Source organism: Ailuropoda melanoleuca, chromosome 14 (assembly GCF_002007445.2).
Source record: "Ailuropoda melanoleuca isolate Jingjing chromosome 14, ASM200744v2, whole genome shotgun sequence".
Lineage (NCBI taxonomy): Eukaryota > Metazoa > Chordata > Mammalia > Carnivora > Ursidae > Ailuropoda > Ailuropoda melanoleuca.
Genome location: NC_048231.1, coordinates 91,230,427 through 91,302,515, shown reverse-complemented (window position 1 = coordinate 91,302,515; position 72,089 = coordinate 91,230,427). Strand labels below are relative to the sequence as shown.

The window sequence follows — 72,089 nt, the reverse complement described above, 5'->3', positions numbered from 1 at the left end:
CCCCCTGCTTGTGTTCCCTCTCTCGCTGGCTGTCTTTGTCAAATAAATAAATAAATAAATCTTAAAAAAAAAAAAAGAAATGCAACTGATTTCTGAGCATTGATTTTGTATCCCACCACATTCNTTTCCATCTTTTTATGTCTTCCTCAATATCTTTCAAAAGTGATCTATAGTTTCTAGGATATAGGTCCTTTACGTCTCTGGTTAAGTTAATTCCAAGGTAACGCATGGTTTTTGGTGTTATTGTAAATGGGATGGATTCCCTAATTTCTCTTTCTTCAGTCTCGTTATTCGTGTATAGAAATGCAACTGATTTCTGGGCATTGATTTTGTATCCTGCCACCTTACTGAATTGTTCTATAACTTCTAATAGTTTGGGAGTGGATTCCTTTGGGTTTTCCATATAGAGTATCATGTCATCTGTGAAGAGAGACATTTTGACTTCTTCTTTGCTGATTTGGACCTTTTATCCCTTTTTCTTGCGTGATTGCTGTTGCAAGGACTTCTAGTACTATGTTGAATAATAGTGGCGAGAGTGGGCATCCTTGTCGTGTTCCTGATCTTAAGGGAAAGGCTTCCAGCTTTTCCCCATTGAGAATGATATTTGCTGTAGGCTTTTCATAGATGGTTTTTATGAGATTGAAGAATGCACCCTCTATCCCTATACTCTGAAGGGTTTTAATCAGGAAAGGATGTTGTATTTTGTCAAATGCTTTTTCTGCATCAATTGAGAGGATCATATGGTTCTTGAGTCTTTTCTTGTTGATATGATGTATCACATTGATTGATTTGCGAGTGTTGAACCATGCTTGCATCCCAGGTATGAATCCCACTTGGTCATGATGGATAATCCTTTTAATGTACTGTTGGATTCTATTAGCAAGGATCTTGTTGAGGATTTTGGCATCCATATTCATTAGAGAAATCGGTCTGTAATTCTCCTTTTTGAGGGGGTCTTTGCCTGGTTTGGGGATCAAGGTAATATTGGCCTCATAGAATGAGTTTGGTAGCTTTCCTTCTGTTTCTATTTTTTGAAATAGTTTTAGGAGAAAAGGTATTATTTCTTCTTTGAATGTTTGGTAGAATTCTCCAGGAAAACAGTCTGGGCCTGGAGTTTTATTATTTGGAAGGTTGTTTATCACTGACTCAATTTCTTCATAGTTAATTGGCCTATTTAAGAAATCTATTTCTTCCTGTTTCAGTCTTGGTAGTTTATAGGTTTCCAGGAAGGCCTCCATCTCTTCCAGATTGTTTAGTTTTTTGGCATATAGCTGTTGATAAAAGTTTCTAATAATCCTTCCAATTTCATTGGTGTTGGTTGTGACCTCTCCTTTTTCATTCATAATTTTAATAATTTGGGTCCTTTCTCTTTGTTTTTGGACAAGTTTTGCCAGTGGTCTATCAATTTTATGGATTCTCTCAAAGAACCAGCTTCTAGTCCTGTTGATCTGCTCTACTGTGGTTCTGGTTTCTAATTCATTGATTTCTGCTCTAATCTTGGTCAACTCCTTCCTTGTCAGTGGGTTAGGCCTGTCCCTCTGTTGCTGTTCCAGTTTCTTGAGGTGAGAATATAGAAACTGCATTTTAGATTTTTCTATTCTTTTGAGTGAGGCTTGGATGGCTATGTATTTCCCCCTTAGGACTGCCTTTGCAGTATCCCATAGGTTTTGGACCGTTGTGTATTCATTCTCGTTGGTCTCCATAAATTGTTTAAATTGATTTTTGATTTCCTGATTTATCGAGTCATTCCTGAGCAGGATGGTTGTTAGTCTCCAAGTGTTTGAGTTTCTTCCAAATTTCTCCTTGTGGTTGAGTTCCAATTTCAGAGCGTTGTGGTCTGAGAATATGCAGGGGATAATTTCAATCTTTTGGTATTGGCTGAGACCTGTTTTGTGTCCCAGAGCATGATCTATTCTTGAGAATGTTCCATGGGCATTAGAATAGAATGCGTATTCTTTGGTTCTGGGGTGTGGTGTTCTATATATATCTATGAGATCCAACTCGTTGAGTATGGCATTCAAAGCTCTTGTTTCTTTGCTGATTTCTTGCTTCTTCTGATATCTGTCTATTGGTGATAGTGGAGTGTTGAGGTACCTTACTATTAGTGTATTTTTATCTATATGTCTTTTTATTGTGGTTAAGAGTTGGCTNTGGTTAAGAGTTGGCTTGTGTATCTTGCTGCTCCCCTGTTGGGGGCATATATATTTATAATTGTCATATCCACTTGTTGGATACATCCTTTAAGAATAATATAGTTCCCTTCTGTGTCTCTAACTATAGTCTTTACTTTAAAATCCAATCTGTCTTATATGAGAATTGCTACCCCAGCTTTCTTTTGAGGGCCATTGGCATGAAAGACGGTATTCCATCCCTTTACGTTCAGTCTGAATGTATCTTTAGGCTCAAAATGAGTCTCTTGTAGACAGCAAATGGATGGGTCATGTCTTTTTATCCAATCTGCAACCCTGTGGCGTTTTATGGGAGAGTTTAAGCCATTTAGATTGATAGAGATTATTGACAGATATGATTTTAATGATGCCATTTCTCTTTAAAGTCTTTGTATCGGTTGTGACTTGCTGCTCTGTATCACTCTTGGGGCCTTTTTACCTTTATAGAGCCCCCCTTAATATCTCCTGTAGGGCTGGTTTCGTGGTTACGAAATTGGTTAATGATTGGCGATTTTGGAACGTCTTTATTTCTCCATCAATTCTGAATGACAGCNATTCTGAATGACAGCCTTGCTGGATAAAGGATCCTTGGCTGCATGTTTTTCTCTGAAAGACCTTTAAAAATGCCCTCCCAACCCTTTCTCTCATTCCAAGTCTCTGTAGACAGGTCTGACGTAATCCTGATACCTTTGCCTTGGTACGTGAGAAATTTCTTTGCCCTGGCCGCTTTCAATACTGTATCCTTGGATCTAATATTTGCGAATTGCGCTATGACGTGACGTGGCGTAGGTTTGTCGTGGTTGAGCTTGGAAGTGGTCCTCTCTGCCTCTTGGACATGAATGCTGNAGAGCCCCCCTTAATATCTCCTGTAGGGCTGGTTTCGTGGTTACGAAATTGGTTAATGATTGGCGATTTTGGAACGTCTTTATTTCTCCATCAATTCTGAATGACAGCCTTGCTGGATAAAGGATCCTTGGCTGCATGTTTTTCTCTGAAAGACCTTTAAAAATGCCCTCCCAACCCTTTCTCTCATTCCAAGTCTGTGTAGGCAGGTCTGACGTAATTCTGATACCTTTGCCTTGGTACGTGAGAAATTTCTTTGCCCTGGCCGCTTTCAATACTGTATCCTTGGATCTAATATTTGCGAATTGCGCTATGACGTGACGTGGCGTAGGTTTGTCGTGGTTGAGCTTGGAAGTGGTCCTCTCTGCCTCTTGGACATGAATGCTGGTTTCCTTTGCTAGATTAGGGAAGTTTTCAGCTACAATTTGTTCAAATATCTTTTCTAGACCTCTGTTTTTCTCCACCCCTCTGGGATGCCGATGATTCTGACATTGGAACGTTCCATTGAGTCAGTAATCTCCTGTAACCTACATTCCTGAGCATGGATTTTCTTGAGTCCAGATTCTATTTTAGCTTTATCTTCTACTAACCCATCCTCCAATTTGCTGATACATTCTTCTGCCTCATTCACCCTGGCTGTCAGAGCCTCTAGTTTTGACTGCATTTGGCCCATAGAATTTTTATTTTCTGCCAGATTCGCTCTCATTTCCACCCTTAGAGATTCTATATTCTCATTAACATTTTCGTTAATACTTTTTTCAAGTCTACACATCATCTTGACCATTGCTACTCTGAATTCCATTTCTGATAATTTGGTTATATCCATATCCATTATTTCTGTGGCAGAGGCCACAGACTCATTGTCTTTTCTTTGCTGGGGGGGGATTTCTTCTTCTTGTCTTTCTGAAGAAGAGAGGTTGCAGGGTTGTCCAGAGCCCAAATTATTGACTGGGACCCAGGCAGTGTACACTTGTTTTATAGGGATCTTAGGGATGTGGGCCTCTTGATTTTTCAGCCTGCCTTCTGGGGGTGGGTCATGACCCTTCTATACTCAGGCAACCGTCTTTGGGTAGAGTCTCCGTGTCCCTTGGGAGGGGGGATGGGGATGGGCACACTGTAAGCCGGTATTTCCAGGCTTTTGTTCTCTGGCGGCTTTCCCTGGCGGTTTGCTGTGCCTCTTCTGAGAGTCAGAGCAGCAGTGGCCGAATCTCAGCCTCTGTCACAGAACAGAGGGATCGCGGACCATTCTCCACTGATGTTCTGGCCACTTTAACTCTGTTTCTGTTGGTGCTGCCCAACCCTGCAGAGTCCCGGCCTGTGCGCCCCACACCCAGCATCCCAGCCCTCACTTCCAGGGCTGGCGCGTCTCTGTCCTTTGTGTTTTTAACACCACCAGCCACCAGCCGCAGCCGCCCCACATGCTCCCGGAGCTCCCGTTCTCAGTCTGGTTCCAGTGAGCACACTGGAGTTCCATTTCAGTCTGGTGGTGCGCGCTCCCTGCTCACGGTCCCAGTCTGCTCTCTCGCGGGTGCCGTCCGCGAGTCCGCCCGCTCCCCCGTGCAGGTGGCTACTGCTTCCTGGCACCCGAATGCAGCGGCTCCCTCCCCCTTCCGTTTACCTTCGATATCTGTGCTCAGTTTCACGGCTCCCCGCTTCGTACCTCAATACTCAGGGCTGGAGATGTTCATTTGTAAAGATCCAGATGTATCTCCCTGCGTCTCAGGCTGATTCCATGGATGTTCAGGCTGGTCTGGTACCTATCCAACTCGACTCAGGGGGCCAGCTGAAAAAAGATCTTTGATTTCTTTCATCAGAGTTATGTCATTTTCCTCATATATATCTTATACATATTTTGTTAAATTCATACTTAAGCATTTCTCTTTTTTTGGTGCTTATATAAATAATATTGTGTTTTTATTTTCAAATCCCAAGAGTTCTTTGCTGATATATAGGAAAGCAGTTGACTTTGGTATCATAAGATTGTATCCTGCAATCTTACTATAATCACTAATTAGTTGCAGAACTTTTTTTTTTTTTTATCAATTCTTCAAAATTTTTACATGGACAACCATGTCACCTGCAAACAAAGACAGTTGTATTTCTTCCTTCCCAGTCATTATACATTTTATTTCCTTATCTTATTGCACTAGCTAGCATTTTTAGTCTGGTAGTGAGTAGGAGGATGAGAGGAAGCATCCTGGCCTTGTTGCCTGTCTCAGGAAGAAAGCATCTTGTTTCTCACAATTAAGTATAATGTTAGTTGTCTATTTTTATATAAATTTTATTTTTTAAGCAGTTTTAGGTTCACATAGAAAAACTGAGTAGAAAGTATGGAGAGTTCCTATATAACTGGTGCTCTCACATATGCACATCCTCCCCCACTATCAACATCCCCCACAGGAATGGTACATTTGTTACAATCAATGAACTTACATTGATGTATCAGTAATCACCCAAAGTCTATAGTTTACATCATGGTTCATTCTTGATGCTTTACCTTCTATGACTTTGCACGAATATATAATGGCATGTATCCATCGTTATGGTATCATACAGAGTATTTTCACTGCCCTTAAGATTCTCAGTGTTCTACTTATTCTTCAGTCCTCCTCATCCCAACCCCTGGCAACCACTGATCTTTTTACTATCTTCATAATTTTGCTTTTTCCAGAATGTCATGTAGTTGGAATCATACAATATGTAGCCTTTCAAATTGACTTCTTTCACCCATTAATATGTATTTTAGGTTCCTTCCTATCTTTTCATGGATTGATAGCTCATGTCCTTTTAGTACCGAATAATATTCCATTGTTTGGATGTAGCACACTTTATCCATTCACCTACTAAACAACATCTTAGTTGCTTCCAAATTTTGGCAATTATAAATAAAGCTGCTATAAATATCTGTGTGCAGGATTTGGGGTGGACACAAGTCTTCAACTCCTTTGAGGAAGTATCAATGAGTATGATTGCTGGATCATATGATAAGAGTACGTTTACTTTTATAAGAAACGGCCAAACTGTCTTCCACAGAAGCTGGACCGTTTTGCATTCCCACTAGCAATGAATGAGAACTCCCGTTGGTCCACATCTTCACTAGCATTTGGTATTTGCAGTGTTTTTAATTTTTACTTCTGGATTTTGTCCATTCTAATAGATGAGTGTCTCATTATTCTTTTAATATGCATTTCCCTAATGACATATGATGTGAAGCATCTTTGCATATGCTTAATTGCCATTTGTGTATCTTTCTTCTTGAGGTGTCTGTTCAGTTCTTTTGGTCATTTTTTAATTGGGTTGTTCATTTTCCTGTTGTTCATATTTAAGAGGTCTTTGTATATCTTGGATGGCAGTCCTTTATCAAATATGTCTTCTTTAAACATTTATTTCCCAGTCTGACTTGCCTACTCATTCTGTTAAGCTATTGGTTTTTGTAGAAGTTCCTTATCAAGTTGAGAACTTTCCCTCTAGTCATAGTTTGCTAAATGTTTTTATGCTGAATAAATGTTGGATTTTATCAAATGTTCTTTCTGTATCTATTGATATGGTCATATGATTTTTCTTCTTTAGTCTGCTGATATGACAGATTACATTAATTGGTTTTCAGATGTTGAATCAGCCAAATGATCTAGAACTTCAAAAATAAATATATTTTGTGCTTTTGTAGATTAAAGAGCAAATTTAATCAGTAAGATGGGAAGATTAAATTTTTTAAAAAAGCATTCCTTAGATACATGAAGTACATTGTGGATATTGCTAATTAGATTGTATATGGTCAGAGAATAAATCCAAGGTTAAAAGAATTTTAAGATGAAACACCATAAATACATAAATTTCAATATTGCTGATTTTAACTTGATTTGACACTCCCATTTTGCCAATTACTTTTACTTGAAAGTTAAATTATAAGTAATTTAATTAACAGAAAATTGCCTGCCCTAAAAAAAAATTGCTTTTACTGAAACATTTTGTTTTATGTTTAAAGTGTTTTCTTTTTGTATTTTTTACATGTAGAAATATACTCTGTATTTTCAACATGCCAATACATACTTTTTCCAACTTACTCTACATAACAAATTAATGTAAATTAGATAATAAATTTAATATAAATTATCTCTTTCCTCAAAACAAAATATTCTGTTTGTTATTAGGAATCGGGCCCAGGAAAAAATTTTTTTAAAAGATTTTATTTATTTATTTGAGAGAGAGAGAGCACAAGCAGGGGGAGTGGCAGAGGGAGAGGGAGAAGCACACTCCCTGCTAAGCAGGGAGCCCAACTATGACTACGTGGGGCTCGACCCCAGGATCGTGGGGTCATGACCTGAGCCAAAGGCAGACACTTAACTGACTGAGCCACCCAGGTGCCCCAACCCCAGGAAAATTTTTATTGGAATTATAATAATCTGTTTCAAAGTGTCTATAAAACTTCTAAGATGTTTATGTGCATACATACTACTCCTTAAAATGCTTCTTTATGTGAGTATGATATCTAATAACTACAATATGTACATAGAGAAGAATGGATAAACACTGAGTTTTAAAATGTAGTCAAAAGTACAGTACATTTAATGAGAGTTATGAAAGTTGCGTATTTAGATAGACAAGAACAAGATAAATATTTTTCAATTGATTCAAACGAATTCTTTGTATTTCATGTTTCTCTATGCCCCCCCAATTTGTAGTTGTATTTATTCAGAAATATTTTCTTAAATTCCTACAAAATACAATGCCCTTGTCACATAATTCACTTCGAAGCAGACTGCCTTCTCAGATAGCCCTTGGGTGTGACTCCTAGAGCCACAATTACAAAAGTGCCTCAATTTTGGGAGCACTTGGTTGACTCAGTCGGATAAACCTCTAACTCTTGATTTCAGCTCAGGTCATGATCCCATGGGCCGTGGGATCGAGCCCCGAGTTGGGCTTTGTGCTCAGTGGGAAGTCTGCTTGGGATTCTCTCCCTCTGCCCCTCCTCCCACTCATGTACTATCTCTCTCTCTAAAATAAACAAATCTTTAAAACAAAACGGGGGCGCCTCAATTTTGAAGTTCTTTTGTTCATATAATTTCATACCTACTCTGTACTTCTTCCTTTTTCTGTTATCGTCAAATACCATTTCACCTTCAAACACTAATTTAAGAAACAGCACTCGAGCATAAACTTCTTCCTATCCATCCAGTCCGTGGACCCTCTACCTTTAGACAAATTAAGCATATGTCCTTTAGACAACTCCTCCATACGGTTCACAGCCTAGTCATCCGAGATTTAATGCCCCTAATCTAAGAAACTCTTGACAATAGCCTTCCGTACCCTTCTGCCTTCTTTTGTATTCATGGCACGACTATAACCAAGGATGAGAACAACTACCCATTTTTAATTCGAATGGAACTAGGAAGTTGTTGATAAAGTATTCTTACACGTCAGCAGACTTTGTTAGCTCTCCATCTCTGGGCTTTTTCAATTCTGTGCTTCTCTGTAGGGACCAGGCAGTTTGCCTGGTCTTCAGTAACCTTTGTGTCTCTTCTTCACTTCCATCATGATGTCATTTCCATTTTTAAAAAATTAATTCACTGTATGTCACTTTTTTTTTTTCAAACTAGAAATTCAGTTTTGAGCTGTATGTTTTGAGCAGTGACCACCATGTTACTTAATCCAATTCCTGTTCCTCAATCCATGTCTCATATGATCTCTTCGGAGCTCTGAACACTTGTACAGCTCCCTTATTCCAGATACACTCTTCTCTCTTAGCAACAATGGCATCACATTCTTCTGCTTTCCTCTCTACCTCCCAGGCTATTTCTCATTTTTGGCTGGCTCAGACTTGATCTGGTCTTTGATGTTGGAGGTCACCAAGAATTAGTTCAAGACTCTTTTCTCCCCACTCATTTTCATTTAGAAATTTTTCAAGAAGAAAGTATTTTTCAAGAAGAATTTTTCAAGAAGAAAGTATAGTAGTGTTATGAACACAGGACACTCTTACCCAGAATGACCAATTGTTATCATTTTGCCATATTTCCTTTATCTATCTATCAATCTACACACACACATTTTTTCTGGAATAGTCATTATAACATTTACTCCTAAATATTTCAGCATGCACATACATCTCTTAATGATAAACACTTTCTTACATAACTGTTACCACACCTAGAATATTTTCTTATAATAATGTTACCACACCTAATATAATTGATGTTAGTTCAGTGATATCATGTAATCATGAGGCCATATTTAACATGCCTTAATTGCTCTCAAAATGTCTTTTTTAGTTAGTTTATTTTATTTCTTTAGAGATCCGATTAAGATCTACACAATGCATTTAGTTATTATGCTTCTAAATCTAGGACAGAGCATTTATAGCACATTTATTTTACTTAGTCTTTTGTGCCATTGAAACATGGTATATTCGTGCATTATCCTTAATCCTCCTGATCTAATAGAATTTTACCTAGATACCTTAGCTGGAAAATTCTACTTGGCCCTAACTTAATGCCAGTCACTGAGAAATGACCACTCTTACTTTTCTTAGGGAAATGACAGGAATCTTTTTTTCTTGCTCATGTCAAACAGATACCCTATTTTGAAAATGTACGCATCAGAGTGCTTGGAAATTTGCTCTGGGTCTTGTTCTCAATGTCTCAGTCACTTGCTGTCACAGTTGTTCCTTCCCACAGACCTTCTGAAATCCTTTGCCAGCATAATAGCCTCCAAACAATGCTTCTGGTGTCTCCCTCCTGTGCAGGAGCAGTAAAGAGAAGTCCTCCATTCCTTCTGATCCCCTCTCTTATTGTAACAACACTGACGTCTTAAAAGAGTCTAGGCCAGTTGTTTTATAGGATAGTTGACATTCTATTCTCAATTTAAAATTAAAAAATAATGTCACAGGATATATCGTCAGGTAATTTATGCATGAGATTTTTGATGCTTATGTTTAGAAACACTTATGCTCTAGTATTGTAAACCAAATGTCGGTCCATCTTTTTTTCAAAGGGCTCCATGGTAAATATTTCAGACTTTGAAGACCCTGTGGTCTCTGTCACAAATACTCCTCTTTGTTGTAATATGTTATAATGTGCAAATAGTCATAGACAATATGTAAACAAATGGGCATAGCTATGTTCCAATAAATCTTTATTTACAAAAACAGGTAGTAAGCTGAATTTGGTCCAGGGGTCATAGTTCACCAACCTCTTTTCTTGACTAAGATCAGGATGTGTCATTTGATTAACAGTTTATCAGAGTTATCTCAGTGTGGTATGAATATTTCTTCTCCTAAACAGAAGGACACTCATTAATAAATAGAGTGCTATAATTACTGATTTTAAGTGTAAAATGAGAAATTTAATATGTACTTTAATATAGTTAAATAATGAATTCTCTATTCTTTCCCACTGGTTTCCTACTTTATATTATGCTATTTTATACCTTATTTACCTTTTTTAAATTACAGTGCCTAATTCTGTAATCCCTTATGTTCTTTCATAATAAATTAAATTATAGCATAAGGCATAAATTGGATTATGCTTGTTTATCTTCGGAAAAGTATAAAGTATGACACATTTTATTTTATTTTAATATTATAAAACAAAAACATTAATTTAGTTTATGTTGCTTTTCCTTCCAAGAAAATGAAAATAAAAAGTGTATCAATTATTTACAGAAGAGGATTTATTTAGCGTGCCTAAGGGTACTATAATAAGGATATTTAATTTATATTTTAACAGTTTTGAAGAATGATCTAAAGATCTGCGAAGACCCATGTTTGAACTCTACAAGCATAAATATTTTTAAAGCCATTTGTGCAGTACTATGCAGCACATACTTTATTTAGGTCCAGAAAGAGATCCTGAGAACGTACTGAGTTTATATGGGAGGTGGAGGGAACCACCTGCAGGGATGTGAGCTAATAACTGGCCTCACCAAGCTGGCCACCACTGTGATTTTAACCCCACTGGGATGCTAGGAGAGTGAACAATTATTGGTTGGGGGTTGCTCTGAAGCACCGTAATTCCCCGGCACTCTGGCTTGCTGTATGTATAACAGGACGGGCTCCAACAGCAGGATAAAGCCCACGGGCAAAGATGCAGTGCTGGCAGCAAGGAGTCAGGCCAGGGCTAGCTGACGCAAGCGTATGAGGGGGCTTAGTTGGACATTGACAACATCTACTGTAGTATGTCTAACTGATGCCCTGTACCAGCTCCAACGCTTAGGAAATTTTCAGCGTTATATTTCCTACTCTTTTGCTTTTTTGGGCAGAGTAGAGAGCAAGTTTGTTTAACAGAATATTTTTATTTCTCCCCCCTCTGCCTCTTCCTCCTCCTCCTCCCCTGCCCCCTCCTCCTCTTCCCCCTCTTCTTCTTTTTAGTTCATGTAAATTTAATTATTTAAAAAGTTGATCACAAAGCAGCAAAGAGACACATTTTCCATTGGACGTGATGTTGCTTCACCACTTAGAGCTCACCTCCAAAGCGTCATTATATCTTTCCTTAGTTGGGGAAGTACTTTTTTTGCTGGGAAAGACGGCCCAAGTTAACTATGAGGCTATGCGTTTATGGTAGTAAAATGCTGAGGAGTCCTTCAGAGCCGTCCTGCAGAGAACACTTGTAGGGATCCGAGCGCTGGCAGAGTCTCCAGGCTGGGTCTGAACCCGAATCTACACGCCCTGCTCCCTGGAGCTCATCAGTGTTTGTTGTTGTTAGTGATTTGGAAGAGCAGAGTTTGTTTTGGATGCTGTTGGTGTCTGAGTCCAGTTTATTTTTCACCATATTTAACCTGTGAGTACACAGGAGGAAAATACAGTAAAGGCTAACTTGATTTGAACCATTAACCTAGATGGATAGTGGAAAAGAGAATTCCTTCTTTGTTTTAGAAAACAACTTAATAGGGACACCTGGGTGGCTCAGTGGGTTAAGCGTCTGACTCTTGATTGTGGCTCAGGTCATGATCTCAGGGTCGTGAGACTGAGCCCCACCTCGGGTTCCATGTTCAGTGGGGAGTCTGCTTGGGATTCTCTCTTTCTCTCCCTCTGCCCCTCCCACTTGTGCATTCTCTCTCTCTCTCTCTCTAAAATAATACATCTTTTTTTAAAAAAAGAAAACAACTTAATAGCCCTGTTTGACTACTGAAGGTAGGTCCCCATGATATTTAACTTAGATAAGAGAGGTTTAGATAAAGAATAAGTTTTCCTCTGAAATAAGGCAAAAGAAGATTTGGAGTTGTGTTGTGTTCATGCCTCTAGAGGATGAGAGAAGAGAAGAGAGGGACAGAAGAGAAAAGAGAGAAGGGTCCCAGGGGATGGGGGGTCACTGGTAACTTAACAGCAGCCTGGTCTCGTGAAGTACATATCCACTCAGGAGTTCCTTATGGTGGAGACTAACCAAAATATCACTACTAGTGACATTTTACATTCAATTTAAAATTTAAATTTAAATATTTATGTTCTCTCTGATCACTTGATTAAGGTGGTATCTGCCAGGTTTCTTCACATGTTTTTCTTTGTCATTAATAAATACCTGAGGAAAATACTTCAAGACTATGGAAATATTCTGTTTTTCATCATACTTTTGTCCACTCATTTCAGCACCCTTTGATGTTGTCTGCAAGAATTATTATTGCGATGTTTGCGTACTGATGACAATCTATTTTCTTCATTTTGTTCTAATGTAAGTAAGGTCTTTTCTTTCCCCCCTTTAATTTCCGTTCAGTTATCCATTTATATCAGAAGAGGTTCATGCAGATCTATTTTATTCTATAGGCTAAATTTTAATACTATCGTTATTTATTTTGTTGTTCAAATTCCCTCAGCTTTGGCCACTGGGAGGCCTTTCAAGTGAGTTACTGGGTTCCTGTGCCCTTTCTACAGAATCCCTGCTTCCTTTTATTGGAGAATGATATTTAGATATCAAGATCTGGGTACTAGGTGTATCCAGTGCTACTGGGTATCATTTTCCTAGACCTTCTCAGCAGACAGAGCTAGGAATACACACGTATCCTGCAGTTTTCCCCACTGTCTGCTTGGTTTTTTAACCTGTTGTCTGAAGAGCAACTGGCCCGAGAGGAAAACCTCCAAGGGTCTGAGGCACTTCTTTCTGCCTCCCTTTTCCCTGGAAGCTTAACTCCTTTGATAGGGACGTAAGTCATGACAATCCTGAACTCCAGCTTTTGTGTGTTAGCTCAGTGTGATTGCTCAAAACTCTGATGACTTCTTAGCTGCTCTCACCTGTTCCAAGAGTCATCAATGCTCCTCAGAAGTGGAATCCGAATTTTACTCTCCCATCGGTGAGATTCCTGATGCCTCAGCAACTCAGCAATGCCTCCAGAGATGTTTTGTTGTATTTTACCCATGGTTTTCAATTGTTTTTGATAGGTGCACAGGAGTATAAGTCTGGTATAAACTACCACATAGTAGCTTAAAGTGGTGGTGTTTTTTCTTTAAGTTTTTAAAAATAGAGGTAAACAGTCATACAAAAAAGTGCACACAGTTTAAGTATGTAGTTCAAGGAATTACTATAAATGGAACACAGCTTCTATCCATCCTCCATATCAAGAAATAAATCTTGTGACATTTTAACATCTTGTTATTGGATACTTTTAAATGAAATACTTAAGAAACTTACACCAATTGTGTAGGAAAAACAAAAATAAAAGATTAAAAAACAAGTCATAGGGGTGCCTGGGTGGCTCAGTCGTTAAGCGTTTGCCTTCAGCTCAGGTCATGATCCCGGGGTCCTGGGATCGAGCCACGTAAGACTCCCTGCTTCTTCCTCTCCCTCTGCAGCTCCCCCTGCTTATTGTTCTCTCTCCCTCTCTCTCAAATAAATAAATAAAATCTTTATAAATAAATAAATAACAAGTCATAGCCCTTTGTGGGGGGAGGTCAACTGAGGCTGAGATGTCAAAACGCTCTTGCTTACGGTGATTATCCTGTGCTCTACTAGAGACATCAGAGAAATGTAGGCAACATGACATACGGTGAACATGTTTTAGTATGAATTAAACTGGACCCTTTGTTAAGTGGGTGTCCACCTCCATGCCACCAATGAATTTCATAAAGTTTCTCTAAACATCATGGTCATTGCAAGGACTCTCATCAATGATAACCTTTTTATTAACTGAGAGGCAGAAAAATACTCAGAATAGTTCGGTTTGCTTTCTTCGTGGGAGAAATCAACACTGAGAAATATGAAAATTTGCAGATGTTAGACTGAAACTTATTTAACATCCACAAAAGTTTGCAAAAACAAAACAAAACAAAACTTACCTATAATGGAGCCAGAAGATGCCATTTTTCTCAGTGAGAAATGTGGAAAGCAGATTGTACTTCATTTAAAGCTTTGTCCTGGGGCAGCCTGGGTGGCTCAGGTGGTTAAATGTCGCCTTTGGCTCAGGTCATGATCCCAGGGTCCTGGGATCGAGCCCCCATCCCCCATGCTTGCTCTCTCTCTCTTAAATAAATAAAGTCTTTAAATAAATAAATAATTAAATAAAGCTTTGCCCTGTACGTGTGCATAGAATGAACGGATGTGTTGACGTTGATGCTGACAAATGCCAGAGGAGAAAATGTGTTTCAGATGGAAGGACAATGAAAGCTTCGAGGGTCTGATAATCTAAAAATCCAAGAAACACAATCGAGTTTGCTCCCCAAACTGATCAATGAAAATGAATGAGCGAATGAAGAATAACCAAAGAATAAAATAATACATTGGCTGCTCAAACAAACCAGTGATACTAACAAAGGCAGAGTCCAGGGCAGCCAGAAACCTCCAGATGCTGACTGGGAGGGCTTTGATTAAAACTAGATGTTAGAATGTGTTAAAAGATAAACCGGGGCACGCTAACATTTTTAAGCGTTTACTTGAGCCAAATGCCATTGCAATCGGCACAGTGCCAAACCGGAAGTGGCCAGAGTGCTCCTCCCGCAGGGGCGTGGCCTCTCCCCCCCCCCACGTCCCTGCCCAAGGAAGGCAACTCTAGGTGGAGTCCTTACATTTAGACAATGGAGGAGTTTGACTCAGCCCTGACTTAAACATCGGACCTCCCAATGCAAACTTCCTGTTATCACTGACTTGTCTTTCGCTGGCAGCTGCTGGCATTTCCATGAAAATATACCGATCTGGCTATTTTTTAAGGTCATCCCAGAAAATAAAGGCGTCTGTTGTCAGGCCTGACTGGGTAACTGGTACCGAGCTCGCCCCAGGTCATGTTTAACTGTTAAACGGGACAGCACCATCTGGGGCAGCCGTTCCCAGCACGGAACGAGAAAGGCAGAGCCAGACCCGATCGGCGGTCACGCGTCCCGCGGGGAGCCCACGGCAGCGGCCGCAGGGTCTCGGTGAACTGACAGCTGAGGTTCTGGCGCGGCGGGGGGTCACCGGGCAGGCTCTCAGGGACGAGGCTGCCGCGCAGAGAGCTCTGGAAGCCAGCGCGTGGTCCGGCCGGCTCTGCCTGCTGCGTGTGAGCGGGGAGGACGCCCCGAGGCTTGGCGGCAGGCAGCTGCCCTGGGACTAAGGGACGGGAGCTCCAGGCGGAGGGAAGGGCCTTGCTGAAGCCCGCGGGCATGAGAAGGGCCAGAAGAAGTTAAACACGGAACTACATTTGCCTTGATAAAGAGTAAAAACCAAGCCTGACAAGATCAAACAAACCAACTCCAATAACTTCAGCGCCTGTCCAGACAAAACTCTTTCAATGAGGATGACCTCATCCATGCTCCTTATCCCTCCGGGGCCTGGAGGAATTCAAATTCATGCACGAGGACTGCAGTTTGAATGAAACATTGGAATCCGGCCGAGTTTACCCTCTCAGTGAGAGCACAGAATCTTCCCCAGGGGCGGAAGGAGGCCTCAGGTAACACTGGGAGCGAAGCATGGGACGGGGGTGGCTTGCGCGGGACCCCTGACTCCTGCGGGCTGTGGGTGCTCGAGGGAGAGGCGTCCTTCGTGGGACAGAGACGCCAAGGGCTGGGGTGGGTGTGGCGATGGCACGTTGCAGAGGATGTTAAGGCGTGGGTCGGGGTACAAATTGGAAAGTGTAAGGGGAAAGATTCTCCCGAAGTCCCATTGCCTTTTTCCGAATGCACGTGGGAAGGATATATTAAGAGAATGGCCATGGGGTCCTTATCCTTTCCATGGAGATCTTGTCTGCCCCCGCTCTGTGCCTGGTTTTTCCAGGCCGTGCTCATTGACAGCTTTTAGAACCGCCTGGAGAGTAAGCAAGCGATCACTACTCTGATTAGGAAAATCACTGAAGGCAGTTTTGTTTGGTACCAAATCCCCCCCAGCAGTCCTGTCTGTAAGGCCCGCGAACACACTGGAGGTGAGGCATAGAGAGGATTAGGGAAGGCCTGTCTGTGACGGCGTCTTCCGTAGCAGATACGGAGCCAGTGGTCCAGTGGTCCGGGAGGTGGGAAAGCGCTGCATCTCTGACAAACCTCACCAAGACCTTTTCAATTCAAGACTGGAGTCTGTCCAGGCCCAGCGTGCCTTCTGTTGGATGGCACCCAGGATGCATGGACTGTTTTCCCACAGGGATGTTGGCATTTATGGGCATTTACCTAAGTAAGTGAGGTCCTATGGGAAAGGATAGACGTGAAGAGCTGGTTAGCACATTACACCGGCGATACCATCGTAACTCCCTCCTCGGGATACACAGGACAGGGTAAGCGGTAGTCAGCCACGTGACAGATGGCGGCTGACGGATAAATCCAGCTGAAATGAAAAGCACATTGAAATTCCTGGGAATTGCACGGGTTAGAGCAGCCAGGGCCATTACCAACGGGCAGGGAAGGGCACACAGACTGTGTGACTGACCCAGAACCACATATCTGTCCTGGTGGCTTTATAAATGAGAAGCCTGATACTTAGTTAACCTAGAGAGACAATTAAAGGCTGAGGAGGGACAGTAAGTCAAGTTTTCTGTCAGCTTAATGTTGTCAACCACATCAAAGTGAATTTTTAATATATGAAATATTTCAGTTGTATAGACGACTTAACAAATATCCATTCACCCATCATGGAGATAAACAAACTTAATATTTTCTTCATATTTGCTTCAGACTACTTAAAGAAATGTAACTGTCCATATCTTGAACTGCCCATTTGAATTCTTTCCCATCTCACTACTCACCCTCCTGCTCAAGAAGGAAATTATTAATCGTGAAATTGGTGCACATCCCGCTTGCCCACATTTTTCCTTTTTTTATTACATTATGTATGAACTCTCACTTTCAGTTCTAGTCACCTACTGATTTATTGATCTACGCCTGTGCCAGTCCCCCCGTGTCTGAATTCCTCCAGTTTTGCACAAAGTTTTGTAGGGCAAGTTCTTCCTTGTACTTCAAACTGATTTCGATTATTCTTGGCTCTTTATTCCTATAAGAAATTTGAAATCAGGCTGTGACGTTTTGAAAAGTACACAAAAAACACCTGTCGAGAAGTTGATCAAAATGGCTTTGAACTTAAAGACTAACAGAGCATTCTATTTTAAGACGTGACGTCTTCTCTCAGATGTACACACACAGCTAAGTGTGATTTAATGGCAGTTAGTGTAGGAAACTCATGTCAGCGTTCACAAAGAAGTTTGGCATAAAATGTGATTTTATTATACAGCTTCCTTCTGGTTTTATTAAAATAATTAGAATACACATGTAAAGTGGATTGAGGATCACCTTCTTTTCTCGTTCTGTGATAAAGTAGCCTGTATAAGGTCAGAATTCTCTGTTCCTTGAAGGTGTGTAAAACCCATCCATAAAAACCACCAGGGCCTGATGTATCTCGATTCATAGCAGAGTTATTAAATCAATTCCTGAACGTTTTCACTTTCTTCTATTATTCTATTTCTTCTTGAGAAAATTATGGTAATATATCTTTCAAAATTGCTAGCATAGGTTTTTTTCTTTGAATTTTATTATGATTTTTTAAAAATCTCTGTAGAATCTGTATTTGAGGCCCTGTTTCTTGCCCAGTGTTAACTTGTTCTTCTATGTTTTTATTGATCATTTTGCTAGAGGTTTGTTTTACTTATTTATGTCTGGAGGATACTTGACAAGAGAATTTCATTTTTTAAAATAAATATTAAACGTGTCAGCTACATAGAAGTTGAATACTTTTGGAGGTCAAAATTGTCATATAAATATTTCCTCTATCTATGTCTGCTATTAGAGTTTTGACCTTTCGATAGAGACAGATTACACACATTTCAGGTGTCTCCAATTTAGATTCATTCTTTATGCTTTGAAAATAGAAGGACGTTTTCCTAACAAGCTCCTCTAACTGTATTTAGTTGAAATCAAAGAGTGGATTACCGTCCGTTCTTTCAACTGGTCAAAATGGCTCAGGGAAAAGAGACTAAAGGGACAGCTGTCCCACAGAAGACTGACCAGCTGTCAGGAACCCACAGCGAAGCCAAAAGAGAGATAGAGACACCTATCTTGGGGAAGTACTGAGGCGAGAACTCGGAGAAATATATCAATTCTAAGCTACAAGTAAGAAGCCTACTAAGTTTTTGAGAGAGAGATACTAACAGAGGAAGAGCCAACTTGGATTGTAGACAAAAGGTGACTACCTGGCAATTAAATTAGCCTTGGATCCTCCAGCATCTATACACAGGAAGTGGGCTGAGAAAACCACTCATTGGCAGGGAGGGCAGATTCTGCAATTCGCAGTTCGGCTGTGGCAAGGCAGGGAATGGAAAAATAAATGCCTCCAAAGGGAGCCTCACACTCTTGAGAACACTGGGTTAGGGAGTCAGAGTGATGAATCAAATGGGGGCCTAATCAAAGGATATTCCCTGCCCTCGTGGTAGACGGTGCTCCTGACATGTTCACAGTGAAATTTTAGAATTGCTATTACCAATAACAGCTCAGTGTCTCCTTGTCCTGTTTCTGAAAGGGATTATTCCAGTGGTAATCCTGTCCATTCCATCATCGCGTATTGGGTTTGTTTAGGACACGTGACTAGTCTTTTGAGTTTATCGGTCTTCGAATTAAGACATGCCGCGTCTAGCTCTTGGTCACAGACTATGGCTTATCGCTCCTTCAAGGAGAAATTACCACACTTTACCCACCAATCCTGAACTTTGATCTTGATCCTGCAATGAAACTGGGTTTTGTTGTGGTGGTTGTTGTGTGAGTTAACTTCCTGGAGATTGGGTGAGCATATCTTGTTCAAAGAAATGGGATAGAGTCCATTTTGGTGATAAGAAGGTTAGATGTGGTAGTAATTAGTGCTATTGACCAAATATTTCCATGTCCTTGCTTTCCAGATACATGAGTTGTATTTAGCTGCCCTTTTTGAGATGAGGCACAGCCACATAACTTGTTGTGGTCCACAAATATGATCGGAAGTGATGTCCAGCTCCTCCGGTGAGCTGTAAGAACCCACGCATGATTTCTCTCTTTTCTGCTACCACAGTGACCAGTGATATTAGAGACAGCGGTTGTCCTGTCAGCCTAGGGCCTAGAATAAGACACTGGAGACCAGGCACCCTGATAATCTGCAATGGACACGTGGCATGAACAAGAAACAAAGCTTTGTTGTTACAAGCCACTAAGGTTTTGAGGTTGTTTGCTACCTATCCCGATGAATATAATGTAGAATTTGGCAAGATATAAAGCTCTGAGAATTGAAGATATAAAACTCCAAGAATCAGCACTTTCTGAGAAAAAAGTTCAGGAAAGGACACATTGAAATTCTTAATAACCATGTTAAAATGTTACATGTTCTTTAAAGGACATCCAAAATTTGAGTTTATTGAAATTAAGTTACTTGCTTATTGACATACGTATGGAGACACTGCAAAGCTTCCTGCCATGGAAGATGAGATGAAAGAACAGCTCTTAGCCTACATGAAGGAAACTTCCAGATTAATTGTAAACTAGAAAGATAAAAATATTTACATTAAGATATAAAGTATATTTTTATTCAAATCACTTAGAGACTCACAGTAATTTATATGGGGCAGAATGAAAAACCCACAAAAATTGTGTTCTTTTAAGTTACACTGTTATTTTTCTAAGTGCAATGAAGCACTTGATCCGAAGGTAATCTAAGCCTCTGAAAACAGGGGTCATCCCACCCTGCACAGGGAGCCAGTGCCATCTAATGGATGAAATGAGTCCATGAGTAACAAGCTGCTGTTGTTTCTAAGAGGAGCAATGAGTGGTTTTTAAACCATTTAAAAAATGTTTTCATTAGCCATCAGGGAAATTCAAATCAAAACCACATTGAGATATCACCTTACACCAGTTAGAATGGCAAAAATTGACAAGGCAGGAAACAATAAATGTTGGAGAGGATGTGGAGAAACGGCATCCCTCTTACATTGTTAGTGGGAATGGAAGTTGGTACAGCCACTTTGGAAAACAGCATGGAGGTCCCTTAAAAAGTTAAAAATTGAGCTACCCTATGATCCAGCAATCGCACTACTGGGTATTTACCCCAAAGATACAGACGTAGTGAAGAGAAGGGCCATATGCACCCCAATGTTCATAGCAGCATTGTCCACAATAGCTAAATCGTGGAAAGAGCCGATATGCCCTTCAACAGATGACTGGATTAAGAAGATATGGTCCATATATACAATGGAATATTACTCAGCTATCAAAAAGATCGATTTCTCAACATTTGCTGCAACATGGACGGCACTGGAGGAGATAATGCTAAGTGAAATAAGTCAAGCAGAGAAAGACAATTATCATATGGTTTCACTCATCTATGGAACATAAAAAGTAGGAAGATTGGTAGGAGAAGAAAGGGAAGAAGAAAGGGGGGGTAAACAGAAGGGGGAATGAACCATGAGAGACTATGGACTCTGGGAAACAAACTGAGGGCTTCAGAGGGAGGGGAGTGAAGGACTGGGATAGGCTGGTGATGGGTATTAAGGAAAGCACATATTGCATGGTGCACTGGGTGTTATCGCAAGTAATGAATCATGGAACTTTACATCAAAAACTAGGGATGTACTGTATGGTGACTAACATAATAAAAAAATATTATTTAAAAAAATGTTTTCAGTTGTAGCCAGCACCAAGTGCTGCAGGCAGTGATGCCATATTTTCTGTTGGATAATCCCAGGAGACCCTACTCCATTCCTTCAGCTCTTCCCAGACTAGAAAGGTCACCCCCACAGAGCTGAGCTGTAGTCTAGGAGGAGTCATGAGCTCCTTTGTGTCTTGCTCTTCCTCTGGAGGGAGAGAGAAAACAATGAGACAACCTTACCTGGCGGTTGGAGTGACAGAGAGGACCGGGAGTGTTGTCACTTTCTTACTCTTTTTCTGTACTTAAATAAATCAATCTCTTTTTATTCTTTATAAGTAACTGGCTTTAAGTCTTCTCAATTTAGTTGATACACATGAGGAAGTTACAGAGAAATAGAATAGGCCATCTGTAATCCCTCTTGCGGACCTAGAAGTCATTTACATTAGACCCTTCAGTATCCTTAAAGTAAGTTTTGCTCTAATTCTATAGTTTTACAAAAGACATGCTTCTTTCTGATTTAGGGAGAGATATGATTGAAATAGATTCAGCTACTTAGATTCCAGAATGAATAATTGCTTCTCTCAGTATCATTAAGACCTCCTTGACCACTCATATATTTTTATACTTAGAACCTATATCCAAACATCATAGATCATAGTATTAACATATTAAATGCTTACATAAATGAGCTCTTTTGGTCAATCAGATACTTTATTTAGGCTCAAAGTAAATATTTGATCTTTCACCAAATGTAGCAGAGCAGGATACTGGGTACGATAAAGGTGTAAATTCATTCTCTTAAGCAACTAGCCAATTTCTTGTTGGCTATTCTGGGGATTGAACCCAGTGAGGTCAGACTTTTCTATTTAACTTTATTGGCTTATAAACCAGTGATTCAACTTTAACTGCATTTTAGAATCACTAGGGATGCTTTAACACAACAATAATAACAACAACCACCACTGCCAATATTCTGATCACAACCTCAGAAATGCTGATTGAATTTGTCTGGCGTAAATCCATACATTTTTATTATTTTAAAAAGCTCCCCTGAAGCATCACTGGATTGGACCAATGCGCAGGGGTCATGACCCGGAATAAAAGAGCTACAAGAAACAATACAAGGTTCAAACACCCAAAGCACTGAATTCCAGCCCAGTCATCTTTCTCTGAGAGTGCGCTGTAGAAACCTGCTTAAGGATTAGAATGCCATAGCAACCTTGGCAAGATAATGTGTGGCAAATAATCAGATAAAGTCATTATATTTACAAATTCTGATTTTGCTTCCCTATGATACACACACCTAAAACCTTGGAATTCAGGATATTACATGACGTGTTTAGGGCCATCTGCCGTTAATGAAAGAACTCTTGATTTTATGCAATTTATATATCCATAATTGATGTCATATATGCTCCACACATTAAATTATTCTACAGTCCTCTATCATTTCTCTACTGTGAACAGGGGATAAGAAATGACACATGTTATATAAATAAATATAGAAAACAACTCCAAATTCTACCATACTATAGTATTACCAAAATCCTGAAGCATTTCCTATGTCCATCTGAGTACATGGCACTCATTGATATACTAGGCTTCCGTGTATTCCCATTACGTTCCAGAACAAGAAGAGGACATCATCCCTGACCCAGAAGAGGTTGCTGTCCAGTGAGAGAGCCAGTTTGCCAAGCGTAGCTTTTCAACATAATGTATTCAGTGTATGCAGTCGGTAACCACATATTGTGTTCTTCCCATTTATGTCATTAGCACTGGTTACAAAATGGGATTCAAGAGGTAGTCCCTGTCCTTGTAGAGCTAATCATCTAACCAAATATAAGAAGTATCTATTATTAAATGAGACATTATTGGGAAAGAAATTTCCTGTCCGTCATCAACACCTGCAGTGGGGAGATAACTGTAAAGACGGAGCAAGAAGTCATGACTCAGCAGACTGGCTCCACAGGTGAGTTGAACAAGGAGTTTCTCTTCTGCTGCCGATGGACAAGCTTCAGGAAAACTATCAAACGGGTAAAAACTGTGTACTGGGCATAAGACTAGCTTCTTCAGCGGAGAAGACGGTGGGAATCTGTGGTCTCAAGAAACCATAATGAGGCTCACTGGATCAAGGGCAAATGATTCACCAGGCTTTGAGATCATAAAAACTCCTGGGGTGGTTGGTAAGACAGCTTGCATCCGAAGAGAACCTGGTTGAACCACAGAGCAGTATGTTGCACTATCATTTTTTATTAGTTACATCCTCCTATCAAACATGTAATTTCTAAAGAGCCATAGTCGTGACTCTTTTACCACAGCTCTGTTGTCATGGCAACAAATGCAAAAGACCCACTGAGGGTTCAGGGATCAGTCATTTGAAAAGGAGAGAAACTTGATATAAACTTCTCTATTTTCCTTTGCCCAAGCAGAATCACTGAGAAGCCCACTATATGGGATCCTATTCAACTCCGATTTCTCCCAAATTCTGGTGACTCACAGTTATTTTCAGACTTTAGATCATCTGTCAAAGTAGATGTTCAGATCTTCTGCCAAAGCAGAAATTTTTCATGTGGCTCTCGTGAAATATAGGCACTTTTAAATTTTACTTTTTGTGGTACACAGTTCTGTGGGTTTGGACAAATGCATGGAGTGATGTATCCACCGCCATCATCATGACACAGAATAGTTCCATCACCCCCAAATTCCCTCATGCTGCCCCTTTAGAAACAACCCCTCCCCCAGGTTTCAGCTTCTGGGAACCACTCATCTGATCTCTTGTTTCCATAATTCTGCCTTTTTCTATAATTCATATGCAACTTCTTTCACTTAGCAAAATAGATTTGAGAGTCCTCTGTGTCATTAACAGAATCAAGAGTTTATTCCTCTTTCTTGCCAAGAGTACCATGGAGTATGTACCACAGTTTGTCCAACTACTGGTTGAAGGAAATTTGGGTGGTTTCTAGTTTTTTTGGTGAAATAAAGAAGTAAAGCTATTATAAATAAACATTTGCATGCAGGATTTATAAGAATATAAGTTTTTATGGCTGTAAGATAAATACCTAGGAGTGGAATTTGCTAGGTCTTATGGTGAGTCTATGTGTCACTTTGTACAAAAAAGTCCATGTTTTCCAGCATGCCTGCTCTATTCTGCATTCTCAGAACAATCTCTGAGAGTTACACAGTCAGGCTACATTCTTGTCTTACACAAGTAGGATGGTATGCAGAGAGCATAAAAGTCCCAAACAGGTTTAGGGAAAGGGCCAACTAACAAAAGTTGTGGCACATCTTGTTATATTTCAGTTCTCCTAGGGAGTCAAGCATCCCTGATGTGGTGTGGGGAAAACCACAGAGATTTTCCAAGTCCCAAGGGGTCTGTGTAAGTGTTGAATGGATACAAGAGTACAGAATTATGGACTACCAATAACTGAAGCCATGTCAGGGTGAGGGCATGAACCTTGCCAATGCTAGACAGAGAAAGCCACGTGGAATGGAATGAACAGAGCCTAGAGTACAGCATGTCAGCCATTCCTCCATAGCAGCATAATATTTCTACCCCTAAGACCACCCCCAGAACAAATTAAAGCAGAAAGAAAATTTGTCCTAGCCTGAGCCCTGTCTCACAATACTTAACCAGAAGTCTCTATCTTTCATGGTCTTGGAGTTGGAGGTGAAAGGTCAGCAAAAAATGAAAAGAAAAATGATACAAAATTATTCTTCTCACATAAGAGAAAAACGAAGCCACAGAAATGTTCTTCACTTTGGAAATCAAGGAAGAAGTAGAGACCACATTTAACAAAGCTATAAAACAACCCTATATATTTGGCATTTTCACATTTGTGTGATCCTATTTCCTGGGGGCATTTAACTTTTCAATACAGTTATTGTAGCAAAAATCCGGAACTGTTGAATTATCATAATAAGTCACCTGTTCCAAGGAAATTTTAACTTATCACACAGCTACTGAATGCATTTGCTAAAATTATACAAAAATCAATCCATAGGATTTGAGAGGGGCTCAGTAACGTTGATTTTCAAAATTATCCATAAATCACTGAAATAGAGTGCACGTGCTAAAGTTAACATGTTGAATGAGGCTGTTGCACTTTTAATTATGCCACTTACTTCCTGAGATATGTGATCGGGGCAAAGGGAATTAACATAAACTATGAATCGTGTCATACCTCTAGCTCTTGACTTAGCCAAGGATAATTTGGATATGGCTTCACTCCTATTTCTATTTACCTTTAAATGATTTCACAAATGGGAATAAGGGAGCTGAGACTTGGAAATACTGTGTTTACTATCTGTGAAAGATTAACTGTGGCATGAAATATTCCCAAGGGACTGCAGTGGTAAAATGCTCCCAGACAGGACTGTAGGGTTGCCAAGAGAAAATCTGAAATCATGGGTCAGTTCCAAGTACAAGCTCCAAAGGCACGCGAGGTCCCTGTAGCCAAGATTATATGGTCTGCCTGCGGATACAAGACCAACCTCGGCAAATGTAACATTGATTGTTTTGATCCAAGTGTGTTGCTTGCTGTCTCAAAAATCCCTGAGTCTCACGTGAAAAGATGCTCGACATCACTCATCATCAGGGAAAGCAAATCAAAACTCTGATGAGACAGCACCTCACACATTTCAGAATAGCTAAAATTAACAACACGACGAACAACAGGTGCTGGCGAGGATGCAGAGAAAGGGCAACCCTCTTACACTGTTGGTGGGAATTCCAGAATGGTGCTGCAGCCATTCTGGAAACCAGTATGGAGCTTCCTCAAAAAGTTGAAAATAGAGCTTCCCTATGATCCAGCAATTGCGCTACTAGATATTTACCCAAAGGATACAAACACACTGATTTGAAGAGGTAGACGCACCCCAATGTTTATAGCAGCAATGTCCACAATAGCCAAACAATGGAAAGAGCCCAATTGTCCACTGACTGATGCAAGGATAAAGAAGATGTGGTATATTTAAGAAACAGAAGAGGTGAACATATGGGAAGGAGAAAAAGAAAAGAGGGAAAGGGACGCAAACCATAAAAGACTCCTAATGATGGAGAACAAACTGAGGGTTAATGGTGGGGGATGGGTGGCGGAGGGACTAGATGGGGGACGGGTATTAAGGAGGGCACCTGTTGTGCTGAACACTGGGTGTGGCAGGTAAGTGAAGAATCACTGAGTTCTAAAACCAATATTGCACTGTATGTTAACTAACTAGAATTCAAATAGAAATTTTTTAAAAAGAAATAAAAAAATTTTAAATTGGTAAATAAGAAAAAAATAATCCCTGAGTCTCTCATAAATATCTCATATATCTCTCTATATTGGTAAACACTGGGAGTAGTAGTCTCAAAAATAGCCTTTACTCCTGCTTTTATCTCAGACAGGGGGCCCTAAGCTCACGGCCCGTCCTAACGTGAAGGGCAAACTCACCATGGACCAAGAATAACTCAGGGCTGAAATTCTGCATAAAATTTCTTCCCCAGATAAGGCTATACCTCTTCTGTCTAGATTAATGTTACATTTTCTGATAAAGTCTGATCATTTTATCAGAAAGTGGTGTTCTTGGCACCTAGGAAATAAAATCATAGAACCACAGTACAATTGAAAAGGTTTCCATTTTGGGGGTGTTGTTGAATTATTTGAAATACCTTTCACTTAAGTAACAGATTCATAATCTTTACATCTTTCTTCTTTCCTCTTTCAACAGTTGCAGATCATACCTTTCTTGACGCTGCCATCTGCCAAATTCCTACCAAGGCTCCCAGGCCCAATCCAGACTCTCTGTTCCACATCATGCCTTTCACACAAGTTTTGCACATGGAAAAGCAGCACGGCAAACTAGAAAGAATCCGAGTTTTGAAACAGAATTATGAGTTTGAAACCTACCTAAAAGGCAAAACAAATAAACAAAAACACTTGTAAAGCTTGTTTTGTGGCATTAATAATCTTAACATGTACTGGGGGCCTATTACGTTCCAGGCACTGTTTAAAAAGAATGTAACATATGCAGAGTAATTGATGTAATTCTCATATGACCTGTGAGGAAGTACTGCTAGTATTTAGTAGAGAGATGCCGAAGTGAATACAGCAGGGAACTAGCCTGATTTGCCTTGCTCGTAAGGGACAGAGCTAGGATTTGATCCCAGGCAGCCTGGTTCTAGCATCCATGCTCTTAACCTCTTGGTTGTACTCTGTATTTTCACAGTTTGTGACCTGCGTTCTTTAGAAAACAATCAGCTAAAATAAGTTATACCAACGTGATTTTAAACTGGAAAACGGCTATCAAAGATTAGGTCTTATTATGACCTATTATCACATTCTCAACAAATGTTCACATTTGTTATTTTTTATTTGCATAGAGTTGAATCACAATGTTGCATTAGTGTCAGGTGTAGAGCTTAGTGATTCCATACGTTCATGTTATGCTCTGTTCACCACAAGTGTAGCTACCATCTGTGCCCATATGTCCTATCTTGCTATTACGATATCATTGACTATATTCCTTATGCTGTGCTTTTTATTCCCATGACTTATTCATTCCCTAGCTGGATGCCTGTATCTCTGACTCCCCTTCATGAATTTTGCCCAACCCTTAGCCTCATTCTCTCTGGCAACTCTCAGTTTATTCTCTGTATTTATAGGTCTGATTCTGCTTTTTTGTTTTACTCATTTAGTGTTTTGTTTTGTTTAGATTCCACATGTGAGTGAAATCACATGATATTTGCCTTTCTCAGTCTGGCTTATTTCACTTAGCATAATACGCTCTAGGTCCATCCATGTTGTCTCAAATGGCACAATCTCATCTTTTTTATGACAACATAATATTCCACTGTGATTATACACCACATCTTCCTTATCCATTCATCTACTGGGGACCCTTAGGTTGCTTCTTTATCTTGGCTATTGTAAATATGCTGCAGTAAATATAGGGGTGCATATATCTTTTGAAACTAGTGTTTTCAGTTTCTTTGGGTAAATAACCCAATAGTGGAATTACTGGATCATACGATATTTCTATTTTTACCTTTTTTAAGTAACCTCCATACAGTTTTCCATAGTGTCTGTACCAATTTACATCCCCACCAACAGTGTACAAGGGTTCCTTTTCCTTCACATCCTTGCCAACACATGTTGTTGCTTACCTTTTTTATTTTAGCCATACTGACAGGTAAGGTGATCTCTCATTGTGGTTTTGATTTGATTTCCCTGACAACGAGTGATGTTGAGCATCTTTTCATGTGTCTGCTGGCCATCTGTATGTCTTCTTTGGAACAATGTCTGTTCAGGTCCTCTGCCCATTTTTTAATTGGATTGTTTTTTTGGTGTTGAGTTGTCTACGTTCTTTATATGTTTTGAATAGTAACTCCTTATCAGACATATCATTTGCAAATATCTTCTCCCATTCAGTAGGTTGCTTTTTTGTTTTGTTGATGGTTTCCTTTGCTGTACAAAAACTATTTATTTTGATGTGGTCCCATAGGACTTTCATAAGGCAGTTCACCAGTGATTTAAACTTAGGCAGTTGTAGAACCCAGTTTGATTATTTGTTTTTATCAAAGTAAAAACAGCAAAAATATTCATGGCCTTTCAAGGAACTGTAGCCTAAGGTTCTGCTAGAATTTATTGACCAAAGCTAATATAATTATTTTATAATTAAAAACATGGCAAGGTTTGCAAATAGATATGCCAAAATTACTTTTTTTTTTTAAACATTGTATTTATTTGAGAGAGAGAGCGAGCGCACAAGCAGGGGCAGTGGAAGGCAGAAGGAGAAGCAGGCTCCCTGCGAGCAAGGAGCCCAATGCAGGACTTGATCCCAGGACCCTGGGATCATGACCTGAGCTGAAGGCAGACGCCTAACCAACGGAGCCACCCAAGCATCCCTCAAAATTACTTTTTCAAGAAAATTAAGTTATTTTTAACAGGACATTTCAGAATATTGAGTGGAAGTTGAGAGATGATAAGACTGTGAAATATCCAATGAGGTACAGAATTGAAGGCATATCCATGTTCTTTATAAATGGTTCACTAATTTGGGAGTATATGGATATGGCTTAATGGGATATCTATTATTCCTGTATATAGTATAAATAAAATCAGCGTAGCTGCTATCATCACTGTATCACGGAAGCTTCTTGCAAAATTGTTTCCCAGGTTGAAAGGACATTCCATGTGAGAGTGAAGATGAGAAAGATTTAATGTCCATCAACTACTATATTTGTAAGAAGGAAAACAATAATGGAGACCTAGAGATAAGACATCTCACATGAGACTGGAGGAACCAATTCCAATATCCTTATAAAGTTTTTGTTGAATTCGTACTCACGTTCCATACTGGAGAGTTTGGACGAGGAACGAGACGCAGGAGGAGATACCCTGGGTTGAACCTTGCAGGATAGGTACACTTTCGATGGAAAGAACCGGGTCCCATTCCAATGAAAGCAAACGAGGAAGGTGCTGAGTAGAGCACACACACTTGGGGGTTGGTATTTCTTTTCTTTTTTTTTTTTTTAAAGATTTTATTTATTTATTTGACAGAGATAGAAACAGCCAGTGAGAGAGGGAACACAAGCAGGGGGAGTGGGAGAGGAAGAAGCAGGCTCATAGCAGAGGAGCCCGATGTGGGGCTTCGATCCCATAACGCCAGGATCACGCCCTGAGCCGAAGGCAGACGCTTAACCGCTGTGCCACCCAGGCGCCCCATGGGGGGGGGTTGGTATTTCTGACCCTTGTTGTGGGCTGGCGGTTAAGGGTCTGACAAAGAGCCCATGAGGAAAAGCAAGGGACTGGTTGGTGAGAATAAACATTGAAAGCTGTGACCTAGATAGAGGACTAATGTCAAAGTCAGACATTCGAGGGGGGAAGGGGAAAAAAAACCCAAACCTTGACCATTAGGGGAGTTAAAGGACCAAGTGAGCTGAGGCAAAAGCCAGACAGAAAACTGCAGAATGCAAGGATATAGAGTAACGTGCTTCGGCAAAAGAGAGATGGTTTCTAATTAATCTAGGGCCTCAGTGGCTTTTCCCTGTTCCAGGCCCACATCTGAGGGCTGCACTGGAAATTTTTAAGAGTTAACTAGACCAGAGTCTTCAAATATTTGTTCTCAATCCCCTAGGTCAGATAATCACTGAGATAATACAAGAGATCCAACTGTCACATCAGACTCAAACGAACCAGAAATCTTGTCCAGTACGAAGCCTTACTAAGAATCTCGAGGACAGAGGTTAATTAAGAAGTACAAAGTAGGAAGAGGTATGGAATTACCCAGTGGATTCCCAGATTGCCTCGTGCTGGTTCAGGATGCTCTGGGACCTGCATTAACATATAAAATCTCTAAGTCATGTGTGATTCTACATTAATTACACACAGGGAGCTTATTCAATCGTGAAACATCTCCACTTTATACTCCAACAGTTACATAGTTTATGTGATATTTTCTAGAGCGCTAAACCCTCTAAATTCGTAAATTCCAGTTTATTTACTGTGAGCAAGCTGAATAGACCAATGACATTGTGCTAATAAGGCCCCTTTTTGGAGTCCTGTGCTACTAAGATCTCAGCTGTCTCTCAAGCTAGAAACTTAACTGCAGGCTCTTTTTCAACTTCTCTCTTCCCCATACATTTTGGCAATTTTACTTCCTAAATGGCTCTTAATTCTCTATTGTTTGGCACTGCTAGACCCTTATCCTTCCTTGGCTTATTGCAGTAACCTCTAAAACTAGGGTTCTGAGTGCAAGGCTTGCCCCTCCTCTAATGCATCCTTGAAACTGCTCTCAGAATAAGTGCCTCTATGTCGTGCATGATTCTACAGCAGCACTTTGATTCGAAAATATAATTTTAAGAAATACATTAACTTCTATTTTGGTCTGCCGCGCTGTCGCCTAAATTCTGGAGATAGTCTCTCTGGTAGTCATCTCTGTTGGTTAAATGAATGACATTTGTTGTGTTATTAAAAACATATTATATTATGTTTGGTAAAAGCTCAAAAAAATCAGCTTGGTAATATTCTTTTAAGGATTTCATGTTAAGCTAAATCTTTTAGCAGCAAGAAGGGGGTCTTTCTACAGAATGTCTGTAAGTTATGGAAGGCAATTTCATGTAATTCAAGGCTAATGCCAGACGCTTGTTTGAGAGAACATAGCCATGGGAGAAGTGACTAAGCGTTCTGTGGCTGATAATTTTGACTGGCCAGGAAATAAAAAATAAATCCAAGGTCAAGGAGGTAAGGGGTGACACAGATTAATGAATATTATCCTTTAATTTAAATGTCATAAATTTTTAACACTGTGCCAGAGAGGTATCCAAATAATCGAAAATTTTGCATACCTCAAAATAATAGAACAATTCTTATTAGGTTAGTTGCTATTAATGGGGCACTACTGAAAAACTCAGATTGTAGATTTCCAAAAAAGCTACAAAAAATATTTGCTGAATTCATAGATATTAGAAGAAAGCACTGTTCTAACTTGTTTATATAACCCACACAATAGGCACATTATATTGAAGCTGTATTATGATTTACTATGTTCTTGTATCCAAGTATTTATTAAGAAATAAAACCAGCACCTACAATTGTGAGTATAGGGGCAAAGGAACTTGAAGTGCACTTTTGAAAAGGAAACGTTTAATCTCTATTTGATAACCTTTATGTAATGATAGGCAATCATGCATAATGCAGAGGGAAGAAACAGATTTATGTTTCTAAGCCTGACAAATCCGATCACATTTGGAGCAAACCCTCCTGTCTAGAGCAGCAATTCTTACCAAGGGATACATTGCACTTAAATAATTAAACTGCCATTCCCTATATCTCACAAAGACACAGCCTATCAAAGTCTGTAGTATAATCAATTTTATGTTTCCTCCGAGGAAAACTTTCGATCTGTAATGTCTTATTTATTTGGTAGAAAAACAATTGAAAAGAATCTCTATCCCAATTCGTGTGTTTTTCTTTCTAAAATATAGAAGTTCTTACACATTTAACTTGAATGAATGCAACACAGCTTGGAAAACAGAAGGGTACAACGTTCTCTGTAGTAACGAAACATGACTAGTTGATGGTAACCCTGAATGATTAATAAAGATAAATCCAGTGTTATGGAACTTTATTTTTACTTAGTATATATTTTTAGGTCTCTGGTTCTATTTGGCATACTAAAAAATGAAATATGCAACACTAACATTAATTATGCGCCAAGCCTATACACAGTCAATGCTATAGGTCTCTTCCAGCTTCTTCTCTGTCTATTGGGGGAAAGTAAAGAAGAAATTACATATACACTATGTTAAATGTTTTCCCTCTTTATATTTTTCTCTAGATTCAACCCTATATTTCCCTCCACTTTTCCCAGCGTGTGAAAGTAAGTTTTCAGTTTTCAGCTTCTTCTGAAGTTACAGAATCATTTGATTTTTTCCTATATTGAAAAAATATCTTTTTATTTTTCCAGCTTGATTGTGATATAATTGACAAAACTGTAAGATATTCAAAGTGTACATCATGATGGCTTGATACGTGTATACATTGTAAAAGAAAAAAACTGACACGATTTTAAAAACTATTTAACAAAACTATTGTATTCTAACAAAAACCTGTAGCATGGGCATCTCAGCGAAGAGCTAAGAGAACTGCTTAAGTCAAGTGATTTGACCAACAGCTTCAAGTTTAGGTTGCATTATTTATCAGCAGCATGATGTTAAGCACATTATTTATTTAATTTTATAATAATATTTTTTTATTATATTATGTTAGTCACCATACAGTACATCCCTGGTTTTTGATGTAAAGCACATTATTTAAACTCTTTAAATCTTCATCCTCTCATTCATGAAATGGAGATAATAAATCACTTAAATCACAGCATTAATAGAGAACGAAATGGGACTGTGCAAGCTGATATACAGTAAGTGCTCAATTAATGTTAGCTGTTACCATCTCCAAAGTGGAGCTGAAAACCACTAATGATTATCGACAATATGGAGCTGCCTGACTCCACTTTATAAAATATGGCTGGGACGCTTCTGGAGAACTGTAGAAGATGTCACTGCAGCTGATCTTTAGAGACATTAAAAATGGTGTTGTAGAAAAAAAATGAATTAAATTATTGCATAGAAACATGGTAGACCCATGGTCCCTTCTCAATAAAAAGGCAAGGATCAAAAGGGAGATATGTCAGCCCCTGTCATTCCTGACTCTCTGCTCCAAAACACAGAAGACTTTATTCATGTGATCTGTTTGAAAAAGAGAAACATGCTGTGTAGGACTTTATTCTTTACAGGGACAGAATACTACCGTGTGATACTGAATATGATTTCAATTCAGCAAGTCTTTATTCAGTTAATCCCAACATGTAACTATCTGCCAAGTTACTGAATGCCCACAATGGAACTTCTTCCTTTACAAAAATAGTCTAACAGAGGGATTTTTGTCTTTCTGACTCACTGGTGTACTCTGAACATACCAAGAAAAGTAGCTGAAATTTGCAGATTTTCAATAATTTTGATCAAATTAATGAAAATAACAAATACGTGAATGAACTTGAACTTATTTATCTTCAGTGAACCAGCTTCCCTTTCATCATCTTAGATAGCGAAGGATAAAAGAGAATCGTAAGTTCTAAAAGAGAGGATACCACTTACAGTATTCCTCTCTTGTTATCTTCAGCAACAGATTTTTTTAAGTTGCTGTTCACACTTGTATTCAAGCTCATATTGAAGTCTCATAAATCCTTTCCAAGCCTTTCAATTTCATCAATAAGATAGTCAACATCTGCTTGTCTTGTGGCAGGGTTAGAAAAAACCATTCGAAAAAAATTTACTTTGTCCCCACATGGCTGGTAGCTTATCATGGCTGTGCCTTCCTCCACCATCTGTGCTTTAATCTTCGGAGCAATCTGCGTGTAAATGTAAATATTATTAAAAGGTAATTTTACAAGTATACGCTCTCCCACATTCGAGATGGCTACATAACTATCATTAGTTCGGAGTAAATAGCAGGCAATTTAAAACTATCAGGGATAATTTTTAAGAAGAGGTTTCGTACAGGAAAAAAGAAATACACCCAGCATGTTCTATATTCATACTCTCATTATTTCATGATTCACAATGACCAAATGCATAAAATAATATAAATGTGCTAGAATGCATTAAGGAAGGTTGTATGACATTTTGCTTATATTTATATGGCAATTCAAACAGAAGTATCTGAGAAAGAGATGAGAGGAAAGAGGAAATGGAAAAATAGCATATTTTGGTATTATAACTTTCATTATTTGAATTATTGTACTCCATCTTGAGTTTTTCTACAAGGTCACTGTTTTGCAGCAAAACACAGTTTCTTTGTAAATTTCACAGAACCAAATTCCGTCTGTGTAATGGTCCTGTATGGCTCTTCCAACGACAGCACACAGGTGAGACTGGATCACATTAGTACATTCTTGGGTTATTATTATAGGACAAAGTGGCGCTGACTCTTGGGAAAGCCGGAGGAGGGCATTCTAGAACTCTTCAACCCGCTCCTCTTCTCGAAGCTTCTGCTTCTGCACAGTTCACTTTTAAAATGCTGCAGATGCTATCCATGACTTAACTTCCCCATAAGTCTTATATAAAGAAGCCGATGCATATGTATTTATCTCCTTTGTAGTTGGACATTTCATGTAGTGTCCTTCCCTATTTAATATTTTAGTTAATCAAGAAGATCATAAAATAATAGATGTTATTACTGCCTGCAATATTTTAAGGAATTGTTTCATGGTCTTCCCCTTGCCTCCCATCCAGGAACATGTCCCTAAGAGGGACAGCTCTCTGGTAAATGAGCTGTATATCCCTCAGGGGCCAGCTTGCAAGTCTGTGTCAGTATGTGCCTCACTGCTCTCAATTGGTAGTAACTGCCCTCGTGGCAGACCACACTTACAGATTTAGAATAAACTATGAAAAGTTTCACTTAAAACTTGCCCTAAACCATAAAGTATTTAAACAAGTGGTAGTAGAAGAAGCAAGAAGCAAAACAAAACAATCTTTATTTTTGCTTGGGACTTACAAGCCCAGTGAAATTTTGATGATAGAAAAAGTTGAAGCTCTTCAACACTGATATCAGAGTCTGTGTTCAGCGTATGCTAGGGTACCTCACATTACCCAGCGTAAGTGGTTAGGAAGTTGGCATAATTCAAAGTAAAATGTGTATTTGTGATGCGTGCTTAAGATTGGTTAAAAACTTACAATAGGTCTATGTGATAAATTACGTATAACAGTGGTGATGCTTTTTATTTTAACATAGATCCTTAAGGTAAGGATGAAATATCCCCCTTGCTATGATATTCATTTGGATTTTTTTTCAGTATTATTGTTCATTGTCCTCTAATAAAATCTCACATTCTTGCTCAGACGATCTTTTGATAAGTATTTCAAATTTTGTAACACTTCTCCAACTACCTCTTCTATTGCTGTTAGGAATTGTGATTATTTATATTCTTGTCTTCTCTCCTACTAAGCTTTCTTAGCCAATTTAGGACTGGGATTCTGTCTAATTCATTTTATACCTCTAACTCTTATTGGAACACCTGCTATGCATTAGTTGATGAACGGATTAGGCAAAGAGTAGGAAACTCAGCATATTGCATATTAAGCACTCAGTAAATATTTTCTAATTATATAAATTATGACTGGATTAATTTGAAAAATGACTGACACGTTGAGACTGAGCTCATCTCTACAGAAGTATTAAATTAATGGCTTGGGACCACATGACCACCATGTATAAGCCAATCAAACTAACCAGACACATTATTTAAAAGGCAATATTAAAATTAAAAATAACACACACACACACACACATTTACCTTTTGGAGTTCTTGATCTCTTTCAAAACCTTTTGGGATACGTTTAAGTCTTGGTGGAAAATACCAGAAGCAGACATTGGTGAACTCAGGCTAAATCAAACATAAAAATTTTACAAGTATCCTTAAAACCTTACCTAATTCGTTAGGTATTTCAGAGGTATTTTAATGAATTTCATTGTTAATTAATTTTAAAATGGTTTTTTAAGGACCGAATATATGTCAAACATTAGAGACAACAGAAATCATCGCTGTCCTCACAGAGTGCCCAGTCTGGCACAGGCTCTTGCTGTCTTTCTTGAAAACCTCTCCTACCACAATTCTTGATGATTTCCCTATCTGTGCAGGTCATTCTTGATGTGCTGTGATCTATCAGTTCCCTCAAGGATCTTCAGCCACTCATTCCATGACCATTCCTCAAAATATTTAAAGCAATAATGCTAGTTCCAGTCTCATATTTGAGAAAGGTCATTTGGGTTGAAATATGGACAATGGATTAGAGGAGAGAACAAGTGAAGAGAGAAGAATATTAGATATTAGAATATTAGGCTATGATAGTAAGTCAGAGAGAATGAAGAGGACTTCGCTAAAGCAGTGGCTGTGGGTACAGATGGGAGGGTTACATTTCCAGAATCTTCAACAGATTTTTAACAGATAATTAACCTCTGCTAGCCTTTCAAGATGAATTCAAGTTTTCTGGTTTCAGTGACTGGATGTCTTTCACATAGATAAAAAATGTAAGAGACCTTCCCTTAAATTTAAGTTCATTTTGGAGGGGAAAATAAACGAACAGAGGATGTATAATTAAAAACAAAGAGACTTTTGGGGGCCTGGGTGACTCAGTTGGTTAAGCGTCTGACTCTTTGATTTCATCTGAGGTCTTGATCTCTGGGTTGTGAGATCCAGCCCAATGTGGGGCTCCACACCAGGTGTGGAGCCTGCTTAAGATTCTCTCTCTTCCTCTGCCCCTGCCCCTTCCCCTCCTCTCTCTCTCTCTAAAAAAAAAAAATAATAATAATAAATAAATATATAATATATATAAATATAAATAAATAAATAATAAAAAATAAATTAAAAAAACAGACTTCTTTACTTCTAGTTTCTACTTAAGATTCCAAGAGAGTCACAAAAATTAAGACAATAATGTAGTCAGAGGAAGACAATTTCGAAGACAGACAAAGCACATTTTTTTCCTAACAGCTGTTCTTAATAGCATGATTTCATGCCATTGGATGGTTGAGTGGGGCTTGGAGAGGAAAATGGACATAATGCTGGCAAAAATCTCAATTTTTTCATTAATATCTGCTTAGTGGCTTAATAATGATCTACCAAAGATTATCATAATTTGAAGTCCACTTTCTCCTATGATCTACTGTCCAGAAACCCAGCTACATATTATAACATATAAGAAAAAAGCTAGAAACAATTAAATTACTCCTATTCTGTGCCAGAGAAATAAAAAAAGCAATTATAACCAAATAGTTTTGCCTTAAAAATGAAAATATTGAATATAATCATCAAATAAAAGTCTCTTGGACCCTTGACTTATGAGACATAAAATTTAAATGAAACTGGTTTTAAAATCTAAATGATTTGCATTTAGATAAGATAAAATATTTGTGATAATTGTTAAGTTTACTTTTTAAATTACCTCGGGTAAGATTCAGGTAAGAATACTCAGCAAACAAAGTATAAATCCATTGGAAAAAAAAAAAAAAGACATCCTTACCTCTGCATCAAACACAAGCTTAAAGTTGTCTTTTTTCTTCAAAATCTTATAGAAGCATTTTGCAAGTTCCATATATCTGTTGATCTGTGCCTCAAAGCCACGGGTTCCCTATAATAAAAAAATAAAAAATAACAAAATTCGATTCAAAAGTAAGTTCCTTTAAATTACATTGAAAAAGTTCCTGAAATTGATTAAAATTATTTAAATGTACTTATTTAAATAAATAATGTGATCATTATCTTACTACTAGTAGGTATTCTCCATTATCACTTCATTTTATTTCCAGATCCTCATCCCACTTTGATCCCTACTGTCTGTGAACTTAAGGCCAATTACTTAGCCTTCCATACTTCAGTGCCTAAATCTACACATGTTAGCTAAGTATTCTGACTTGTATTTTCATCTGTCTTGTATGTCAAGCAAATTTTTAAAAATGACATGTGATGTTATGAGGAGTGGGAAATACTACAAATAAAGCCCTTGGCATACTTGCCGGCAGAATGTATTTAAAAATTAACAACTGTTGAGCTTCTGCTATATCACAGGCATATAGTCCAGTACTTTATACACTTGGTTTAATGTACTTTTAGAAGAAGCCTATAAGGTGGGCAACCGAGGCACAGAAGCATTGTCTAGTCTGTGTCTCCACCCACCTTCTTTCCCTTTTGGTGATTTCTGCTCATCTTGTGGTATTAAACGCTATACAGGGAGTGACTCTCCCACTAATGTTTTCATCTTAGACCTTCTCTCTGAATCTCAGACTTATATATTCAACTGCTTATTCAACTCTCCACTGAGATGACTAACGAACATCTCAAAATGACATGTCCAAGACTCAACTCCTGGGGCGCCTGGGTGGCAGAGCGGTTAAGCGTCTGCCTTCGGCTCAGGGCGTGATCCCGGCGTTAAGGGATCGAGCCCCACGTCAGGCTCCTCTGCTATGAGCCTGCTTCTTTCTCCCACTCCCCCTGCTTGTGTTCCCTCTCTCACTGGCTGTCTCTATCTCTGTCTAATAAATAAATAAAAAATCTTTAAAAAAAAAAAAAATAAATAAAATAAAANAAAAAATAAAAAAATCTTTAAAAAAAAAAAAAAAAGACTCAACTCCTGATCTTTCTACAGAAACTTATTTCTCCCACAGTCTTTCCATTGTCAATAATGTATCAATCTGATCCTCTGGTTGCTAAAGCCCAAAACGTTAAGGCTCTCATATCCTTGATCTTCTGCTTTTTCTCCTAGTTCACATCTAATATTTTGGTAAATTTCATTAGGTTCACTTTCAAAAATGTAATTAGAACCTAATATACCTTAACCAATCCACTCCCCCTCTGCTGGCCCAGTCACTCTCTCCCCCATTACTGAAATTGCTTCCTAACTGATCTCTTTGTGTCTGTCCATACACCTATAACCCAAGTTGCGGGTACGCACTCACAGTTACTCTAGGGTTCACAACCATATGAAGTGGTACTAGTGAATTCTCAACATCCTCTGTAATTAGGGCTGGCTTCCTGGGCATACGACCTGCGTGGTCACACAGGCTCTATACTCAGAAGGGTTTCATGCTTAATTCTCTGCCATTGTTGTCCTGAAATTCTTTAAAATTTTGCCTTGGACTCCTGTTTGTAAGTAAAGTAAGTAAAGTGTCCTTAATGAGACAATGGATCATGCATGTGAGCCAAGAAGATACAGGCAACATCCATGTCTTGCCACCCTATCCCCACACAGCATTTGCAATGCTCAATGAGCACAGAATTCCACTGGCCCTGTGATATGTGGGAGCTCCGTGACTCTCAACGCAAGTACAGGTGAACACAACTGAGCAAGTGTGGATGCTAAGAGCCCTAGGAGACCACACTTTATGCTCAAACTAGAATGTGTTCTCAACAGAATTTGTTTCTTTCACTCGTTATCCTTTTCAATGCCTTCAATGTCTTTCTCCACAGGAAGTATACATGTATATTTTGTGTAATATTTATAATATATATATTTATATATACATATATATAATATATGTAAAAAATTTAATTACATGAATATGTGGTTAGAACCAACAACTCTCACAATTTTGAACAAACATTCATTTGGAAAAGGCATTGTTAGTATTTGAAATGCTTTAGGATAGGAATGATTCAATATCAGTGGACTGATTTCTTGGATAACCACGTTATCACTTGATATTATGCCAGAAATTTTTCTTTGAGGGCAATCTGGTTCAGGGGAAGCTATAAATAGTTTAAAAGGGAAGGAGAAAAGCTTGCAGAAAAGTTAATAGAAATTTATTGATGAAGAATGTTCCTACTTTTGATTCTGAAGAAATGAGGCCAAGGATCATTGAAGTGACTACCATAGATTTTACTACTCTCCAGGAATTTTCCACATAGAACTTTAGGTGGCATTCATGCATACTGAACTGACATTTAAAAATATCAAGCTATGTGTCCATATTGCAAATGCATCTTTAAGCTCTGTGAAAAAAATCTACAAAGGTTGAATATTAAAGACAATGGCACTTCTAGTTTAAGCTTTATTGGCCCCTGTTAGCCCATGTTCTCCAAAAAGCAGACATCACAATGAGATTAAAGGTGACAGGATTTTAGTAGTGGAAGTAGCTGGGTGGAAGACAGCAGTAAGAGCTGGTTAGATTGCGAGAAGTATCAGACTGTGAAGAAGTCGGACCCTAAGTGAAGGGGAAAGGGAGGGCTCAGTGGGGTGGAACTCCCTAGGCTACCATGAAGTCTGAGGAAAATTCAGAAAGGCCACTGGGGAGGCCTCACACCAAGTCAGCTGTCAGAAGAGCCTTATGCCTCTTGGGAAGGGGAATGCCTTAGAATCCCTGACATGCTCAGTCACTGGCTGGGAGAAAACTTTGGGAAACAGCCCAGGGGCAAATGTAATTATGAATTTAAGAGAAGCAGATGGGGTTTTGGACAATTAAACTCCCTATAGCATTCTCATTGCCAAAACAGATTCATCTTATGAATCCAAAACCAGTCCAACCCATGTAGAAAAATTCATGTAAAAGGAAGATTTGGGGTTATATTTGCTTTTGCATATATAGTCAATGTTTGCAGCATCTTCTATTATTATATGATTTTCTCCTTATTTTTATAACCTATCACAGTATTTCATGTAATTGATTTTATTTATAAGAAATATGAATTTCATTAACAATGGCTCATCTTTCTACCATCAGTGAAGTATTCATTGTGTAATTAGGGCAAAGGAAGACAAAATAGAATTTTTCAAACTTGCAGGTCAACTCCTCCCTTTCAAACCTGCCACGGATATTTCCTGAACTTGATTTCCAGTGTGAGACATGTTTTTTTAATGGGAAAAGCATTTCCATTCCAGTGTATACTGAGTTTTTATGTAATTATCTATGCCCATTGAAAGGGTAATAACATCTTTCTTATCTCCCCAGGAGTGAAATGATTTCTTTCTGGGTTGGAATAGGATAGAGACTTCCTTTTCTCCACCGAAAGATGATTCTTTAGCATTCAGGAGTAAACATGAGCTCTCTCTCCTTCCCTCCCTCTCTCGCAGAGTGGATGTGCCAGCTCATGTACAAGGTTGCCCAACTGCAGGGTCCCTCTCCTGTGGAAGAAATCTCCTTTGCACACATAGGGTGATGTGACATGGAGTCGCCATGTTGCCTTGAGGGGGAACCAGGGTATGGGAAACTGACACTGAGATATTCTCTAAATAAATAGTTGATCTTCCTCTGATTCAGAAACCTTATGTTTACAGGAAGGATGAAGTACGTAAAAATAGATGCTAAATATTCATTGGTCACATCTGTTTTATAAAAGGCCAAACAAGGTGGCCCAAGTACACAATTCTTTGATGGTCTGGCTTAATCGAGGCCAAACATATTGTGTTTATCTGTACCTTTCGAACTTCAGGTCATAGGCCATTAGCGGGTAATAGAACCAGTTAAGCGGGTCATACCAGCTTTTCTTTCAAGGAGAAAGAGTAGAATAGAAAATATTAGAGAATTTCATATTAGAAGGTGTTTTCCTGAAACTTTTGTTTTAATTATGTGTGTGTGTATCTATTATTGGGCCACAACATAAAATGTATTTCTTATTGTGGATTGCATTAAAAAAGGTTAAATGCCAGTCCTTTATTGTATAAAAGAATGGATGAACTATATGATCCTTTTCACAATCCCCTATATATATAATTTCTTTTATCAATGTTTCTATACATATTGAGCACATGTGGGTTCAAGGATACCTGTAGTATCTAGGTGTATTTAAGGTAAGTCAAGGCATATGCCGTGGCTGACAGCTAAGCTTTGGCAGAACTAGCAACGTCTTACAGAATCCGGGAGGTCCATGAGAGTATTTACCTAAATAAAATCTATACAGAATGAGACTGAGGGATATCTGGATTATCAGTGTCTGAGAGATCTACACAAAATTTTGAGCTTTGTGTTTGCAAAAATTTGAACTTGGAATATTTTTTAAAGCAAGTTTAACCAAATTTCCTGGATATTTAAAAATCTTCAGGAAAAGAACTTAGGGAATGCCTATCTTCGAACAGCGAAAATTATCAGTGAAACTCCAAGATGAACTGATGGCTGATTGTCTTCCTGAGTAAGTGATATTCTTGTATCAGAGTGTTGACTGTATATCAGGTTGTTGCTGGGTGACTCTATGAAAAGTGATGTCTCTGGTTTTGTGGTAATAGATTTCTAACAACAACAACGAAACAGGCTTCAAATTATATAGAGGGGTCGGTAATACATTACAGATGGTGTCAGTACATGTCAACGCTTTCATCTGCACAGAACCCAATGTCCATCTTTCTATAGAGGACTGGGAATGGAGTGATAGAGACAGTTTCTCAAAGCTCACCAATTATTTAAGTTAAAACTTACGAATAAGGGGCAGGCGCAGGGTACAGAACATGTCCTGCTGTTGTCATATCTTTGGGGAGACCATCTGCTGACCTTGAGTCCAAGGTAGATTGCACGCCCATGTGATAAATAAGGGTACACATCTGAGAATCTACACTGACTTCAAGTCCAGTCTACTTGCCTATTAACAATTCCAGTGAGTAGGAGGGAAAAAAGTTTTTTAAAAAGTTGCAGACAAGTTTATATTCTTAACAGATTTTTATTTCTACAGTTTGGTAGAGTATATAGTAGCAGTGGAACATGCCAATTTTTTTCTACCTCAGCTGGAATTTAGACCTGAGAAGCCAAGCTTGTCATCGGTAATTAGAAATATTGTGGTTTTCTTGAGAGACATTTAGGAAAATAATGAGACTAAAACTTTGGAAAAGACACCCAAATAGAACTCTAAAAAAATGGAATAGTCTTTACTCTTTACCCAAATGAAGAGGACCTAATAAAAGGGATGACAAATTCCTACCTTTGCTTTCCACATTAACCAGAGCTTAAAGATATCAACATGTCGGCCACATTGAATAGTTTTATCCCCAGTGTCAAAGTTCACATTGTAGGGTTTATCTGGCTGGAAAAGATATCCAGCTTGCATCTGGTTACATGCTTCCAGAAGACCCTAAAGAAGGAATAATATATCTATATGCAGGTTATATACATTTCAATAAGAAACCACCATTATTTATTTCAATTAACTCAGCATTTCTACTTTACATGCACTTTTTTTTGGTTACCTTCATTTATTTTATTTTTTAAAATTTTATGAAGTTTTGTATTTTAATTCCCGTATAGTTAACATACAGCAGTATATTAGTTTTGGGTCTACAATCTAGTGATTCAGCAATTCTGTATGTTACTCAGTACATGAACTTTTAAAGAGAATTTTGTTGATCTTATATAAAAAATATGTTATTTCTCTAGGATTTTAGTATATCCAGTTGTTCTTTGAGTTTATCTGGAACAACAGATGGTGTAATTGGCTTCACACGATTTCTCTATTTTTCTTTAACTTTTCTCAAAGTCCTTGAAGTTTTGCTGCTCTTTTGAAATCACTTGCTACTACGTATTGAAGTTACTGAGAACTGAGGCCCTCGCTCACTTGAACTGAACCATCCCATGAATCAGCCGTTTGGGTGCCAGACAGCAAAGGGCTCTGAGAGTCACAGTAGGTAGAGAATAAGTAATCCGTTCATTTAATTTTGTGCTTCTCCCATAAAAGGTGTCGAAAGAATGGAGAAACGTTTGCTTTGGATGGTTAAGAAGTAATCACTAGAGAAAAGAAATGCTTCCCATCACCCAGTTAAAGAGAGGCTTTTCTCAAAGGGTGTGTGCAGAGAGAGCACAACCAAGGCTAAATCCACGTGCGCTGACGAGTACCATTGACATACGCACCAAGTGTAACTTTTGTACAAGAAGCAAATAACCATATATTTATTATGTGTTTATTATCAACTGGCCGCTTCACAAATGGCATCATTTGAGCGTCACAGAAGACTCACAGCGGAGGTATTACTGTTGTATCATTTCTGTAGACTGAGGAAACAGATTAATATATTAAGCAGTTTTCAAGGTCACGTAACCAAACAGTGATCAATCTGGGATCTGACAGAAGGGCGGTTTGTCTTGGAGTTTGTGGAAACCCAACTTCAAAGGAAAAATCTCACACTGCTTTTTTTTTAGGATAGATTTGTGGAGCTAGGCAAAGGAGCACAATGTGGTGGTAAGAACAGAAGAATTTAGGGGAAAAGGAATAGAAATGAGACCTTGAAAAGAGCACCTTATATATCTATCTATATGTTAGGGGTCCTCTTTATACATGTAAGTATTTTCTTTTTAGTTTACTTCAAACTCCCTTTTAATGTTATGTTGGACAAGAGCTGGAGACTATCTGAAATACTTTAAAACGATAGAGTCAGTATAGGCTTTATCTACTCTTCTCATGTGATGATTAAGCTCCCATTAGTCTTATTTGCCCCAATCTGTCACCTGCTGTGCCAGGGCCGTGGATTTGTGGCGAGCAAGGATGGAAAAGCTCTGCCCCCCTGACTTACAACCTGGACGGCTGGAGGTTGGGTAGGGCTGGACACTAAACAAAATATGGCATATGTGAATGTGAAATTGTACCCAGGATAAATGCTATGAAGGAGTTTCACAGTGTTGGAATATTCTGCTCTAAGGATCAAGGATTTCACTTAGTCTGAAGGTCTAGGAAGGCTTCTGGGTAAAAGTCATTTTCGACTTCAGTAGGAGCTAAACTAGAGAGATGCTAGGGGAGGGTGTGGGAGACAAAGTGGAGTCAGACTCCTGCCAAGGTCATAGGGGATGAGCTGCATGACTCCTTCTTGGAAGCAAAGGCAGGTCAAGGGATATCCAGGGCAGAAAGCAAAAGGAAGCACAAGATGAATGGGAGAGCCGACAAGGGTATGGGCTGTACCTCCCAGGCCCTGTAGGCCATGTCAGGGATTTAAATCCCCATCCTAAAAGTAATGAGAAGTCACTGAATGGGTTTCAATTTTTCATTATGAAAAAGCCATTCTGGATGAAAGAGACTGACATGATTAGCACTTCATTTCAAAAACACACGGCATTTCCTTTCCCTTAAACGATTAAAAAAAAGATATTTAAAATTAGCTTAATTGTATTTTATGTACAGTTATAGCAAAATATATATACTTATAGTGCCTATATGTGCCTTTTCAGCATCAGAAAATATATTCATTAAATATTGAATATACTTGGCTTTAACTGCTCATTAAGGCATGAGTCAAAATGGTCTAATGTGCAAACTTAGGCTTTCAGATGGTTTCATAGATAAGAATCAAATGTTCCTCTTAATTTAAGGCTATACCACAGCAGGCTTATTTTCCAGAGATGACCTTAAAAATAGTGAAAGCTTTAGTAGTTTGCGGATTCTGTTCTCCCTCCATTGACCATCTGTCTTTAGGAATAGACAAAAAAATAAGTATAAAACAGGAAAACAGAAGCTTAACTTCTTTGAGGAACACATGATATGCAATAACAGAAAAAAATGTACTATTTCAGCATACTCAGTATGGGTAAAGAAATCAGGGAAGACTGCAAAACATTCGTTTTTGAGTACTAAACATAAAGAAATCAGAAATCTGAACGTTGAGGACAGACTTGTTAGCAACAGGAAGAGGGAGCAAACTCAGAAACTTCTTGGAGAAAACAAATTTAGTCAAACTATAATATCCAGGTATTGGACACACTGGGGTGGACAGGAGGGAGTAGCCTATTAACCTGCAGGCTTCAAATACAAGGCCGCTGCCCTTTTATTGACGGGATATTGAAGGAATATGGCTGCCATGTGGCCAACTCAACAGTCTGAAGCAGAGCTAGAAGTTCCAGCCTGCGTTGCTGAGAATGGCCTAGGCTAAGAGAGGATAAAGACTCTTTCAGAAGAGGCAAAGTGGGCACTGAGTACTCAAGAGTGAGTTTCTTAAATTCCACATATGAGTGAGATCATATGGTATTTATCTTTCACTGACTTATTTTGCTTAAGCAAGATACCATCTAGCTCCACCCACGTTGTTGCAAATGACAAGATTTCATTCTTTTTTATGGCTGAGAGAGGGAGACAAACCAAGAAACGCGCTCTTAACTGTAGAGAACAAACTGACGGTTACCAGAGGGGCGGTGGGTTGAGGGGATGGGTGAAATAGGTGATGTGGATTGAGGAGGGCACTTGTGATGAGCGCCGGCTGCTGTAGGGAAGTGTGGCATCACTGTACTGTACACCTGAAACTAGTATTTCACTGTATGTTAGCCACGCTGGAATTTAAATACTATTTAAAAATAAATTTTTAAAAAAAGAGTGAGGAGTTCCAGTTAAGGCAGTTTGTAATAAGAACACAGACACTTTATTTTTACATCCAAACTCTTTGGATTGCTGATGAGTAAGAGAAAAAACAAAGCTATAAATGATACTACATAAAACGCATTTGCATTTATGGTAACGACATGGAGATAAGAATTCCTAGGTTGAACTTCATCACTGTATCCCTCCTTGGAGGAGATCATGGGCTTATTTCCTTGTGTAGTGCTGCATTTACTATTGATGAAGACAAAATACACAAACGTAGAAGCAGATAATAATTTCATATAAACCATACATTTGTGCTTTCTATGCTTAAAATATATTGCAGTCACTCATAGTTATCTATGTTGAAATGAGCAACATTTTTGGCCCTCCACTCTGAATATAACAAATGGGCCAGTGGGCCAAATCTGATCCCTGAGAGACATTTTGTTTTTTCGTGGTGTTCTTTAAGAAGTGGGACATGAATGATGAGGTTTTCTATAGACCTCTCACTGCCCATTGCATCATCCCAGATCTTATCCACACACGTCGTTACCACCTGTGCTTACAGTCATTTGGTTCTGTGACACCTCAATGACCTAGTGCTGCTACTTAAAGATCAAGGGGGAAAAATCAGTTTAGGAGGGCAAATTGTGCTGTACTGTGCTAATTCAATGAGGCCATCAATATTTTGGTTTTAAACATTCACAACGAAGCTAGTCTTTACCAAGACATCCATCATAGCACTACTTAAAAATAGAAATCATTTACTTTTTCCCGGATCAGGATGGCAGAGCACTGAAGGGGGACACCCATGAGTTTATGTGGATTCCAGGTCACAGAGTTCGCCCTGAGTGGTAAAACAGCTCCAGTTAGTGTTCAGGGTCTAATGCAAGAGAAGAGAAGCCGAAATAGATTGTTTTGCTCTCACCAGTAACCGCGCACGTCTCACCACTCAATGCCACTGAGTTTATGGGCGTGGTTTCTGGACAGCAGCAATCAACCTCCCCAGGCTGCCTACGGGCACAGATGTGTGTGCTTCTGTTAATGCTTTCTTTTTACATAGCATTGGCGACTTTTTCCCATGTTAAATTTATTTCAAAAGTTGATGAAGCTTTAATTGCGATGTTAGATAATTATAAACTTGGCTATCATTATACTACTTGTAAGAACAATGCATTTTAAAATTTCCTCCTACGAATTCTCATTGCCTATTCATGACACAGTAAAGTTTTTAGGTTTCTAATTAATTCAAACACCTTCTGTATAATTTCCAGAGACAGATAAAAAAGTTGGCATCAAATTTGGCAATACCACAGAAAAATTAACATCTCTACCATATTGTATAACTTTAAATTTGTCTAACTCTTACCAAAGCTGAAGAAAGTTTTGCCCAAAGTCATTGTATTAAATTAAAAGCATCAAAAACTGTGATTTCCTTTATAGGTACTAATTTTAAAATGTTAATAGAGTAATAAGTTAAATCTTCTTTTGATTTAAAATCATGTTTAAAGGGCATCTGGGTGGCTCAGTCGGTTAAGCACCCAACTCTTGATTTTGGCTCAGGTCATGATCTCAGGGTCCTGAGATTGAGTCCCACATCGGGCTCCATGTTCAGGGTGGAGTCAGCTTGAGATTCTCTTCCTCTCCCTCTGTCCCTGCCCTTGCTCACACAAGAGTGCTCTCTCTCTCAAATAAATAAAAATAAATAACTAAAATCAGGTTTAACTATTTCTTCAAACTGATTTTCTAAATTGTTGGTTGAAGAGAGGTTTTTTTAAAGCACTCGATACATCTGTAGCTCTTTCCAGGCTAAGATATTAAGTCTATTTTATTCATTATAAAAATTAGTTTCCAGGGGTGCCTGGGTAGCGTAGTCATTAAGCGTCTGCCTTTGGCTTAGGTTGTGATCCTGGCGTTCCGGGATCGAGTCCCACATTGGGCTCCTCTGCTGGGAGCCTGCTTCTTCCTCTCCCACTCCCCCTGCTTGTGTTCCCTCTCTCGCTGGGTGTCTCTCTATCACATAAATAATAAATAAATAAATAAATAAATAAATAAATAAATAAAATCTTTAAAGGAAGAGAGAAAGAAGGAAGGAAGGAAGGAAGGAAGGAAGGAAGGAAGGAAGGAAGGAGGAAAGGAAAGAAAGGGAAGAAAAAAGAAAAGAGGAAAAAAGCCTAATGGGAGTACGTATGGCTGTGTACCAGGAATACCCAAAATTATGTGTTAAAAAGCTTTTAAAAATAAGAATGTTGAGCAACTGGATGCTTACAAGAGTAAATCATGTTCCTATTTTAAAAAACTAACTGTTGTGAATAAATAATAGAATATCCCATTCATAATAATAAAAAAGATGTAAAGTATCTTGGGTGGGGGTGATTCTCAGGAAATGTACCCAGAATATATAAAGAAAATCAAACAACTTGTGATAAATTACTGAAAAATAAACTTATAAAACACATTTGCAAGATATTTTATATTCATTGACTTTATATTTCAGAATTTCTAAATACATAAAGATTCCCTTACCAGCCAATAACAAATAATAAACAACCAATAAAAAATGGGCAAAGAACATGAACAGACAAATCATGGTAATATAGAATTGGCAGGTGAGAATTTTCAATGATAAAAATACTGATAATATTCAGGGTTAGCACTGTAGATAAAAGCAACAATTAACTTAAAAATGTTTGAAAATAAAAAGTAAAAAATATTTATGAAATTGTAAATCTAGACATTCTTTGAATAAATTATTGTTTCTAGGAATTCATGAGAGATTTTCAAACACAGACTCTCAAATATTTTTATACCATTATATTCATTTAATCATTGTTCTTAAACACTAACATCTAGGGAGAAACCCTTAAGTGTCTTTTAAAATAAAATTTATGAAATTCTGTGACATTTATAAAATGGAAAACTCAGAAGTAATTAAAAAAGAATAAAGGCTGCCTGAATTCATGGGATAAGATTACTAAAACCTATTATAAAACCAAAAAAACTATTAAAGCAAGTTACAGAATACACACAGAATTGATGTGCGTAAAAATGATCCTCAGAATATATGTAATATTTGTCATATCATTTATTTCAGAAGCGTGGTATTCAAGGAAAATGGAAATATATTTTCCCCTTGTAGATTGCTAAAGCAGTTGAATTTTTCTACAAATATTATTCTATTTTCATGTGTAGTTATACTGCAAAGAATTCAATATATTTAAAATAGGGAATATATGTGACAGTCCCACTCATGTAAGACCATATTTAGTAAAGACATTTTAAGAATAGGATAGGATAACTTTGGCGCTTCTCTCATACTAATGGCAGTTAAAATCTATTGAAACTGGGAGAGTATTCTTGCTAAAAATTGGAATAAGACATAGGATTTTAATCTACAAAGCATAATGATAATAACGATTTTTGAGGATATGTTAGAAACATACCTTTCATCACATTTTACTTCAATTACATTGTCAGTTCCAATACCAAGTATTGCTGCAGCTTTTTTTTACTGAATAATGACCCTTGGGCAAAAATGAAAATCGGAAAGGCATTCATTTCTCTGCATTCCATGATCATTTACACTAGTGCATTTGGGGGCACAAACACAAAGCTCAGAATGGGCATACACACCCGTACGGGTCTCAAGGCATATTTCCAGACCTTCATCATGACATCTGTTCATATGAAGGAGGTTGTGACGCCTCTTTCAAGCATCACACAACTCTTCACATGCAGTGGGAGTTCGAATATTCTAGTTCTCCATACGCGCAGAAAGTCGTGTCACTTATAAATCTAGTAATAATATTCTCCAGTGATAAATTCCTAACATTCTCAGACAGTTGTAACTCCTGCATTACAGACACACACACACACACACACACACAGATATGCATATATACACACATATATATATACAGATATATATATATATATATATATACAGATATATATATATATATTTTTTAAGGCGTGAGGCTTGGAGAAATGCATTGATTTTTCTGATGCCTGCAATTCTTAATTTTGACGTTGACACCAACTTTGATTTCTTGCCTCCTACATAACTACTTCCTTGTATCATTCTGCCTGGTGTGAATAACATCAGTACGGTGGAGGTATTCGCGGCTCAAGATCTAAACTTGGACCTGGCTATTTTTAGTTGCCAGGAAAGCACTAGATACATGAAAGAAAAAAAAACGCAGAAATTTAAAACCTTAACTCTTCCTCATTTCAATGGAGAATGCACCAATTAAATAGGAAATGAATTTTTAATCTACATTATGGAAATTCAGCATATTTACTCATTCTATGCAAAAATTATATGGCAGATGATGAAAATGACATTTGTAAAGCAGCATCTTAAGTTTTACAGTAAATGACATTAATTATGCAGCAGTGGTCTCCAACTTGATAAAATGCCTGTATATAATACCATTTTGAGTTTGGTCAGAGAAGCATATCACAAACAAGGAAACATTTCAAAGAAAACCCTGTGTTTCCAGGCACTTTTTATGTGGAATTCTTGAACTGTGATGACTATTACATTTTAATATCACTAATGTTGCTGATGACCAGATTTATTAAAGGGATGAATTGATTTTTTTAAAAAGTAGGGTTGATGCTGTGCACAAGATTGGAACACTAAAACAAAAAGACATCAGTGGATACACTGTCAATATCAGACACATTTGGCTGAGGACCTAGTCTATAAAAATAAGCCTTTCTCTTTAACTGATTCCTTTGATCCTCACTGGGAAAATAAAACATCAATCACATTCTTCTATACCTTCAATGATAAAGAGAATCATTAAGTCTTTATAATTTTTATAGCTTGATTGTTTTTGGTAAAGATAGCACAATGCTTTATATTTATAATCACTTTTTTTGATAGTTTCTCATATTCTGAAATTAAATTTTAATCCTGAATTATCTGTATTGCCAATCTCTAGAGCTTATATTGACTGGAAAGTTGTTTTTTCTCTTTCCAATATCAATATGAAGACCCAGACACAGAGATTACTGAATCTATATATTGTTATAGTGAAGCTAATATTCTCTGACTTCCAATTACTTACAGTTGATCCCAGAAGGCTCTTAAAAGTTGGAAAAATCTAGACTTGATACTTACTTGTTCAGAAACAAATAACACGACGCACGGGAGTGCGGTCATGCCTTGTCTTTTTATCTCTGGATATTGCTTATAACGGGCTACTAATACACCATACAGCTTGGATATTCTTCCACCTATGCAAGAGAAATAGGAACGTTAACGTAATTTCAAACATCAGAAGTGTTTATTGAAATCATGACAATTTGAGAGCTTTCTTAAACTAAAACAGTTCCAAATCACCAACTTTTTCCTTTCCTTTCGTTTCCTTTCATTTCCTTTCGTTTCCTTTCGTTTCCTTTCGTTTCCTTTCGTTTCGTTTCCTTTCCTTTCCTTATTTAAAGATTTTATTTATTTATTTATTTATTAGAGACAGAGAGAGCACAATTGGGGGTGTGGAGGCAGAGGGAGAAGCAGGCTCCCCACTGAGCAAGGAGCCCGATGCGATACTCGATCCCAGGACCCTGAGACAAAGGCAGACACTTAACCGACTGAGCCACCCAGGCGTCCCACAACAACATTATTTTTAAAATGTCTTTCCTTGAAAGTGTTGAGAGAAATGTCAAACACCACAATTCATAACTTTGAGATTTATGGAAATTTTGTTTACAATTACAAATAACACAATAGCTCATGAACATTATCTCTTAAAAATAATAGCACTCATTGAAATATATTTTGAGTGCCTCCTAATATATATTTTATTTAGAGAAATGATTTCTTGCTTTTTCTTACCAGGTACAAATATTCCATCTGCTTCTGTTTCTCGCCAGTCAATAATTTCATACATTTTCTTAAGAAGAATTGTTTCCATGACAGTAAATACTGGAGCTATTTCATAGGTAAACCTATATTACATATATAGATTTCTACTGTGAATCATATAAAATGGAAAAGGATAAATAAAATCATGTGCTAAATAAGGTTATACACATTTTTTGGTATTCTATAAAAAACTGTAGAAGAAATAGTTAAAACTTACATGCTGTATATTCCCCCTTCCAGATTAAGAGTATATTAGTTCTACAAAGATCTACAAAGAAAGTATCATGGACTCCATTGTTTTGTGCAGTAACTGGGAATTTCTTTCCCACCAAAAGGAATTTTGAAAGCAACCCCTACCCCTCAGCGCATACACAATAATCTTACGGCCAGAAAATGCCATTTATATCTATATATGGCAAGTTAGAGAGAGGTCTAGAGCTACAGACAATATTGTGCAGAACATGAAACAGGTAGAAAAAGCCTTTTCTCAAAATCGATTGATAATGATTTTCTACCTAAAAATTGTACTTTGGACGAGCACACCGAAAAAAGGCTAAAAACTCCTGTATTTTCAGTAACCGCTCGAAGCAAGTAGACGGTGAAAGGCAAAAGCAGCATAGGATTCCTGAACAAGAATTCAGAAAGCGTGGCAATGGGACTCCCCTCTGAGTCACACTGTGAGATCAGAGTCCCTTCCACAAAACGAAGCAGCTAAGATGAAAAAGAAGTCTGTAAGTTTTGTCTATACATACCGTATACGGTACGCAATGAAGTACTTACTGTGCGCTCTGAAATCAAAGAGTTGGTTCAGTTATTTTCAAGAAATTCTTTTATTTGTCCTCAAAACCCTTTTAAAGACCGCTGTAAGCGTTGTTACATAGAGACAGCAGTACCGGACACCATTCACGTGCCACTCGAGATGCTCTCACATTGCTCTGTCTCGAAAGCCTCTGGAGATAATTCAGGCCCAGCCACTGCTGTGACCACTTTCACTCAGACACACTCACAACCCAGCAGAGATTCGCCTCCCACCTACAAGGCAGGCGCTAACCTCCAGCCTGGGGGGGGTCGCCTTTTGCATCCAGGCATGACAAGCCATGGAATCTTCTGGGAGTCCCAAGAATGCCCAACCATGGGGGAGTTAACATCCCAGTGCAGTCCTTTGGCCATTAGAGAGCTGGTGGCAAATCAGTTCTGTCCCCTTGTTCCCTGCAGATAAGACTGCCCTCTGAAGCAGCCGTTTACGGGAGGGCACTGCCTCCCAGACGATGGAGCGTTCTCTTCTGTTCATACTAGTGGTGTAAGCAGGTCTATCACCTCCCTCATGTTGCTCTCTGCCCTGTCCTGACTCCCTTCATCTGTCCTCAACCCTGTTCTTCAGGATGGCGTGGCCTAATAAAGTCGTCATGCATAAGCTCTTGCTAGGGGCCCCACACGGAGACCCAGTAATGAAACTCATTGCCTCTGAGAATTAAGACTCTAGTTCTAAGAGAAACAAAGGAAGCAAGCCTTATACACTGGTATTTCAACCGGCTCATTTCTGCCAGCACATGCTGTGCTAGCTTCCACATCTACCCACGNGTAATGAAACTCATTGCCTCTGAGAATTAAGACTCTAGTTCTAAGAGAAACAAAGGAAGCAAACCTTATACACTGGTATTTCAACCGGCTCATTTCTGCCAGCACATGCTGTGCTAGCTTCCACATCTACCCACGTTACCTCTCCGATGCTATCTCCGTGCCATGGAGTAGGCATCATTATTTTCAGACAACAGAGACTCATTTAACTTCCCAGCACTGTACAGGGTAGAATTAGGACTGGAGTTTGGTTCTCCTTATTTCCACCTCGCATGTGATCTCAGAGTATGGTAAGAGATCTCCGTTCATTAAAAAGGAAGAAACTGAAGGTAAAGGAGACTCTCTGAAATCCCTTCTCTCTTCATGGCCCATGTGTTCTTTCTACTCTTCTCCTGTATTTGCTTCAACAGAGAATGATTAAGTCTAATAACCATGGGATTCTAAACAATGGAGTAAGATTTACAAATTAAGTCTTATGTAATCATTAATATAGCAAAGAAACATAGTCTCTCCAAAGATAAGGTGTTTTTAGTAACATATTACTCTGTGCATATTTCAAAGTTCATAATCAAGCAGTGAAAATTAAAAATAGCAGTAGCTTGTGTAAGCCATTGATGTTTGCACTTCATACCTATAAAATGCTGATTCCTACCATGAGCCATGCATCATTAAAACCCCAATGATCATTAAACAGTTAAAGTAAACCTTACTTTTTCCACATCGCAAAGCAGTCTCTCCTCATAAACATTTAGTTCTTGGTTTTAAAGTTTAAATTCCTGCCAGCTCTCTCTTTTGATTGCTAGTTAAATTATATTAACATTTGACACAGACCGTTCCTTTCAATTTCATACCCAATCATTTCCCTGTCCTTTTAACCTTGAAAAATATTGCCCTAAAATTAACTTGACTTCAAAACACGGCGGCAGCAGATCTAATTTGTATATGACCAACGGTTCTGCTGTGGCAAAGGTCAAATTTTTAAAGAGTCACATTGGAGTTGGATTTAGATTTCCTTTAGAAGTTTACTTTCTTCACCTTTGATCAGATTCAGGTTCTAATTTGTATTCAGGCAGCTTCCCATACACTCGTGTGTGTCTTGGGCTACGGGATGCTGTGGGCTCTCTGGGGTAGTGTTTAAGTGATTCCAACCCTAGAACTGGACTCACAGTCTGCACACTAGTAACCCGGACTGATCAACTGACCTCTACTCCTCACCAAGGAATTCAGATCCTGCCAGTTTTTGGAGACTGGCCAGAGGACTGGATGAACCTCAAACAACCTCACCCAGGGAACATGGAGCAGCTTCTCCGCATTTCTCACGGGGTACGGACTATTTGCTTTTGATACGGCAAGCATCATGTCCAGCAAAAACACACAATCTACACCTTCACTCTCGCTTTCGCATGTCTCTGAGGCTCACGTTCCTTGGCCCAGAAGGACTCTCACATGTTGGTATTGGCGGTGGCGGTCAACCATTCCCCGGCGAGTCCGACCACATCTAGGCCACTGGAGAGCTGGTTAAAAAACCGAGGGTGTCCTAGAAAACAGATAAAACTACAAATGAGCCAAAATAAAAACACGAGGCTAAAGAACAGTTCAATTTTCTAGCAGTTTCTCGGTGAACAGGTATTCAGGGATCACGCACACATAAACTAACTATTTCATCCAGTAAGCACTACTGAGAGCTCTCACAGGCAGGGCCAGTGCTCAACACGGGGGTCACGGTAGTTAACAAGCTGGACGGAGCCACTGCTGTGCAGATCTTACTGACCAGTGGAGGCAAAACACGAATGTGTTCAACTGCAATTGTGAAAAGCACCACAAAGGAAAAGATCGGGATGTTATAAGACCATTCCTGGGGGGCCTAAGGCGGTCAGGGGAGCAGGAGAGACAAGCTTTAGAGAAGGCTTCTTGGAGGAAGTGATCTTTCAGGTAAGATCTAAAGTTAGCTTCCAGACAGAGGGTGGAGGAGACGTATCATGGGTAGGAGGAACAGCTTGGGAGAAGTCACTGAGCTGAGAAAGAGCTCATAAGCTTGGGGGGAGGAACCCATCCTGGGTGGAAAGTAGAAAGACCCAGGCCGGAATGCATGAAACCACCTCAGTAAGTGAGGAAGGGACCACCTAAACCAAATTAAATCATTTTTTCTCAAAACCGCTTCCACGTTTTTTGGACTGATATTTTGGACTGATGTTCACAATGATTTTTTGAAGTTTTATATTAATAAAGAATCACCAAGCATTAGTTGCCACACTGAACATTCTATATCCAACTCATTTTAAATTAATTGCCTCCTTAGCAGCTTGACACTTGTTTGACAACATAGCTCAAGGATGGCTTGCCTCACAGCTCTCTGCAAACCTTTTCCCTCCAGTCACTCTCCCACCGGCAGCACCCCTCCCACAGCACCTGCATGGTTTTTAATGCGTAGGTGCTCAGTAAATGTTCATTAAATTGGAAGGAACGGAATGCCTGGAAGTTGTGGCTGCGTTACAGAGTGTTTCTTTCTATTATTTACTTTTCGCTTGCTCAGCATCTTTGCTTTTTCCCTCCGTGCTTGATACTGGGAAATAAACGCAGGGAATGGGCCCCTAGAGACTCACCTACACTTGCGATGCCTAAGAAGGGAAGGAAAAAGAACTTGATTTACATCTGTCAGAGTGCTTCCCAACTGCCCTGCTGTTTTTCAGGGCAATTTTTTCTCTATTTTTATTTCTAACTAAAATTTATTTCCACTTCACATTTACTTTATATGGATGACCTTAGTCTTAAAACATGCCTTTTATTTCAGAATCCTATGAGGCTTTCTTTTTGCCTTATTCAATAATATTTTTCTAGTTGTAAATATACTATATGTTATATGAGTGCATAGAATAGAAAACGATACATACAGAACAGGAATTTTTATGCGTATATGTAGAGAAATTATCTACATAGCTATCCAAATACTCATAATAAATACATTTGGAAGGGATAACTTAAGAATGTATTTTTATAAATAGGTAGTTTTATATGTGTTGTGTACATCTGAACACTTTCACACAGAGTTTAAAATATAGTTAAATATAATTGAAATCGTATAGAGTATATTATTTTGTGGTATGTCTTTTTAGAAGGATTAAAATTCTGTGAGAAATTCCCCATGACTTTCCTGGGACTTTAAATGGTAACATTGCATAGTATCCTCTCAAAGGATATCCAGTTTATATAAATGTCAAAATGAGTATACTTTTTTTGGTTTTTATTATTAAAATTGATGTAGAAATGAGCATTCTTAAATATAAGTCATTTTTGTTTGTTGGCATGGTTGATCAGTTTGGTTTGAAGAGTAAATATTTGTGATGCGTAAAATTTCTGGGATGTCAAAAATACATTATTTTAAGTGTGCCTCTTTCCAAAGATTATGTTGTTTCCATACATTATTTAGTATACATTTAAGATTTTAGAGAAAAGGGTCCATAGAGCCTATTCAAACAGTATTAGCTCCTGAAAGTATCATTGCTTTTAGTGGTTAAGAATAAAGTTACAATAAAATTAATCAGAAAACACAATTTCTAAAATATGGGAGGTATATATACATAATTATACATATATATTTTTCTCTATATTTTATTAGATATATATATTATTAAATATATACATATATTATCTATATATTTTATTGATGTAAAAGGATAATCAATTGAGCATCAATAACGAATATGACCAAATGAAATAGGTAAGTGAAAATAAGTTAAAATGGTACATTTAGTTGCCATTGGGATATAACTTCCCAAACAAAACTATTTTTACTTTTCTTTGTTAATAAACAATTCATATATGATAACACCAATCTGAAAATAAACTAAGACAAATAGTTTAAATAAAAATGAGTAAAACTGGACCAGTTTCAACATACACATAAACTTAAGACTACTCATTACATCTCCAGTTCAAGCGCATCAATTTGAAAATCACCTGTTTTAACACCATATTTTAAGGTATCTGTACAGTCAAAAAATAATTGCTCCGAAGATTCAGGGTGGTCAGACAGTTCTAAGTCTAACCCATCCAAACCTTCAAGAAGTTGATGAGGATGATGAAAGTCCAGTATTTTACTCTTAACATCAAAAGTTTTTTTGATGTAATCCAGAAGAATATTTACTACTTGTAGCAAAAAATATTTTGTTAAATCTTTACTATCCTTGGATGGCAACAAATCTAGAGGAAAAAAAACAGATAAACAGCCAGATCAGTAACTAGAGTACCAAAGAAAATCACCATGGGGATAGAGTTTTGATCATTGGAAATTAAAGATATTAAAAGGCCATGTCAAACAACAAGTAGCATGTGTCCAAATCTTACTTATAATCTTCATTCAAAGTCCCACTGGATAACAATTTTCACACACACACACACACACACACACGCACACACACACATACACAAAGCCATTTTAGATTAACGCCATTGGAGTAACTGAACCTTCAAGATGCCCCAGGTAGACCTTATTATATTGTCTTGTCAAAAAATGAGCTGGTAGTTGAACGTTTAAAAGTAAATTAAAGCATCAAGGGTCGCCTGGCTGTCTCAGTTGGTTAAGCGGCTGATTCTTGATTTCAGCTCAGGTCATGATCTCAGGGTTGTGAGATCCAGCCCTGAGTCAGGCTCCGGGCTGGGCATGGAGCCTGCATGAGATTCTCTCTCCCTCTCCCTCTGTCCCTCCCTGCATGAGCGCTCTCTCCCTCTCTCTCTCTCAAAAACAAAAACAAAAAAACAAAAAACAGTTAAACATCAGATCTTTAGGAAATTACAATTGCTTCAGTAAGTAAGTAGATGACAAAAAAGAATGAAAGAATGAGACAAATAACATGTCACTGACATCCATACCTGAAGCATAAGCTTTTGAAAAATTAGTCGTTACATTCTCAGTCTGAGCCTCTTTTGTCACATTTTTCTCAGTTGATTGAAAAGTATGACCAGAACTTTTTCTCATCTCTTCCTTATCTAAGTTAAAAAAGGAAATATTTTGTGATTATTTAAGCATGCTGATAATATGCATTTAGCGCTTTTATCTGTAAATAGATGCTTTCAAGAAATTCATAATCATTGAAATTCTGATTTACATCCACAGGTGATCTCTGGTGGGTAGGTATAAACTGGAGCGAAGCATTACTACTACTGAAATTATGTAAGGCTCTTTTATAACCAGATAGAGAACAAATGATACAATTTGTGGTTGTTAGTTTCATATTAGTTTAGTGTACAGGATTAAGAATTTAGTAATTAAGACCTTTCATGTTTAATTATAAATAACAATGCCTACTTCATAATAAGATCCCATCATTAACATTTAACAATGCGTAATAATGTCCACTATATATTAAGAGCTCTAAGTGCCTTGCACACATTTTAATCCTCACAATAAGCCTACAACGTAATCCCATTTTCCCCCGTATGCGGATAAAGAAACAAACTTAAAGAAGTTAAGTAATAGTAATTATCCTAAATCTAAATAATTCTAAAATCTCACATGTATTGTTCTATTCAATCCTCATAACACAGGGTTATGATATAGATGCTATTATAATTAACAAAAATAGCTTATGTGGTAGAACTAGGATTTATAGACAGATGTTTGAATCCAAAGACCATTAAGCTATCCTTTAAAAATTAGTACGTCCTGAGGTCCTCTTCAATAAAAATATTAAACCAAACAACCAATCCAGCAAACAAGTCATTCTTAAGTATCTTTTAATGTTCTGGGCAATGTGGGGGGGAAAAGGAAGTATAAACTATAATTCATAATATCAAGGTGTCTGCCTATAGTTAGACAGAAAATATGAAGTAATCAGAAAATAATTTCTAGCTAAATTTTGTAGTTTTGATTTTATAAGCTTAGTGGTATTAAATGCTTCCAGTTTTAATAGATTTTTCTTAAAATAAAATAAACCAATCCCTATATATTTCAGGTTGCATTTTTTTTCAGACTGTAACAAAATCAATTTGGTTTAGTTTTGATACAGTGTTTAAGCAGTTTAAAGTCTTTATGTATGACAGATAAAAATGTTCTATTAGAGCTTTCTCCATAAAGAATAAAAACCTGATATATGAAAAAACTGCAAGACAGAAATTACAGAAATAGGAGATGATTTGTAAAGCATGCAGTGTACTTAAAAACAAATTTCCATATTACATAATGACCCTGTAGACAGACATATATTAGGTTAATTCTTTGTAAAATTTTTTTCTAGAGGAAAATTGCTTTTTAAAGTTTCACCGCTCTACAGAATGAATAATAATAACATAAATAAATTCTAAAGTAACTAAAGTTTTAGAAGCATAACTCCTTTTAAATAATTAGTGGAGGGACGCCTGGGTGGCTCAGTCACGTAAGCATCTGCCTTCGGCTCAGATCATGATCCCAGGGTCCTGGAATCGAGTCCCACATCGGGCTCATTGCTGGGCGGGGAGCCTGCTTCTCCCTCTGCCTGCTGCTCCCCCCGCTTGTGCTCTCTCTTGCTTGCTCTCTGACAAATAAATAAAATCTTATAAAAAAATAAATAGTGGAAACAATTACAAGAAAAAGTGAAATTTTAAAAAATCTATGTTTATAGAGAATATGTTTATGTTTATAGAGAATGTTTATAATGTTTATAAAGAAATGTTTATAAAGAAATGATATAAAAACCAAGAGTTGATATACTGGCATAAGAATTATCCTCCATTAATAGTTCAACTACACATTGAACCTACAACCTAAAACTATGTTAAATTTATATTTAATAACAAAATGACTGTTTTAAATATGTAAGTAAGACAAAGACTGCTAATACGTTTTTGTCAAAATATGTGATATATGATTAACATATGTGATTAATAATCATATAAAATAAGACTTGTTCGACAGTCTGCACTTTTTGACAAGTAACACTCAAAATCCCACTCTTTCAGTTAATAATAATTGCCACTGAATTCCCACTTCTCACAAAATTTCCACTTACTTGTCAGGCTATATCCACACTCCTTGACATCCATGTTCTGTGAAAAAATAGTATCTGCTTTCAAAGACTACCTGGGGCCAGAGCGTGCTTTTATGTGATGGAAAAGAACCTGAACATGAAAGGTGTGTAACTGCTGTAACTTATAACACAGACTCTCTTGAAGCCCTGTTTATTGATGGCACAGAAATCTGAAGCAATTTCATTATTTGTAAAAAGGGCAGGGAGACAATGCTTTTATCTGTTTAGAGAATTAAACAAAAGACGATTGCAATGTATTTGCGTTCAAACATTATGGCTTTTTAAAAGTATGATTTCATGTCAAAAAAAGAATGGGCTTCAACTTCCCTTTTGACAATTACAACTTTTATCAGCAGGGTGAAGCGTTAGGTACTTAACATTCTAGGATAGAAATGAAAAAATGCACAGGCATGTTAATGATACAGTTCACACACTTGCAACACAGGTATTACTTTTTGCCTTTGGATTGAAAACCTTAACATTTTAGGTTTTAAGATTTTATTTATTTATTTGAGAGAGAGAAAGAGAGTGCACAAGCAGGGGAGACAGGCAGAGGGAAAGGGAGAAGCAGGCGCCCTACCAAGCAGGGAGCCCGATGCGAGAGTCGATCCCAGGACCCCGAGATCACGACCTGAGCGGAAGGCAGCCACTTCACCGACTGAACCCCCAGATGCCTGAAAACCTTAACATTTTAAATAATCCAAAAATACATAATGGTCATCACTTCTGAGCCCCATTTCCAAGTACACATTTTCTCCAGAATTAATCAAATGTCCACTTATCCCTTGAGATTTACAACTATTGAATAACGTGCTGATCAACATTATTTTTCTTTATTAAGCAAGTTTGAGCGTGTTAATGAAAGAGTAGGAAAACACTGATGATTCACATAAGAAAATCACCTGGAATACATTATCCTCTATCCTAGGCATTCGTGTGCTATTTATAAAATGATTAAGTAACTCTTAATATATTCTAATAGTAATGGAAAAAACATTGTGGTTTATCAAAAGCCATTTACAACTTCCAACCCAATTTGACACAGTTACTGCAACTTTTTCCTCATTAAGGAGTCCACTCAGAGCCTGTAACAAACAAAAGTATATATATTTGATGATTTGAAAACCATTTCCCCCTTTCATTGCTTTCCAGTGGAATTGACTGATGATGGTAGAAGTGGACTAGATGTGGGAAAATAGAAAATAGAAAAAATAAACCCAAGGAGTCCCCAGCTGTCTTTCCATTTCTTTCATTGCTCTGCAGAGCTACTTTGCTCTAATAGTGTCGTGACATCCATTAAGGAAGATTGTCCCATTATCTTCATCCTGCAAAGATTAACCCTTCTCATGACTCCGAGTCTCGCCCTTGTCCCTGTCAATAAGCCCACCCACAATCGCCCACTGCTCGCACAGTGCGTCATCCCTCACATTCCAAGCTCATCCCGGAAGCTCCTCACCCGCCCCTTCCTTTCTCACACATAATAACCAGCAGCAATCAATATTCAAGACTCAAACAATCCCAATTCTGAGGAAATGGGTTTGAGCCATAAATTACTCTAGCTGTCACTCATTTTTTTCCCTTTCATGTCCTCACTGCTGGCAATCAGGCTTGTATTTGTAGACATGCTCAGCACAGAACCCTCCCCAGCCCAAGGGGAAATTAATGTGTTGTTTGTTTCACCTTATCCTAATTGTATACATTTGTAAACACACAGAAATGGAAATTAAAACCCACACTTTGTCTCTACAAAGAATGTGAAAGCTTTCTTATATTACACGACATTATATGGGACTACAAAGGGGAAAAAGAGGACAATACTCCCCTCTTATGATTGGCAGTAATATTAATATTAATGCCTATAGATTTCTTTCCCTGGATCCTTGCTGTATTTCATACAGTGTTAAATATTTTTCATATGTTGAATCTTCATAGAAGGTCTATGATTTTGGTATTGTCATTAGCTTGTTCTGTTTCATATGTCTCCTTACCTCAGTTCTGCCATCAATAAGGCTGGCATGGTACTAATACCTACTCAGGGCTTTGCAGTATCAAGAGATAATGCCTCTTAAGGTGCTCTGTGAACATTTAGCAGGAAACGAACATGGAAGGCCTCTCTAAAGAGGACAACATGTGAGCTAAAACACAGAGCATAAGTATCATTTAACCACATGTTGAAGGAAGAGAACATATTCAAGGAAGAATCAAACAAATGCACAAGATGTTGAGATGTCAATTGAGGAAATAAGAGAAAATCAGAGTAGAGGACAGCCCAGAAAACCAACAGGGAAATGTAATCCTGGGGAGCTGGGAAGAGCGTGGGAATGTGTTTGGTGCTTATCCTTAGAGGAAAAGAAAACCAGAGAAGGCCTTGAGGTGTGCAGTGACGTGACTGTGTTTTCCTTATGGTTGTAGAAACACTGGTGAAGGGATGGTGACTGAACATAGTAAGTATATTAGTAAAACTCTGAGCAAGAGCTGTTTATCATCTGTGAGATTAACAGATTATAGAACAGGAACATATGCCATCTGAGAAATTTTCCAAAGTGAATTCTAATTTAAATACATGAATTTGAGGGGTGCCTGGTGGCTTAGTTGGTTAAGGGTTTGCCTTCCGCTCAGGCCATGATCCTGGAGTCCTGGGTTTGAGCCCATGTTGAGCTCCCTGCTCTGTGGGAAGTCTGCTTCTCTCTCTCTCTCTCTGCCCCTCCCTCTGCTCCTTCTCTCACTCACTCTTTCTCAAATAAATAAATCTTTTAAAAAATGCATGGAATTGATGATGATGGCACTATATTATACAAATACATAAAATGATATAGAATTATAAGGGGGTAGAAAATTTCATTGACACTGAGAGAAATAATAATGATAATAATTTATAGGCATTGAGCCTTTAGTCTGAGACACGATCTGTCCTAAAACTTAATGAGAATTAACTCATTTAGTCCTTCCCAAACTCTATGAAGTAGTTTATTAGTTAAAACAGTACATGGCTACTTTAACAGAAACCAAAATAGTGACTTAAGCCAATTAGATTTATTGCTCTCCTACACAGAAGTCTAAACCAGTAAATGGCTCAGGGCTGTTGTATTATTCTGCCCATGAGGTCATCCAAAGACGAGGGTTCCTTCTATCTGGTGGCTCTCCAATCCACTAGACCAGTGCTCTCTTGAGAAATATATGTAAAGGACATATGTAATTTTTAATTTTTTATTAATCACATTTTAAAAAATAAAAAGAAACAGGTGAAATTAACTTTAAAAATTCATTCAATTTAACCCACTATATCCAAAATAATATAATTCAAACATGCATTGCATCTCAATTGGATGTTAAGTGGATGTTTAATTACATGTTAATTGGGAAATACTTGGTCCATATTTAGATTTCATAAAAGCTTCAGTTGAAAAAAATTGATAAAAAAATAGATTCATTTATGTGTGTTTCAAACATACTTAAAAGTTCTTTGAGGGGCCCCTGGGTGGCTCAGTCCTTTAAGCAGCTGCCTTCAGCTTGGGTCATGATCTCGGGGTCCTGGGAACGAGCCCTGCCTCCGGCTCCCTGCTCAGTGGGGGGCTCTGCTTCTCCCTCTCCCTCTGCTCCACCCCCCAGCTTGTGCTCTCTCTCTCTTTCAAGTAAATAAATAAAAATTTTTTAAAAAGTTATTTGATAACTAGAGTATAAATTTTTTAAATTTAAATTCATTAAAGCCAAATAAAATAAAAAATTCACTTCTTCAGTCACACTAACCACATTTTAAGTGCTGCACAGCCACAAGAGGCTGGTAACCACTGACTGGACAGCTCAGGTCAAAACTGGTGCTTTCACACACTTTTCACCCACAAAGCTAGCTTGTTAGCACTGTATCTGAATTCTAAACCAAGGAATGGGGGGAAAGGAAATAAGAGACATTAGACTATCGCCAGAGATGTGATCTAGAACTAGTGCACATCTTATTGGCAAGGACTTAGTCACATGACCAGAGAGCAGCCATGGCCACACAGAGCTGCTGGGAGGTTAGCATAGAAATGATAGTCTCCTGCTGGATGGACATCTTCCCTGCTAACACTTTGTATAGAAGGGAGGAAAGAGGTGAGCAGAGAAGAGGAGATTTACCATTACTAATACAAAGATGAGATGGATATTGGGAAGCATTAACAATCCAGGCCATGCGCAGATACTGCGGTACTAATTTTCATATAAGGAAAGGGAGGCACACAAACGTTATGCGCCTTGCCCACATTTGTGCATTTATTAGCTACTAAAGTTGAAAAAATTATATTTGGACCATGATATAAAAATTTTTTTGAATTTCAACATGTTAAACATGGAAGACTGTGAAAATTGTTACCTAATATTTTCTTCTTTCTTAACTTACCTATGTCGATACTCTAGAGACTTCAGATTGTATAAACTTTGAAGGTGAGGAAAAGTATAATTCAATTCCTTATACACTTTCACAGTGCTTAATATCATGTAATGTTTCACACATTTATATGATGTGTAGTCACACTGTAATATCCAAAGAAGGGTTACATCATTCCTTTCGCCTAGGTCATATTTATCAGCCTTTCTTTCCACATAATTTCTGATTATATGGGTTCAAAGAGAAAGACAAATTTAAAGATAAACAGCTAAATTTGTGGGACAGAAAGACATAACTCCATAAACACCCAGAGACATATTGATACGTGTTTACTTTGTAGGGTTTAACTTCATCTGTTTTCATAAGTCACTGATGTCTTCTGGGAAAATTTCTTTTCATCTCTGAGAAATTATTTTTGACAATACCATGAAGCATGATATTCTAAATACACAAAGTATAGAGAAAATCACTCATGCTTTTATCTGGTCTTTTACATTCATGTGATTCTTTCATCTTTCATTTCACCTTCATTTTCCCATAAGCACTTGTAAACTTATTGTTTATACATGCTGAAAGGAGAAAAGATCACAATCATATAATATATTGTTCTTTGTAGTTATTGCGGATAACTACAGGATATCTTTCTTTTATTAGCTTGATCTTTAAAGTTGAAAGAAAGAGTTTTGTTTTATTTTTGTAAATCACCATTTGCGTTATACAAATATATAATTCATTATACAGACATATAATTCTAACACAACATCCACAGTGTAGAAACCTAAAGAAAACTTAAGAGAGTTTGCCCAACAAAGTACAAGTAGCAACTGTCAGGGCAGAATTTTGACCCCAAAACTAGATCTTTGACCAAAAACTAGATCTTCCAACCTTAATCTCTTCATTTTGCTAAAACAACATAACATACTAACTATTCTTGCCCACCTAGTGACTTAGCAAATAGATCCTGTGATGTTATCAAAATTTGAAATTGTTTTCAGATAACGTATGTTTTTACTTGAACATAAAATATTAATAAGTAAAGCAATACTGATTCGTTGCTTTCAACATTACTTCTTTCACTTATCTGAGTTCGATGAGGCCTTCCTAAATGGCTGTCTACATTGAGGGAATTGAACTGCCAATCATATCTCCACATTCTATTTGTTGACACATGTAATTTATATTTTTTTCTCAAAAGTTCCACATTTTTTCCAAGCCTGAATTATTAAGAATGATTTTTTTAAAGATTTGCTTATTTATTTTAGAAAGAGAGAGAGAGAGTATGGGAGCAGGTGGAGGGGCAACGGGGGAGGGAGAGAAGAAGACTCCCTGCTGAGTACAGAGCCCAATGTGGGGCTCCATCCCATGAACCTGAGATCATGACCTGATCTGAAACCAACTGAGATAGCCACGTGCCCCAAAGAATGATTTTAGAATGTGGACTAATAGGGACAAATAATTCCAAGTTGAATCACACAGGTTTTAGTATAATCTGGCCTCAACCAGATCTATAACATCTATGTTAACTGACTCATAGCACCCTTGGAAAATCAACGCATACCTCCAGTTATCCCAGTTATGTAAACCATAAAACACCTAAATAGTACCTACCTCATTATGACTGTTGTTATTCAGAGACAACTTAATCCAGTAACTGAATGAAATATATATGGAACAACTGGCTATTAAACCAACTTTTTTGGTATTTTTAAGAACTAAGGGTTATTAGTGTTTATCAGGTTATATAACCTGGAATCAATCAGTCCCTTCCAGCCTGGAACAAAAAATTCACAATGTCCAGCATCCCATAAAAATTATAAAATATACAAAGAAGTAGAAAAAAAAATGTGACTTGCAACCAGGAAAAAAAAATCAGTAAATAGAAACAGAACCAGAAACAACAGAGATGTTGAAATTAACAGGTAAGGACTTCAAAAAAAATCTGCTACAAATATATTCAAGGATTTAACAAAGACATGCACATAATGAAAAGATAAATGAAAACGATAAGACTAAATTAAATAGAATTTCTAGGGGTGAAAAAAAAACAGCTGAAATGAAAAATTCACTAGCTTGGTCTAATAGAAGGTTAGAGGTTACAGGAAAAAAAAAAAGATAAGACTAATGAATTTGAAGAAAGGGCAATAAAAACTATCCAAACTGAAGCACAGGGATAAAAAATCCTGAAAAAATATGACCAGAATCTAGTGATATGTGCAGCAAAATAATGCATTTTAATAAATCCTTAGCTGGAGTTCCAGAAAGAGAGGAGATGCAGAAAAATATTTGAAGGAATAATGGTTAAAAAAATTTCCAAATTTGATCAACGTTATGAACACACAGATCCCAGAATGCTCTACAAATCCAAGGTGAATAAACAGAAAGAAAACCATACCAGAATACATATATCAAATTGCTGAAAGCAGTTATTTAAAAAAATTTACAGCAGTCAACAAAAGATTCATTATGTACAGGGGACTAATGTTAATAATGACCAGACTTCTCATAAGAAATACTGTCAGCAATGAAAAGACTTCTTTAGAGGAGCCTGGGTGGCTCAGTCAGGGTTCGACTCTTGGTTTCAGCTCAGGTCATGATCTCAGAGTTCTGAGATCAAGCCCTGCGTTGGTGGGCTCTGCACTCAGTGCGGAGTCTGCTTGAGATTCTCTCTCTCTCCCTCTGCCCCTCCCTCTACTTGTGTTATAAATAAATAAACAAATAAACAAATAAAAAAGACTTCTTTAAGGTACTGAAAGAAAACAAGCAGAAACTAACTAGACACTAACTAGAATTTTGTGTCACATTCTCCATCACAAACAAATGGGACTTTGTTGACAGTACTACAAGATACTTAATTAAGGATATTCTTCAGGGTAAAAAAAAAGATAAAAAGATTTTTCAAAAACTTGGCTCTACACAAGAATGAAGAGTGTTGAAAATGATAAATACGTGAGTAAAGGTATTTTTCTTATTTTAAGTTTTAAAAAAACAATTCATTGTTTAAAGCAAAAAATAGATATATGTGTATATATATACATACACACATATATATGTATATACATACACACACATATGTGCATGCACACACACACACATATATATATATTTAACTATTTTCCTCAGATGCAACAGAGAAAACCTGTAATATATGAATGTAAGGGCAAGGTGTACTTGTTGGATTTGACAGTATAAAGAATATTGGTTGTCCTTGCCAAACAAGTCTCAATGAAATATTAAGAACAGAAACCATTCTGGTGGGTTGACAAATGAATGGTGGTATAGTTTTTATTTTGGTCTTGGAAAGGAGGATTAGTTTTATAAAATAAAGATATTAATGGTAATATGTATGATAGTTAATACAATATATAACTATTATTTTAAAGTAAATTGATAAATATTTTTAACTTTACCAATTTTAATTTACAATATTTCTAATACAGCCAAAATTATTAGTTATACCCAGATAAAACAAATTCTTTGGGTTTTCTTTGAGATTTTCAATAATTTTTAAGCATAAAAAGGGATTCTGAGACCAAAAGTTTTAAAACTACCATGTTATAAAATGCTGCCTTTATAAGCATAGATGTTGTAGATACAAAATTATTCTTAAGTAGAAAATAAGATTCCAATGGTATTGTCTTATTGAAAAGAAAGCAATAAGTAAAATGCTTTTTCTTATGGTGCCTTATTATTCATTTTTAATGATCTATAGGTATGACAACTATGCCTAGTGTTTGCACTTGAATCTCAAATGATCATTACTGAATACAAAGAGGGAAAAAAATAACATCTGGATATCACAAAATAAACCAATAACACAAATTGGCTCATGAATATTTAATTTGCACATTAATTCACCTACTGAGAAGGAAGACTAGCAAAACAAATGAATAAACTCATAAATATTCCTTGAATTATTTATCTATTTGATCTTTTGTAGGTGTATTATGCAAAAATTTTGCTTCTTAAATGACATTTGAATAGTTGAAAAAAATGCTCTCTCATTATAATCACTGGACACTGCTATGCTAATAAAAGCAAAGATGAAAGAGATTTACACAATTGAATACCATTTGAAAATGAGATATTAGTTGGACTCTTGTTTACATATTAGAAAACTTTAAAACTGAAAGAGATGGTGATGGTTAACTAGGAAAGAGCAGAGCATAGTACATTATCTCTCGTCTCTTCCGTTTTTGGGGAGTGAGGTAAAGTTCTATCTACCCATTCACACTCATTCACTGAGCCTCCTGTGTGACCTGTATACACCAGATGATTGGGTCTCGTGTATCTGTCCAAAATATATTTATCCTTGAGAAAGTTACTCTCATAAATTAAAGGTTAAGCTCTGTGAAAACTGCTAACTCAAATTTGCATGCCTTCCTCAAATTTCCTTTATTATTTGAGTCCTATTTATTCCTATGTCCCTTATGTCCTTCTTAATACCTTAAGAGGAAGTAATTTTGTTTCCTCAGTATTAACATAGAGTATTTTAAGTTTTATTCTGTTTTTACCTTAAAGTGCTTATCAAATATCTTGGACTGTAATTATTTACATGCATTTTACGTCACTGACTACATTATCAGTTTCTTGAAGTAAACTAGCACTGTGTCTTATTCACCTTTGTGTCTTACTCAGCTCTGTCTGTATCGATCTGGTGCACAGCAAAGAACTTAGTAGATGGCTATTTCGTGTTAAAACAAATTAAACACCCTCAGCAAGGTCTATCAGCTTGGCTCAACTCGCCTGCTGTGAGGGCCAAAAAATAAATCTGACCCAGAGAAAGTCAAGTGGCAAGAGTACCATCTTCATATTTTGTATTATTATTGGAAAAGAATGAAAGAATACTTTCCTTCCTATTGCAAACAAAAAAAATATAAAATCTATGTTCTTAAATCTTGGGATAAATACTAAATACAGTCTTTTATTTTTTCCCTCTAAGTTATGTCAAAGCGCTAATTACTAAATACTAGGCTATATGGAGAGATGAAGTGTTAGACACGTGACCCAGAGCTCAGACACCTACGGCATGTGCAATCAAGGCGCACTTTGAGGAGTCAACTTTTAATCACAAATTTGTCTCATTCATCTTCTAAGTTGCCAACGATATCTCAGTAGCTTCCTAACTGAATTTCTTTTCTATGCTCTTGTTTTCTTCTCATCCTACAAACCACAGCCAAGTGAGTGTTACTTACATGCCTGCATTGACTTAGTCTAACGACCTATACTGATGCATCGCTCAGAGAAGAGAAATAATTTTCCCTCTACCCTTCTAGGTTTGTGGCTGAGACCCCCATAATAGAAGATAGATTAACAGGAGAAAAATGAAAAGAAGTTTAATAACACGCATACCTCCTTTATACAATGGGAGATATCCAGGAGAAACTGAGTCATTCCCCAAAATGGTCCAAGCACCTCTGGTTCAGTTTTTTGAGGGACTCTAGAGTTGTTAGAGTAAGCAATTAGGTTCTAACAAGATACTCTGAGGGTCAGCAATGAGGAAGTCATGGCCAGCTATTAGAAAATTCAAGGCCTATCCTGGCTGCATTCCACAAGATGGAACAAACCAGACAGGCCCAGGATGGCAGTGGCCATGACAGGAAACCCCTGACTAAATTAGGAAGAAAAAACCAGAAACTGTTTCCCTGCCCCAAATAATCAATATTCCACTCCCCACTAACAACTGTCAATAAAAGAAACCCAACCCCCGGGGCGTGCAGCTCGCTGACTCTGGAGCTCACCTGCTGTCATATTTCGAGAGTGTACTTTTCACTTTAATAAACATTCCCACTTCTGTTATTCATCAACTGTGCTGTATGTCTGTCCCTGAATTCCTTCTCATGACAAGATCAAGAACCTTCGGTGACTCCTTCAGTTCTGGCTGGCCAGGGTCCCAGTATCTCCCCCACTTCACCCAGCAAGAGTGGTCCTACTTTCTAGAACGCTTTTTTCTGTGAATTATTCCAATATTCTTAATATTCTTCCAACACCCCTTCATTCTTTTTATTTTTATTACTAAGCTAGTTCAAACAACATTGCTATGCTAAAGAATATATATTATCCTGAAGGTCTTTTTTCTAACAGCTATAAAGCTAAAAGAGGATAAAGTAAAATCTTTGTATTTGAAAGAAGCATTTTGTCACACGTATCTTCCTTTATCATGAATGTTACTCAATTTGGGTAATAAACAAAGATTAATACAAAATTGCAATACAAAATCTGAGAATCAAAATTAAACTGAAATGAAAATAATATGTCAACTTTCAATTCAATTTTCTAAAATTAATAGGCAAAATTTGCCAGCATTGCACCCACAAATCAATAGATGATGGTTTTCTCCTTATACTGTGTAAGTATAAAAAAAATACTATTTTAAAGTAAGCATATTATGTACAGAGTGTAAATCTGCTGGTATATTTATATCAAAATACAAGATTTAATTATTTTCACAGTCTTCAACAATCATTCAAGCCTTGGTTATCATACCCTTCACTGCATCCTTTGCTCACTGAGGTACTTTGGGGGAAAAGCTTGAGAAGAGGATTCTAGGATACAAGAAGCCATCGTGGAGTTTCTCGTGGAAATTACGTCATCAGATTTGTGTTTCAGAGTTCTCAGAGTTGCAAGTGTGTATGGTAATAAGAAAAAGCACTTAACCATTGGTTTTATTAGAGAGGGTACTGGACTCCATTGCAGGTTCCCTTAAGAGGGATAAACCAACATGCTTGCAGCAATGTTGTGCAAAACTTGAGAATTTATCTAAATTTCTATCATGTTGCACAGCTGAAACTTGCTCCTCCTTGTTACTGCTGCAGAGTATTGTACCTAAAATATGATATATTTAATTGTATACTATCTCTCTCCCCCAAAGATGTATAAGGTTGCTTTTTTTTTTAAGATTTTATTTATTTGACAGAGAGAGAGAATGAGCACAAGCAGGGGGAGCAGCCAAGGGAGAGGAGGAGGGAGAAGCAGTCTCTCTGCTGAGCAGGGAGCCCGATGCAG

The 72,089-nt window shown here is 37.8% G+C and overlaps 1 protein-coding gene across 1 annotated transcript; it reads right to left on the bottom strand.

Moving 5' to 3' along the window:
* Nucleotides 1-33,697: 33,697 nt before the first annotated feature.
* LOC100484402 (glutamate decarboxylase 1-like) lies at nucleotides 33,698-60,740 on the bottom strand. Its single transcript, XM_034642210.1, is given in 14 exon segments — nucleotides 33,698-33,871; nucleotides 35,816-35,905; nucleotides 37,542-37,649; nucleotides 42,920-43,069; nucleotides 47,042-47,120; nucleotides 47,223-47,287; nucleotides 49,689-49,781; nucleotides 49,783-49,797; nucleotides 51,402-51,517; nucleotides 52,116-52,228; nucleotides 55,170-55,260; nucleotides 57,681-57,923; nucleotides 58,593-58,709; nucleotides 60,707-60,740. Coding segments are annotated over 14 exon segments (1,488 nt in total).
* Between the last annotated feature and the right edge of the window lie 11,349 nt (nucleotides 60,741-72,089).